Source organism: Coptis chinensis, chromosome 6, assembly GCF_015680905.1.
Source record: "Coptis chinensis isolate HL-2020 chromosome 6, ASM1568090v1, whole genome shotgun sequence".
In the NCBI taxonomy this organism is placed as follows: domain Eukaryota; kingdom Viridiplantae; phylum Streptophyta; class Magnoliopsida; order Ranunculales; family Ranunculaceae; genus Coptis; species Coptis chinensis.
In genome coordinates this window covers 88923024-88995112 of record NC_141461.1, presented here as the reverse complement: position 1 = coordinate 88995112, position 72089 = coordinate 88923024, and the positions used below count along the sequence as shown (strand labels likewise).

At 39.1% G+C, this 72089-nt stretch overlaps 2 protein-coding genes and 2 long non-coding RNA genes across 6 annotated transcripts in view; 3 read left to right on the top strand and 1 right to left on the bottom strand.

Annotated features, from left to right (window-relative positions):
- The first annotated feature begins 9856 nt into the window (after positions 1 to 9856).
- LOC147495234 (aspartyl protease family protein At5g10770-like) lies at positions 9857 to 12663 on the top strand. The gene is made up of 2 exons (XM_086563855.1): positions 9857 to 10152; positions 11187 to 12663. The coding sequence occupies exons 1-2, from the start codon at positions 9957 to 9959 to the stop codon at positions 12431 to 12433; spliced, it is 1443 nt and encodes a 480-aa protein (XP_086419981.1). The 5' UTR covers positions 9857 to 9956; the 3' UTR covers positions 12434 to 12663.
- An 11680-nt stretch (positions 12664 to 24343) lies between these two features.
- On the top strand, positions 24344 to 26390 carry LOC147495233 (uncharacterized). Its single transcript, XR_015197363.1, has 2 exons — positions 24344 to 25591; positions 25759 to 26390. It is a non-coding gene; the product is annotated as an uncharacterized LOC147495233 (long non-coding RNA).
- On the bottom strand, positions 26367 to 28973 carry LOC147495232 (high affinity nitrate transporter 2.5-like). Of its 3 annotated transcripts, XM_086563853.1 has the most exons (4): positions 28763 to 28973; positions 28549 to 28695; positions 27302 to 28471; positions 26367 to 26988 (listed from the first exon to the last, which is right to left on the bottom strand). In XM_086563853.1, exons 2-4 carry the CDS (start codon positions 28617 to 28619, stop codon positions 26613 to 26615), a joined length of 1617 nt encoding a protein of 538 aa, XP_086419979.1. In that variant the 5' UTR covers positions 28620 to 28695; positions 28763 to 28973; the 3' UTR covers positions 26367 to 26612. The 3 variants fall into 3 exon arrangements, with proteins under 3 accessions (XP_086419979.1, XP_086419978.1, XP_086419980.1); XM_086563852.1 differs by having other exon boundaries at positions 28549 to 28973; XM_086563854.1 differs by having other exon boundaries at positions 27302 to 28973.
- A 39758-nt stretch (positions 28974 to 68731) lies between these two features.
- The window catches only part of LOC147495231 (uncharacterized), a 5289-nt gene continuing 1931 nt past the window's right edge, over positions 68732 to 72089 (top strand). The window contains exons 1-9 of the long non-coding RNA XR_015197362.1: positions 68732 to 68824; positions 68879 to 68995; positions 69122 to 69209; positions 69582 to 69744; positions 70143 to 70234; positions 70317 to 70359; positions 70477 to 70533; positions 70718 to 70841; positions 71098 to 71276. This is a non-coding gene — a long non-coding RNA (uncharacterized LOC147495231). The remainder of the gene's footprint in view (positions 68825 to 68878; positions 68996 to 69121; positions 69210 to 69581; positions 69745 to 70142; positions 70235 to 70316; positions 70360 to 70476; positions 70534 to 70717; positions 70842 to 71097; positions 71277 to 72089) is intronic.

Below are 72089 nucleotides of genomic sequence, written 5' to 3'. Positions count from 1 at the left end.
AGGCCATGCTCAACAATAATCATTGTTTATTTAGTAGTACACCATCTTATTTTTTTTATTGGACTATATATATATATATATATATGGGGCTGGCTAACTTGACAGCTTAAAATGACAGCCCATCTTAACAGCTCATCACGTCCATTCGATTATACCCGATCCAACGTCCAGATCTTGCACTAATTTCACAAAGCAAATATAAGAGGGTACAATAGTCATTTTATTTTTCTTTCACAAATTAGATTAGAAAATTGGATAAAAAAAACGACGCCTCTTTTTCTTCTTCCTCATCCTCTTTTCTCTCCTCACTACAAGGGGACACTCCACCACCAAGTTTTCAGAGAAACCCACTACCACGTTTTTTCATGAAAACTCTTCCTGGAAACTCAATGGAACCGGTTAACCCACAATCAAATCTTAAGAATCAAAAGGAAAATATAATTAAAGGTGAATCCTTGAAACCCAACTCAATCAAGTTTGAAGAACTCATTTGAAAATTGATTACCTCCTGCTCAACAATAGAATCAAAGAGATACAAAAACTCACCAAGATTCTCAACTCAACCATCCATATTTTTAATTCCTTCCAATGGTTTACATAAAAAAAAGTGTCATAACTATATAAGGTATTTCTTTATCAATGATTCAATGGAAGTCAAAGAATTCACTTCAACTGATAACCGATCACCCACTTCATATTTATGAGGATAACTCCAAGGTAAATTAAACACATCTCCAAATTGAAGAATTATACACAAATCAATACCCAACTATGAAATTTTATGCAGAGATGGCTTTTGTTAGGAGGAAGAAGAATAGGGTCGTGGATTTTTTGTGGACCTATTTTTTTTTTTTTGTGAATAGAAAGTCAAATGACGATTGTACCCTCTCTTATTTGGGGTATGAACAATCACTGTTCATACCCCAATATGAGCTATGAACACTCATTATTCATATGAACATTCATTGTTTCATACATATTTGGGGTATGAACAATCAATGTTCATACCTCACTATATAAAATCGGGAGGTACAACAACACTATATAATATAGAGAAAGTTTATATAACGACAATGCATAAGTGCATTGCAAATGTGGAAGACTACCAAAATGGTTAGATCTAATCTCCGCCCGATCTAAAATAAATTAGATGATCTAATCTCAACCGTTTACCAAAACAAAAATAAAGATGATATTATTATCGGGAAAAATCACTCCTCTCATCGCAAAACAAGGGGTATCTCAAATTAACCATTCTTTGTTCATACCACAGTCATGAGCTATGAACATTTTTGTTCATATCACAATTGAACTATGAGCGGTGAGTGTTCATAGTCCATATGCGTATTATAAACAATCAATGTTCATAGTCATGAGCTATGAATATTCTTTGTGCATACTTCTAATTGGACTATGAACAATGATTGTTCATAAGACGTATAATATGGACTATGAACATTCATTATTCATAGCTCATAGCTATGGACAATGAGTGTTCATAGCTTACCTAACTATGAACAATCATCGTTCATAGTCCAATTGTGATATGAACAAAGAATGTTCATAGCCCATAATATGATTAACTCTTAATATCACTGTTCATAGTCCAATTGTGGTAACTCTTAATATGATTAACTCAAAACCAAAACTGAAAACTTTAATACAAACTACTAGCCTTTATATAGGCTAAAAATACCTAATTTCCACAAAACTCAAAATTTTCCAAAAATGGAAAGTTTTGGGATAACCATATATTAAGAAACTACTAATCAAAATAGAATTAACCCAATTGACCAAATCGAAAACGGAATCTCCTATCAAAAGATATAGCAAAAACAAAACTTTCCTAAAACGGCAAAAACATGATTTTGAAGGCCTAAATGATGGATTTAGGGACCGAGGGTGGTGCCCACAACAAAGCTGTGGGTTATGCTTATTTTGACATTTTCAATCAAATATGGGCACGTCCATGTCTTTTCCGACTTTGTTACCCGCTTTTCGGTTCATTGGCGTATGTCAACTTCATTGACATACACATCATATGCCAACTTCATTGACATCATTGGCAAACTGTATTGCATCAACTATGAACACTGAATGTTCATAGTCTAACAAGAGTATGAACACTGAATGTTCATAGTCCAACAAGAGTATGAACATTAAGTGTTCATTGTTGATTTTGCGATTTCTTCATTGGGTTCATAAACAATGGGAATTTGTGGCACTTTGTTACATTTTTTTTTTCGGGTTTGGGTGCTTAATCCTCCTCGTGTTCGTGGAGGCATGTTTAAAATGATGGTCCTTCCACACTGTAAGCTCCCAAAAAACTGGATAGTCAATTTAAAATTCAAACAATTCAAAAAAATAAAAATAAACACCAAAAAAAAAAAAAACAAGAGTGTAAGAACCCAACGGTCCTTCCACACTCGACAAGCATGTCATTCCAGACTCTTATTTTTCCTTTTGTTCTTATATTATGTCTCTGAAGGTTCCGTTAGGAGAAGGGTACTATGACGAACGAACATCCAAGCAAACTGTTGATATATTACAAAGAAGAGGAAAGGCTTTGGACTCTCAAGTCGATTTCCTTAAGGCTATAATGTTGGACCTTAAAACTGAGGCTTTTTTTTTTTGCGCCATTTCAGGTTTGAAGGTGAAATACACACGCCGGCCCTTCTTCATAACTGCTAAAAATGTTGTTCGAGAGATGGCATCTCCGTTAAGCTCAGAGGCCGGGCCGGACATCAACTTCACACGATTCCTTGGAGGTCAACTTCGCCATTTACTAACCAAGTCGCTACAACTTGCATAAAATGCCGGTACCATCAACTAGAATCAAAGACAAAACAATAAAACTTGTTCGCGGCTACTTAGTTAAACTTTTAGATGTTGGTATGTGTGGACACATCAATTAATAGTATACCTTCAACTTTTCTTGATGAAATCTTTGGAGTGATGATCCTTCTATGCTTGACCCATTTTACACCTTCATAGCTTACAACTCCTTCGCTAACGGTTTACCCAATGGATTTGATTTCATCTTTCCAAAGTGACCAAACTTGTTAGAGAGAATATCCCTTATCATCTCTGGATCCATGATGTTCAACCTTGGATTTGGTCCATGCCAACTTAAGTTTAGTTTACCCGCAATTAGAAGCAGATTATCGAAAGTTCCTGTGTTGTTCACATTCTCACTACATGATCACTTTGGCGTGCCTATCTTCCCCCAATGCATCACGTTCTTGATGATGATAAAAGTTTTCTTCTCATTGATAGTTCCATGGCTTCACAAAAGAGTATGAAAACCAAAACTTGTGTTTCTTCTAATTCATTCCTTGCAAAAGGACATCCGTCGTCCGAAATATATTTCTAGACCCTACTTTATGCAACAATCAGATACCATGATTATGTAAAACTGTCCAAGAAAAAAATTAGTGAAGACAAGCATGAATACCATAGTTTTCAACCGTGTGATAAAAGAAAGGAAGAAGGCGTGGAATAATAACGATGGGAAAGTTCCATAGGCCTTGATCTTGCTTCAATCACCATGCCCACCATTTCTTTGAGATTCCCATAAAATATCTTGTAAGGAGGACCATTGATGCCTTGCTCCCCCAAGTACTTCTCCATTCTCTTGGGCTTCACCCATACCCGGTAAAATGTTCTCAAAGCCCATGAAATTGCAAAAAAGAAGAAATCATGAAAGCCGAGCAAGCAAAACAGCTCCCATATCTCACTTTGCTCTATCTTATAAATAATGCGGGCTATAGCGCATCGCCCCTAAACCCAAATAGGCGCCGCCTCTTATAGTGCACGGGATATAGGCATATCGACAATATTGCACCAACTCATTTTTTGAATGATATGAACAAAGAATGTTTATAGCTCATGACTATGAACAATCATTGTTCATAGTCCAATGTGATATGAACAAAGAATGTTCATTGCTCATGATTATGAACATAAATTGTTCATTGCTCATGACTATGAACATTGATTGTTCATAATATAATATGGACTATGAACAATCACCGCTCATAGTCCAATTGTGATAAAACAAAGAATGTTCATAGCTCATGACTATGAACATTGATTGTTCATAGTACGGTATGGACTATGAACACTCATTGTTCATAGTCCAATTGTTCATAGCTCATACAATTGGGACAACAATTTTACTAATATCTTGAAAGGAAATAACTAAAACCAGAGAAAGAACTCTTACAATTGGGGCATCTTTCCGGTTTCTTCTCTGAAAAAAGAGTATGGACAAACATGTTCAATGAACGATTATTACGCACCAATTTAATTTGCGAGATATTTTAACTTTTGAACTCACTACATAACATGGAAAACTCGAAAGCACAAACCGAAAAAATAATTATAGTCTACAAACCATATCAATTATCATGGGCAAGATCAACATTTGAATTCAGTTCCACACCAAATGATTTGGATCGTTCCTTGACAAGGAATTAAGTAAAAGGTTCTTAATTTTTCCTTGTGAAATATTTTCCGAATTGCTAGGTTTTAGACTCCCACCAAATCTTGACATACCACATCCGCCTGTCCAAATTCAGCTACGTAAGCAACAATGTACATCCTTAAAAACCAAAATTTCTCAAAATTGTGTCTACCCGTTCCAGATCAGATGTTTCAAAATTGGTAAGTCCCATTTCTTCCACAGCTACAAGGAAATTCCTCACATTCTCAAAATACTGATATGCAGACAAAGCTGCTCCATCAGGAACAACAATCGAATCACATGGACTTTCTACAACCTAGGATCAGCTGCCTCATACCATTTTTCTAGTATCAATTATCCGACATAAAAAAAAAAACCGAAATCATTGGTGTAAGCTCCCAAAAAATTGGATAGTTTTATAATTCTTACAATTAGAAAAAAAACACCCAAAAAAACAAGACAGTAAGAACATAACCAACGGTCCTTCCACACTCAACATGCATGTCATTCCACACTCTTGTTTTTTAATTTTTCTGGACAATTTCTGGAGTCGTGCTTAGCAATCTTATTACAAGATTTACACATTCTTCCTGGATTCTCTAAGGCTTCCTCCCTGGGGCCTTTCATTCTCTCCGTTTTCTTCTTCCTCCCCTTCGTTTGAGAAATATTGGGATTTAAAACCAAGAGCTGAAAAGAAGATTTAAGAGTTAAAATCAAATAGGATTTTTATCATTGCAAAGATAAAAAAAAAAAAAAAAAAACAAACTAAATAAATTACCTGTGAGGTATCAACTATAGGCTCTTCAACTGGAGGTGCTTCATTATTCATTGCATCCGTTTTGTTGATAGTTTCCTTGAGCTCAAACTCCAATAGACATTTCACTCATCTTTGAATAAAATATGCATATGTCTCAACACTAGTTGATGCATCATAAGCCAATTGAGTAGCAACCTTGATATACAATGGGCAACTCTTAATGGCTCATGGTTTTCATGACCGCCACTAGTCCACCATCAAACACCGCTCGTATGTGTTTGCCTTTTAAGGCCCACCGTTTCAAAATAAAATGATCTGGAATTTCTTCGATGTCATAACGCTGAAAAAGCTTTAAAATGTGAGCACAAAGTAATCCTTCGAACTGAAAATTCTTACATTCACAGTCACCCTCCAAAGTTCCTCTATTAAAAGTCACTTTCCAAATTGAAGTTTGCTTAATGTCTCTTGTCTTCACCGTATAAATTCCTATTCCATGTATGTCTATCTCTTCTCCAACAATTCTATACTTCATCTTAGCCTTTTCTAAATGTTTCTTGAATTTATTGAAAGCACTAATGGTATAAACTTTACCTGCATGCTTGAGGAGGAAAGCATCCTTAGCCACAATGCGAGAAGTATGTTCGGTACGGTAATCAGATTCCCTTTCATTCCTGGCTATCGATTCCAAAGACCTCTCATTACCATGGAAAAATTCCATAAGTGTAGTCGTCGAACTAACGAATTGATCATAATGAGAATTCATTGATTCACCAGCCCGATCATGATGCATACCAGCCAAAAAAAAATGTCATTGTGATAAGCGGAACCCAAGACGTCACGGTTTTATATATATTTGTCAACCAAGTATTTTCAATCAAGTTATACTTCAACAAGTGAGTCACCACCCGCTTTCAAAATCAACAATCCTATATGACTTCCAAATAATATATGTAAGCTCACGAACACAAAGCATCGAGCCTATGGTAGACAAATGACAACTTCTCTGAAAATTTCTGCATAATGTGCCAAAGACAAAATCGATGTCGAATAGTAGGGAAAACTCTTCTAACCGGGCTGCGGTCATCATCGCTAAATCTTGGTCGAGTAAGTATTGAAGTTGGTGGATCGACCACCCATAGCTGCAAGCCATGTCTGAAACAACCACACAAATGTCTCTTCTATCTCATCAAGTAGCGGGGCACAACCAAACCGAATGGATGCATGTGGTAGTTGACTCAATAAAAAGGGGCAAACGGCATACCGTAAACATTAGTTCTATATGTTGTATCAAAAGATACGACATCCCCAAAGTACTCATATTGGACACGGGACCTTCCATCAACCAAAAAAGAAATTTACTACTACACCTTTTGTATCTAATTGAACGGCATAGTAGAACCGAGGATTTTCAGCTTTCTTACGCCTAAAATAGTGAAGTACGGCTGTTGCATCATTATCTTTAGGCATTTTTCTCGTCAAACCATAATGGTGGTTCCAACAATGCTTTCTCCAAACCCAATCTCATCCCCATGGAAAACGTCTCGCCACTTTCCCTACGGGTATACCGTTGTCATGAAAAAAACCTCTCAAACTCTTTGCAACTTCGGGCATATTTTTGTTACCTTTCATATATTGTCTCTTTGATGGAGTGACGAAACCATGGCTATGGCAATTTTCAGCCAAACTCACATCATATATATCTTCAAGTTTTCTTTTTGTAACTTCGTGATTCTAGCTTGGCAATCACATCTAATAGTCGAAGTACTTCTCGAATCTACACCTTCAATTTCTTCTTTTCTTGTTATGGACCCCTCACGGAGCAAACCAATAGACAACTAGAAGGCAATTCCACACCCGTTTGTTTTTTATCCGTAGTCCGAACACGAATCTCAAATCCCTCCATTTTACCAAACTCTCTCAGTAGTAAGTCTTTGCTTCATCAACACTATTAAATTTCATACCTAAGTGTGGAGCAAGTAATTTATTAACGTCATTACTTTGAGAATCAGTACAACAAGAAGAAGTGCCAACAAAAGTTCTAACATTTTCTTCCATTTCTAGCAAAAAAAGAAACAGAGAAAATATCAAATGACGCAAAATAGATATTAATGACTCCCATATATTAAATTGACAATTTTAACGTCTATTCTAATTAGCAAAAAACGATTATGGTATAAAAGAGGGCTATAGAGCAATTCTTCGAGAACAAACAACTAAGAATTCTAATTCGAAAAGAAAGTACTTAAGTTCAAAAGGACAATATCAAAGCAAAGAATATTAACTTCTTATAAATCGGAAAAACTAAAAGAACGATAAAATAAGATTTAACTTACCTTGGTTTACAGAGATGGCTAATTCTAAAAAAATAGTATAGTGATTTTTTGTGAAAAAGAAAGATAATAGGCTCCAATTGAATAGTCGGGTGATCTTTTGTGAAGAAAAAACCGGCGTGGGTTTCTCTGTAGAGAGTGAGTGAGGAAGAGAGAGGAAGAAGAAGTCTAAGGGTGTTTTGTTGGGTTTTTTTTTTTTTTTTTATGAATAGAAAATCAAAATGACCATTATACCCACCCTGAATTCTTTGTTTGATAAGGAATAGTTCTTGGACGTTGGATGGGTTGTGATCAAACGGACGTGACGAGCTGTCAAGATAAGCTGTCAATTGGAGCTGTCAAGGTAGCCAGCCCCATATATATATATATATATATATATATATATTACCAATGGTGTGAAAAAATGGATTCTCCATATTTTGGTTAGGAGCCAATATCATATCAAAAGCTTATTTAAGCCAATGAGAATGACAAACATTGACATATTCTTCATTATATGAGACTACTGATAACCTCAAAGGGAAAAAAAATCATCCTAACAGAGTATCTTTTTTAAATCATTGGTGGTGGAGGAAGGTTCTTTGTTTGGACAAATCTGCATGTCAATAACACCCACTCAACATCCATTTCTTGACTCTATTAGTGGGAGGGTTGTTGCTTTCAGACATTTGCCTAATTAACGCGTATGAAACAGTTCATTTTCGTTTTTCCAATTATATGTGTTCTTCATTTTTCTTTTGAAAATGTTCTTAATGAGCACCAATCGTGGCCATTTCATGTTCTCAAGTATTGATCGTGTTACTTGATGTTCCCTCCATTCCGCTGGTCCCGCTATTAAAAAAGAAAATATATTCTTCATGAGAACCTAAATGCTTATAAGTTATAGCCAAACAAACCTTTAAATCTATCTTAAAATGAAATCAAGAAACAAAATTGTTTTGATTTGTTCGTGAACAACGTACAGCAAGTCGTACTGTCCAGTTGAAACCCCATCAATTGTTAAAATTGGTTACAATTTACAAGTTATTATTAGGGTTCTACTTTTGGCATATTAAATTACTTGTTGGTTGATCTTAAATTTAATCTGAGAATCAAAGAATCAGAAAATAAAAAGTATTATCGCCTAAATCTCTGCCATTTGTTTCAAGTGCTAAAACTGTTAGTGCATATTAAATTACTAAAGCTGTTTGGTTAAAATGCCGAGACGTCGAGTTATTTGCTGAATGGGGTATGCCAAGCGTATTTGTGCTTAATAGTTTTGAATGAATAAATACATTTATCATACCGCATTCAGCACAAAACTCAGCATTTATTTTGAGGTTTTTAACCAAACACTTTTCAGGTATATGGTCATGGCCGTTATAAGGATGTAATTCATTTTGATTTTTCGCATTGGCATTATCTGCGAAACAAAAGAAAACTAGCAAAAGACTATTGGGATGGTTATATGAACTCCATCTTATTGTGACTCTAAAATGACTTCATCACTAAATACAATGAATTAAAAGCTGATTTTTTAATGGAGATGTTCTCCACACAATAAAGATTATCCTCACAAAAAATCACTTTATTTGAAGATGTGCAATCTCGTCAAAAAATTGTTTAGAGTGTTATGAAATTATCTAACGGCTCAGATTTTTTTAATTTCATAATAACTTTTGACAAAATTAAACATATTCAATTGAGTTAATTTTTTATGAGAGTGTTTTCCATTATGTGATGTATATCTCTACAAAAACTTAGCCCACAATTAATTTATAAGTCTACTTTTAGGAATAGAATAACTTTAGAGTCACTATAAGGTGGAGTTAATATAACTTTCCCCCAAGACTATCAGTAACAATAATAATCTGAGTAACAATAATAATCTGTTGGGTCTTTCTGTACGTCTTCATTTCAATTTGTTTGTTGGGTATTTGAGATTTTTTAGTATATCTAGTGTGAATAAATAGTTGAAAATTGCGGCATACATTTTGTTTCAACTTCAGTATTGTGCTGTCCCAATGAAAACCTTTTCATACTTCCATAGTACCCTCTTAGTTCTTAAAAGTTAATCATGTCGCCAGCAGACATCAGCAAAGAGTTGGGTGGGTTGCACTATAATCCAAATCACTCTGACCCCATGATCATGATCAAATAATTCATATAATGGCTTTGTGGGGGTAGCCTATTTTTAATTTTATTAAAGTTTAATGTAGGAGCCGTCACTAATAGTAACTTCACTTTTTAATCAGTTATTTTACGAAGATAAGCACCAAGCATACATACTTGTACTCTTTACCTTGCTTACTCCCCCTTCACACTTATTTTCCATCTATATATACTTTGTGCCAAACTTAAAACCACTTGAGAGTTGAGACTTAAAGAGGGGCGTACTCGCATTCAAATAAGAGTACATTTTTCCATGGCTGTGTGCCAGAATTCCATCTTTCACATTTTCTTTCTCTTCTCTAGCTTATTATTTTTCTCCTACTTGAACAAAGCTTATGGAACAGAAGGGACATTCGCAAGCAATATTCCTCATACATATCATCATGCTATTGAAATTCAGTCACTGTTACCAACAACCACTTGTTCCGAATTCTCTTCTAGACATAGAGGTAATATACATACATACTTTCCACAGTTTCATATGGTGTACAATTTATTCGAAGTAGACTTGACTTGCTGAGTTAGTTGTAGGGACTTGTGCCTCTACTTCCTTGGTATAAGCACTGTCTTGATTATTTGTGTGCTTACAAACCAAAGGGAAAGAGTACTAGAGTTCGTTTCCTTGAGCTTACAAACCCAACCTGCAGACGTCGTCGTCCAAAATACACCTCCTTATTCGTAGATAGATAGATACCTTCAAGCAATTGGGTTGTTATTGTATACATGCACGCAACCATGTTAAAATTAATTCATCGGTGATTACCTGCAAGCAATCATGTTATCTGCTCTTTCATTGTCATTATATATGGACCTTATTTACGGCAAGGTGTATTATCAATATTATTAGAGTGATTAATCACACAGTATTAAAGTGGTTGGGGAGGTTCAGTCATATGTTTAACCTCTTCATTATTAAATGTGTAGAAATGGTTAAGTTTGATTTTAGCTTTTGAAAAGATAAACGTCACTGTTCAATTTCTGTAACAAGGAAAAACTCATTCCTCATAGTGCACCACTGACCACTCTACTGTAGATGGTCCAACTGTTTAGGATGCGCTGTGGCGCTGTGCTAACAGATTCTCCAATATTCTTGTCAAGGCGTCAAGCTATGTCGTGAGAAATCCACACAAAACTTTCCACATAAAGTATCACAACAGGCCCACGGCATGTCTGAATTTGACAAAACAGCGAAGTTAGGAGGAAGTCATAGTGAGAACTCATTTTGCACTACACTCATGTTTGGACTTTTGCCCGCTTTCTAGCAAATCTTCACCTAAGGGAAAAAAGATTGATCATAAGAAGAAGCTAACAATATCCTAAGAACCTATTAACTATATTTGGTAGTAATCTGCGTTATATTTATGCAAAATGTTCTGTTGGATTAAGCTATACTGTTTCAATTGCATCATTTGTTATGAAGCTTGGAACAGAGGTGCCCTATGCACCTATGTTTGTAGATTTTAACTGATTTCAATTCTTTCAGGTAAAAAAGGAGCAGTGCTACCAATGTTTAACAAGAATGGGCCTTGCTCTCCATTAAGCAATAAAGACAACATACAAAAAACTATCAACCATACTCAAATCCTTATCCAAGACCAATCAAGAGTTCATTCAATTCACTCTAGAATATCCAAAAAAGGAGTCTCAATAACGCCAGAGGAAGTTAGACTCCCAGCCAATTCAGGAAGCTCCCTTGGAACTGGCAACTTCTTTGTTACAGTTGGATTTGGTACACCGAAAAAAGATCTCCCAGTCATTTTTGACACAGGCAGTGACCTTACTTGGATCCAATGCCAACCATGTGTAGGTGGTTGCTATCCGCAACGTGATCCAATATTTGATCCTATAAAGTCATCTAGTTATTCCAACATCTCTTGTAGCTCGATTGACTGCTCCCAGCTCCGTTCAGGCACTGGCGGCTCTCCTAGTTGTAGCTCCTCTACTTGTGTATATTCCATTCAATACGGAGATCAGTCATATTCCATTGGATTTTTCGGACAAGAAACACTAACATTATCACCCACGGATGCCTTCCCCAAGTTTAAATTCGGTTGTGGTCAGAACAATGATGGCCTATTTGGGAAAGTGGCTGGTTTACTTGGCCTTGGCCGTGATAAAATCTCCATTGTGTCTCAAACTGCGCTGAAGTATAAAAAACTATTCTCCTATTGCATTCCAGCACATTCCTCCGGATTCCTAGCCTTGGGTGCTCCCCCTTCAACTGCTGCAAAATTTACACCACTTCTTGCCGATTCTCGTGGTCCTTCATTTTATTTCCTCAACCTACAAGGAATTAGTGTCGGCGGAAAGAATCTGGCAATATCACCGTCGGCATTTTCAGTTGGTGGAACCATCATAGACTCTGGGACAGTCGTTACACGATTACCACCATCAGCCTATTCAGCTGTTAGAACAGCATTCCGACAAGCAATGACAACTTACCCCTCTGCACCTGCCTTGTCTATATTGGACACATGCTATGACCTTAGCGGATTCAAAACTGTATCAATACCAAAGATATTATTGCATTTTGCGGGTGGAACCGATTTGGATATACCCCCAACTGGTCTTCTTTTCGCACAAAGTACATCACAAGCGTGCTTGCCTTTTGCTGGAAATAGCGATGCTGGAGATGTGGCTATCATTGGGAATAAACAACAACAGACAGTTGAGATTATTTTTGATGTGGCTGGTGGAAAACTTGGATTTGGCCCTGGGGGCTGCAGCTAACCAAGTCACCAAACCTTTTCTCTCGATTGGGAAGATGACGTACTAAACAAGAAGCCAAGATAAACAGATTATAAGATGATAGCCACTCAGTATAGGATGATGATCTGAAACTTATTATAAGATGTACACAGTTATTTATACTTTCTTCGCAAGTGTTCCTCAACTACTGTATTGAATGTTAAATATATAATTTTAAGAAGAATTAAACAACTACAGTTAGTAGTTCGTCATTATCTTCTCTCAATATGCCATAAATTGATAAATCTGATGCCTGGTCTTCATAATCAACTCCCCACACAGAACTCTATTATTGTCTTACATCACTCAATTCAACAACAATAAGCCAGAAATAAAGCTTGTCTTACAGTTATACGCATAGTACAAAATATCGCGATAAATATCGAGATTTCAGATATGGGTATATAAAAATCACGATATTAGTTTGGATAAATACCAGTGTAAGTATCGACGATATTTGTAGATATATCATGATATATCGATGATATAATTTTTTTTTTTGTTTTAATCACGATATTTTCAGATATAATTGGTGGTGGTGAGGGAAAGAAACTTGGGAGGAGTATGTCCATCGAGCACCTGGAGTTGCTGACCATACGGAATATTGGACATTTGAACAAATATCAAACCTTAAGATTGAGGTACCTTTTTTGCCTATTTCCACTGCTATTCTCTGTGGTCTAAGTGTCGCCTTCATGCGTTTTTGCAGTCTAACCTTTTCTTCGGGTGTCCTCAAGCAATTGCAGACACACCGTCTTTTATATTCCTATGGGTTGGTGATGGTGTGGGTCTTGAGCAGGGCCGGCAGTGCCTAAGAAAGGTAAGTATTGTTTAGGTATATAAACATATATCATCACACGCGTAAAACACATTTTCGTAACTGAATTTTTGAGTTTGATATTCTCGTATTCATTTCACTAGTTGTTAAATCAAACATTCAAACCAAGAACTCTTAATTAGCAATTTTCAACATGTCCTCCGTCCTCTTTAATCGTCAGTGACTCAGTGTCAACATTTTTTTCTCTTGGACTATTTAGACATATAGAGAAATATTTCTTTTTATGTTTTGTGAGCGTTTTTGTCTCGAAATCTCCGGCCCTCTCATTGTATTATTTCGGTAAAGACCATCAGGTTTCACGGTATTCTTGTTGGAGTTTAAGTAACCTGGTTTTAGCTTTTAAGTTTGATATATTTTCTCATACTCGTTTTACAAAGTCCTTATATCAAATAAGGAGCTCTTAGTCTATGAAGCACCAACACTCCTCTAGGGGCAACCGACAACGTATCCGACACCGGCACTCCCCGACACGCCGCCAACACGTGTCTCCAACACGTGTCCAATACTCGATTTGGAGTGTCGGATTTAATAATTAATTTTTAGAATTTCAGACACTCTGTGGACATGCTGGGGACACTTCTACAGTTTATTCTTATTTTTTTAAAAGTGATTAAAATACTTAAAAGAATACATGATTTGGTAAGGGTTTTTGAAATTAAAAAAATGATGCACAATGCACGACTGCACTTGATGAATGCCAATTCCTTTTTATATATATTTGTTATGAATCTTCAATAATTGTTATTTCTTTCGTTGGCATTAGCTTGTATTTTTGGACATGTCCAAAACTAGAGTTCATATTTTGATTTAAATTTGTCCATGACGTATCCGTGTCCTATCTTTTTGAATGATGTCATGTCGTGTGTCAGTGTCCGTGCTTCATAGCTGTTAGTTAGCCCATTTTTAACATCACAATATGGGTTCTCTTTAGAATTTTAATCGTTCATGTCAATGATTCTTCTCTTGGAATATTTTTTGTTTTCTTTTGTACCTCTTGTAAGAATGTCTTATCACAATTGTCCTCCGTCGCTCTTCTCCTTTTGCATTATATAGCAAAGTGCCAATAGTTTCACAACAAAGATTCTTTGTTGGAGTTTCTGATGGAAACAATGAACTCTCTTTAATTCTTATTATAATTCTAACTGAAAATGATTCAGATTTGATGGAGTCACCCATCATCATTCTTGGATTGGAATGATTTGTGACCAAATTGGATATTATTTATTGGATACTTGGATAGTATACATACTTTGTAATTACAGATATAAATTGTAATGTTGTTTATATATGCAATGGGGATTCCGGAGGTGTGAGGATATATGTTGGGTGAAGGCGAACAAATCTAATGCAGCCCTCGGTTCAGCGGCATGATTCTCACACTTTGTTTCAAAGATTCAAAGGTTGGTTATATCTTCTCTTATGGTTTTGACATTTGTCATTAGTGGCTTCCACACATAGAAGTGCTGTTATCACTCTTCAAGATGACTCATGTAAAGGTGTTGTGTGATGTTCCCTTACACACAGTCTCTGGGGGACTGATATGGATGGATGGGTGAGACCGAGTTCGGCTTTTGGATTTAATCGCCTAACGATCTTTACTCGCTTCGGGGTCGAGTAGAATCAGGTCCGGGCGAAGTTCATAGGAGTGGTATTTATAGAGATTCGGAGTGTATCCTCACCCTCCACGTGTAGAGGATGTCACCAACGTGGGGTGTGGATTATGGGAGCACGCGGAGAAATATCTACATAGGTCTTCTTTGTGATGATGAGGAGTGGTGATACCGAGCAAGTAGCTTTGCGTCGATCGATCGTTGATCGGTCGGGATTAGTGCAAGTACTCCTTCAGTCATGATTGCTTATGGATAGGGAGTTTGTGTCACTGATTGGTGTAGTTCGCGTGATGTTGCGATCTGTCTTGTGGCGCGAGGTTGGCTCGTGGATGCGACCTGATATCATAGGTCGGTGCATTAGTTCCACCATGCTAAGCGCGTGCTGGATAGAGAATATCACTCCCCTACACAGCCCCCTCTCAGTAGGTTGTGGTAACGACCTGCTGAGAGAGAACGGTGGCACGCGCGTACTATGTGATATTTGGGAAGCGGCCACGATCAGTGTAGAACAGTTGGTGTTACCCGCGTGCGCTAGTTAGTATGATGATCGTGACGCTGCGGCAAAGACGCGATGATCCGAAAGCGATTCGCGCAGAGAAGAAAACGTGGCGCCCCATTTTTTCGGGATGCGAAAAGACAAGACAGTTACTTGGAAGTCGTGGATGGCTAGGGCTAGGGTGTAATCATAATGCCTTGAAACCGGAGGGCGGTTGTTCAAAAATCCTACTTTATGCGTGACCGAGACTTCATTTCTTCGCTTCGTTTGGTAGAGAGAACTTCATTAGCGCATCAATCTTCAAAGGTTAGTGCTCGCCATTTTGAACCCGTTTCCCTTGTTTGGTGCTAAGCTTCGCGGCTAGAATTGTTAGGGTACTCGTTAGATACTAGTAGCTAGATTTGATAAGTTTAGAGGAGAAAGATGTCGGATTCGATGACACTCGCTCGAACGAGATCCGGAAGTTTCCCTTTGGTTGGGAGGATGAGGAGGAGACGGATGAATCGGTTGGTATCGCGGGGTGGGGGTGATGGGGATGAGGCTGTGAGTGAGGAAGGCGATGCTCGACCGCTTCGGGGTTGCCGACGTTGGCACTTCCGTGACGCGTGAGAGGTCGCCTTCGAGCGAAGCCGCCAACTAGGGGTCGTGGATAAACACGCTTTGAGGGCGTTTCCATATCCGAGGAAAAGATATGGTATAACCGTAGACGGTCCGGAGATCCACGAGCCCGATCGAGGCGCATCGGGTGTTTAGCGATAGGTACGCCCCACCGCCGCCACGTGGGGTGATCGTCATGAGGGGCAGCCGAGAGGGCGATATGACGATACCATTTTCGGTTGGTTTGTCAATTTTGAACCATCGGCGGCAAAGCGCTGCAGATTCGTTGGTAACACGCGTGGCGGTTGTTGAAGGTGTTCGACCCGTTGAACGCCAGCGTGAATATCGGATCGGGAAGTCGCCGATATTATTGAGCACTTCACCTTAAAGCGATCTAGGGCATTTAACTTTAGCTTGCAAACCCGAAGCTACTCACACCCGCTCGATGGAGTGAGTAACGAAGTCTTGGGATAAAAGACCGTTCTCATTAGTGGGTAACCACCGCGGCGAGTGGGTTCGGTGTTGACAAGAAAACGTGTGATTTCACCGGTGGGTACCAAAGACGTTTTCTTAGGTTTTATGCTCGATAACGATTGATCCCCGTATTGATCTAATATTTGTTATGTCGCCTTTTGTACAGATAACCGTCCCCGCACGTGAGACGAACCGAAAGCAAGAATCGAGAGCTTCGCTAGGTTGACTTCGGGGCGAAAATTGCGCGGTTGCGAGGTCGCCGAATTCTTTAAGGGCGTGGAGGGCCCGGCCGCTCGGAAGAGAAGGGAAGCTCGTAAAAGTAGGGCTCGCGGGTAAGGGAGCGTCAAAAGTACGTGTTATGGAGAAGCGCGGGCGTTGATCCGTGACCAGAGGATAGAAACGGGGCCGCATGGGGTGAAGCGACCCCGAAGGGGGTGGGGCCTCCGGTCCGGATGGGATGGGTCGGGAGGATGCCCGCTCGACGTGGAGGACGCTCCCTCCGACGTTCCGAAAGTACCGACCGCTAAGATCGCGCGAGGGTGGTGGCCGTACGCATGGGGGTGAGGTGCGAATGGGTGGGGAGGGGCGTATTTCGCAACCCGAGGTCGAGGCCGATGCCCCGACTTCAGCGCTCGGTTGAGGACGGCCCGGAGGTTGTCCCGAGGTCATTCGACCCGTGGTTGGGGATGCCTCGTGCAAGATGAAGGGGAAGGTTGGCTCGAGAGATACCGGTAAGGGGGCCGCCCAAGATCGAAAGGACGAGCCGGAGCAAACCTCGATGTATGTGGAAGAAGTAATGGGAAGAAGCGCTTATGTGAAGAGGTCGGACTGCAGCTACAAGTCTGCACCCATAGCCGCTTGCTTGTTGGAAGGGATGACGCTTGATGGTGATAGGAAGGACCTTGACTCCAAGGAACTAGAGTCGAATCTGAGAGGGGTGGATAAGGCGATTTGTCCGGTAAGTGGTAGTGTTATTACCGATTTTACTATCCCTTATTGTAATCGTTGCTTATCGTTTGTTTGTGGTACTATAATGCGAAGCCGCGGATGGTTGCGGGTATCGTAAATTGAAGACAACCGCCTTTGTTTGCCGAGATGGAGAAGTCGGAGGTTGAGTCCTTGAGGCTCGAGATCTCCGATCTCCGAGCCGATATCTCAATCGGAGAAGGTGGAGCCGATACTCAAGGCAAACCGGTTCTGCTGCTCTCGGGACGCCGGCTGTGAACGAAGGCGGCCGGATCGGACATGAGGTCGACGAAAGAAGAAGGTCGTTTCGCTAATACGCCGCCGCGACGCTGTAAAGCTACCGCAATGGAGGCGGAAGGCGCCTATCTTGCCATCCGCGGGGAAATAGAAGAACTGGAGGCGAGGTATGGCGACCCGCCAGGAGCCAAACTCAAGGACTATCATAGATCGACAAGTCGACTCACCGAGGTCGGTCGCCGGGTTCTCAAGGTCGTTCTTGCTCCCGTTGGTGAGGTGGTCGGATCAACCTCCCGCTGTGGGCGGTCGGGTGGGGACGTTAATCGGCAAAGCGAAGATGGCGTCTCCCGGTGATCCGAAGCCGCCCAAGTCGCCGGACGCCCCTCCGTTGAAGGCTTTGATGATGTAGTTTGAAAGTTGAATGTCCGTTTTTGTTTGTAAGCGGCCTCGCCTAAAACGATAGATTTGTTTTCCGGGGTTACCCGGGCGTTCGTCTTTTCTTTGTCCGCCTTTATGATATCGATGTTTTAGTTGGGCTGGATTTCTGGGTAGACCAAAGCTTCGGCTTATCCGGGCGACACACCAGGTCGGATCGCGGGTCTTCGCTTGTTGCTAACCGCTTTATATTAACGCTTATGTTGTTATCCGTTGTTTTTCTTCCTTGCGCATCGTATATGTCCGTTTGATTTGTATGCCCTTGGGTTGGTCGACTTTGTGTCGGCCTTTGAACTGCTTTTTTGCGTGTAGACGGTGTTAGCGTCCTCTAGTTACTCAGTATTGGTACGACTAGAGCGTCCTGTGAGCAATGGTCACTTCCATTACAGTGCGTGCTTGGCACGTGTCCGGATATGAACGGTTTGCGAAATATGAAATGATGGTTGCGGGTTGGTTTGGCGTTTGGCGCCTCGATGCCTTTAATGAGTGCCTCGGGAAGAGACGTTTCTTTTGCATAAATAGAACCCGCTCGGGAGAGCGATGGCATTTGGACTTCCCCGTTTGTCGCCGCTTCCTTAAACATTTTGCGTGCTTGCTTTTGTTGGTCATCTTCTCGTATGGTTGTTCTTTCATTCTTCGATCATGATTGTAGAGGTGTTATCTCTCCCTTATTGCCTTTGTTTTGTTCTTTTTTGCTTTAGCTTTTTTCTTATGGCTCGTTGCTACGCTTTTAGTGTGGGAGAAGGTAGTCACGAGAGCTCTCCTCTACCGATGGAGGAAATGGAGTTCCATCCGCATGTGCACGATGACCGTGGCAAGAGGAAGGTGGTGGCATCGGGTCCAAAAGCTAAACGCCCGGGAGGTCGTGGCTCCTAATGGAGGTGAGGTGATCGTGTCGCCCCATCGAGGACGGCGTCCCTCGCCCCCCGAACGAATGGACGATTCGGGGGGGGGCAACTTCGCTAGTGGGAGTTCGCCTACCGCTGGGGGACGGGGAGCGAAGTTCTTCTACGCCGGGAGGTCGGGAAGAAGCGTCTTTAAAACGCGATCGACCGGCAGCTTCCACTCTGCGCCTATAGCGACCAGTCTTCTGAGGGGTATCGTGCTGGACTGGGACAAAGCTGAGGTTGAGGACGAAGATATGGATACGCCCCTGGGGACCATGGACATGGCGAAGTTGTTTGGTGAGTACCTGTTGTTTGTTAATTTTCTCTCGTTTTCTCGATTGATTTTATTGTTCTTTCGTGCACGCAGTTTCTTGCTGGTTATGATAAGTTGAAGAACGCGCCAGGTAACGCTCGCCATCGATGTTGATGCCCGAGTCGAGCTGGGATGTCTGCGAGCTGCTCGGGTAGCTGACAAGAAAAGGCTGGAAGCTATGTCGGCCAAATGTCGTGCTGTTGCTGATGAAAATGAAAAACTTGCTGCGTCTGTTGTTGATCTGCAAATGGAGATCACGGAGGTGACCGAGCACGCCGGGCAATGCCGAAGGTTGCTTTCGTAAAGGCTCGTAACGCGATACCACCGCCTGTAGTGAGTACGCCAAGCTGGACGAGAAATATTGTCAGCTGAAGAAGGCGGATGGTGCTCAAGAGGCCGGTATGCGTGTTGTTCTGCGAGCTGCCAGACATGTTCCCTCAACCAGCACTGTTCCTGAGGATAAACATGTGGTCGCTCCGTGATGCTGATTCTGTCTACTGGTGAGGATATGTTTTTTGTTTTGTTTGATCTGACCGCGCGTTTTCTTTGCCCCTATGAGGGTTAAACATTAGAGCTGCGTTTTCGGGCTTGCCCGACCAGTTCGCTTCTATTGATTTGGAGAACTGGTTTCCACGAAAGTGGCAGTTCGTTCCATTTGGTATTTTGTAACTTGGTAACCGACCTGGATTTTCTGGGTAGACCCAGCAGGTCGGTGCTCTGGAGATGATTTCACTGGGTCCGATATGTGTGCTTCTTTTGGTGAACACTTGATTAATGCTGTATATGTTTTGGTCTGACTTGTTCATGGCTTTGATTCTGTGTACGCATTTTGCTTCTGAAATGTATTCTTGCTACATGTTATGCTGCTATGATAATGTATGGGAATACGCTTATGTAAGCGCTTTTGATCTTTTAGGATTTAGCGGGGGCTTTGCCCCCGAAGTTCGTGGGCTATGGTGCTCGGGAGGGCGTTCGCCGATTAACCTTAGGAGTATCGGTCCTTGTCCTTGTTGAGGTCGAATTCGGAGAAGGTGATATCTCCCCGCTTCTTCGCCTGAACTGGCACTACGGCTGCGGCTTGAAGAGAAATTGTATACTTCATGGAGGCTTTACGCCGTCTTTTTTCCCGTGAACTCGGAGGACGGAATCATCTTGGAGAGTGATCATGTGTATGGTTTCGCTGTGTTTCGCGACCTCTTTGACTACCGACGGCGATCTTGATGGATACGTTCTCTCGAGCGCCCTGCCGTGAGATTTACTTTGAGACCTCGAGGCCCGTCTGCTGGTGGGGACTCGCCAGATCCCGCGAGCCATGAGTTTGTGGCGCAGGTCGCCGTCACGTATATTAGTGTACTGCTTGATGTGCCCCGCTTCGATCAGGTCTTGCAAGTAATGCTTAAGCCCCCACCAGACGTCGGTCTCGTGGCAATTGGCGCGGTGAAAAGCGCAGTAGGGCTGGTCTGGGCGATCTGTTGGTTCGCCTTTATCTCTCGGGTCGGTAGAATGCAAAGACGCTTGATCTTTTTCTAGTATGTAACTAGGAGATCTAGTGAGCACGGCGAATTCCCGATCATTTCTTGGTTTGGGTCTGGATGGTTGCCCTTGTTGTCGGGGTCGCTTCCTAGAGGATGATGCTACGCCGTGAAACCGTCGCCTCCGCCGCCTTCTTCTTCTTCGTTTCGCTTTAGCAAAGCTTCTTTGCGCCTTGATGTATTTATCCACTCGAAGCGCATTTCGCCAACGTTCGGGTTGGTCTTTCAAGAGCGACACGGTTAGGTCGGTGTTACGGCGCGGCAGCGGTTGTGAAAGCCATCGCGGCAAATGATTACTTGAGGCCACTTTCCATGTCCAAGAGTTCGTTTTGAACCGGGCTTAAGAAGGAGTCTGTAGGTTTCCTCCCCGCCCCAGTTTTGGAAGAGTGAATTGAGATCACCCTTCTTGCGTGCATTTAGGTATCTTGATCTTGGCTCGCGAACAGTCGGTAAGTTGTTGAAACTTCTTATGGAGTCCGGTTCGAGGGAGAAAACCACCGAGTGGGCGCCCTTCAAGCTTGCCGGAAAGAGCCCTCGCGATAGATGATGGTCGAACTCGGGGCAATCAGATATAGTGCAAGGCTTTGAGCATATCGTGCTATATGTTGGCTGGGCATGTCGCGACCGTCATATAGTGGGAACCGTGGTTGGACAAAGTCCGAGGGAGACTGTGAAGTACTTCGGCAGCAAATGGAGATGCACGATAGGTTTTCAACATTTTCTCGCACTATCCGGGTAGAATCTTTCTTGACCGCGTTCTTGTCGAGCCTTTGGTTTAGCTCGGTGTGATCCGCGTTGATGACGCTGATGACGCTGCCGTGCCCGCCTAGTGGGCTTTGTGTATCTACTTGTGCACGTAATGTGACGCTTTTCCGAAACGAGGCGACCGCTTCGTTCATTGTTCCTAGTCGGGCCGCCAAAGTGTTGAATTGAGCCGAGGCTTACCATGCTTCGTGGGCTTGAGAATCTTTTGATTTGGTTTTGTTCCGATTAGTGTGAAAGTGGTTTGGTTTCTCAAGTAATCGGAGACCACGGCGCCAATGTAAAGGTGTGATGTGATATTCCTTTACGGTCTGGGACCGATATGGATGGATGGGTGAGACCGAAGTTCGGCTTTTGGAGCTTAACCGCGCACACGATCTTACTCGGTTCCGGGGTCGAGTAGAATCAGTCCGGCGTAGTTCATAGGAGTGGTATTTATAGAGATTCGAGTGTATCCTCACCCTCCGTGTAGAGGATGTCACCAACGTGGGGTGTGGATCATGGGAGCACGTGAGAAATATCTACATAGGTCTGGTTTGTGATGATGAGGAGTGATACCGAGCAAGTAGCTTGCGTCGCGGATCGATCGGTCGGGATTAGTGCAAGTACTCCTTCATCATGATTGCTTATGGATAGAAGGGAGTCCTTTCACCGGTGCGATTCGGCGTGATGTTGCGACCGTCTTGTGGCACGATGTTGGCTCGTGGATGCGACGATATCATAGGTCGGTGCATTAGTTCCACCATGCTAAGCGCGTCTTTGGATAGAGAATATCACTCCCCTACAACGCTTATCCCACAATGCAATGCATCCTTCGCGATCCCACAAGACAGCTCCAAATTCCGATTCCCAGCTGTCGCCAGGACGATCAAAACAAATATAAGAGCCACTAACAATTACTAGCCTCTTTGTACGTGTCTCCGCCACATTAACAATCTCCGATTTTATTTTATTTTTCATTAATTTATGGACGTGAAACTACCATTTTACTCCTGTAAAAAGACAAAATAAAAAAAATAAAACAAAAAATGGCATGAGCTGTAATATTCGTGTTTGGCAAGAGGTAAAATCGGAAAAAAAATTAATGGCGTGATGAATTTACTGTTGAAGCCCTCGTTTTCTTTATAGGAGTTAGACATTAATTTATGGACGTGAAACTACCATTTTACTCCTGTAAAAAGACAAAATAAAAAAAATAAAACAAAAAATGGCATGAGCTGTAATATTCGTGTTTGGCAAGAGATAAAATCGGAAAAAAAAATTAATGGCGCGATGAATTTACTGTTGAAGCCCTCATTTTCTTTATAGGAATTAGATGTTACTATTACTAGTACTAGTACTAGCACTATATACAGTGGCGGAGCCAGGGGGCTCAGGATACGCCCTGACTCACCCTGAAATTTGGCAAAAAAAACTTTGAGTAGGTAGTCAGCAAAACTGATAACATTATTTGCTCCTATTATACTTTGAATTTTCTTTTTGTGCCATTGAATTGAATAAGAGCTTTAATTAGTTGTAAAAAAGTAAACTATGAGGGGTCATTTGGTAAAGGTAATATTTCTTTTGTTAGGCTGATGGATTCATCGGACTCAGCAGAGTACTCACATTAGAAATACTGTACCTGAAAAGATGGTTAATGATATAGAAGCCTATCTGATTCCACGGTTCTTTAAGTTTAATTGCTAGTAGTCATGTATAATTTACAACAAGTGACAAGTCATGATTGATGGAAAACAAAAGACATATGACTTATTAATAAATATAAATACTAAAAATCTTATTTAGTCCAATTTACTAAGGCTAAACTAGATTAACTAGTTGTTATTAGTTGTGGGTTGTAACCCAATTCAACACTACTTATGAATTAGGAAATCTCTATTACCTAAAGGGGAGAGATAGACCCACTCCCATTAGAACCACTCTCGAGCCACTCTATCGGCTTACAAATTGAATTAAGACCCTATTTTTTTGTGGATATGATATTCTCACAATGGATAGCATGCCCACAAAATTTCATCCTATTTGGATATGTCTAACCTTTAAAACTAGTGTTCAATTTTAAACGTTTATCTAATGATCTAGAATTTTCCGATTTCATAATAATATTTGATAAGTTAGATATATTTGAATGAGCCAAAATTTAGTGGGCATGTTATTCATGGTGGGAAGATCATATCTACAAAATATGAGCTCTTAATTTAACTGGTAGGATGGGATATGGCTTTGTACATTTTGGGAGTGGCTCGGGAGCTGGTGGCTCTAATGGGAGTGAATCTATCCCTCCCCTTACCTAAATATATTAACATAATTTTTTTATTTTCAAATATTGACAAAATAAATTAAAAAGTGTTTGTTTACGTAAAATATTTATATATATTGATGAATAATGTTTAACTAAAATAAAACAAACTAAGCTCCTCTAGTTGTGTACACACAAGTTGACTTGAGTTGAAAACGTTTAGTGCTCACTGGCTCATCTTGGAACAAATTTCTGGCTCCGCCACTGACTATATACATTACTATTATCATTATGCCTAATAGTACTTCCCAAACTATGATTATATATTGGCATTCTAAGAGTTCTACTAGCTGCTATAAAGGTAGAAAAGGAGTTAGAAACTCCCTGATCCTGGTCATGTCCAGTACTCCCTTGCTTAAAGGCTTCCAAGCTTCTTTTCCAGAGAGAGTAAGTAGTGCTTAGAAGTCTCTCTCTATTAAGTTGTGCTCTTTTCAAACTTGATGCAATTCCTTAGCATCCAGATGTTATAAAGTAGTATACAAGCATACATCCCTAAGTCTGCCACCCCTTCTTCTCCATTCATGCTCCATTGCATAATCTCATGAACTCAATCAAGAGTATTCCATTGGCTATAGCAGTCAGTCCTCAAAGCCAATTGTGATGTGAACTAGATCCCTCGAGTCCATTCACATAAGAAAAAGATGTGAATTGTTGACTCCTCAAAATTGCCACAGAAAGGGCATGAGAAGTCTTTCTTCAGTCCCTTTGTTTTGAGAGCATCCCCAGACCTTGGTACAACTTCCACATGAACAATTGACAATTTGCAGCCAGCTTAGCTTTCCACAACCTTTTTATGGTCAGGTAGTTGTAGCTGGAACAATGACCAAACTCATTGTCTTGCGTTCGTTAGTGTTCTGAAAGCCCCTTTGACAGAGAAAACTCTTTTGTTTGAGTTAAACCAGGTAAGTTTGTCCTCTCTATCTCCTGGCCTAATATTGATAGCTAATATAGCTTGCACCACTGGACCACGAAAGTCAAGGTTTAACTTATCAATGTCCCACTCAAAGCCATTGGGTCTTCTGAACTCACATACTTTGAGATTGAAACTGTTTGGTCTGGTATAAGTATAATCACTTAGTAAGCAAGGCTTACCATTCATGGTTATCCAAGGGGGTCATGGAAGACACAGACAGTCTTTCCATTTCCTATACTCCACATAGCATCTTTATCTATTAATTCTAAGGATTTTGACAAACCCATCCAAAAGTAGGAAGCATCAAGGGGTGGGTGCCATTGGTGGGCCACAGCCCACCAGTTATAGTAGATGCTTTTAAAAGTTTTTGTCCACAGAGAGTGAGGGCCATGATAAGTTCTCCAACTATGTTTGGCTATCAGTGCCTTGTTTATGTCAGCAGCCATTCTGAATCCCAAGCCTCCAGTTTTATCTTGATTTGCCAAATATTCAAGAAGCCTAATTTCCTCCCTCCTGGTTTTGGTCTGCCATTCTAAAGCACCAATTTTTTTTTATCACAACAGATTCTTCCTTCTTCATATCCCAACATTCTACAACCTTGGACGAAGCACCTGGAAAACGAGAGGGGTTTGAAGAAATTATGATTAAACCGGTCAGGGGGTAAAAAAAAAGGAAAATAAAAAGAAAGAAAAGGATGAGAACTTGCCTTACCAAGCTGTCTGATAATGGTCATTGTGCTTCCTTATTTAAGTGCTAACCATGGTTTTCATATGATATTCAAGTATGTCGGAAATTGTCCTAAAATAAAAGCTCTAAATCTTGGACGTGTGTTATAATTTTGTAGTACCAACCAACCAATAATTCGGATGTTTATAATTTAGTCTTGACCTTTGCTGCTAGTTTGTTTGCAAGAGTTCATATTCTGAGTTTGTTTGTTGTGTTATTCAGGTGTCACTTCGCAGAACTTGACAGTTTCCCCTGGACTACTAGCTCGCTTCCATGCTTTATCCGGATTTTTTGCTGTCTACAATGTGCTAAATTTAAGTCCAAGAGCCAATTCGACAACGCTTTTGGAAAAAGGCTGGGAATTATGTTCTCAATTGTGGTCCGACCTCGTTGAGGATGTTCTATGTATGCGTAACACAGAACTAATATTTGGACCTGGAGATGTTTCTTGGACTTTAGGTGCTGCATTGGTTGAGGGGAAGTCTATACGGCTAATTAAGTAAGTCAGAAGTTCAAGATGGCAGCTTTACTCTGAAAAGAATGGAAGTCCTCTTTTCTCCAGCTTTTTCTATCATTCTATTTCTGTCTCTCTTTTATTGTCTATGGAAGTCAATTTAAGCAGACTGCAATTACATCTATGCCAATCAAGAAGGCTGCTTCTTCTGTGGTATTGTCATCTTTTATTTCTTCAAGGAGGCAATCAAACTAATCACCAATTGCAGTTGTGGAAAACAATGTAAGGCTTGCTTACACTTTCAATGTTTGTAATTATTTTTTAAGATCCTCTTGAGATTGTGTTTTAACATTGGATGTTCAATAGAGCAAAGATGAAATGTGAATATTACTTTTACTAATATTTGAATTGCTTTTGACATTCTTCTGAACGTTTGGGATACAATAATACAGACACGAGCTAAGACCTTGTGCTAATTCAAAGTTGAAACTAACAGAAAAGAACACTAATAATATGCACACGATAGTTGATTACAAGTTTAACGTAGGCGCATGCATGTTTTATATAGGTTTATGAAATTTCAGTAGACTATCGATCATGTACCAAAGGTAAATCCCTTACTTCAAAGATGTGTTAGTGGGGTTCCATCAGAGGGAGTCAATGAGTGTCCCCCTCTTCTACCTCTTTCGCTTTTGCTATTATGTGCAAATTTCAAGCTTGTTTGATGAAGGCCTTTCTCCTTCTCCTTGGAGTTCCATTCTGACAAGTAATAGTTTTCTTCTGTGGCATTTTGTTTGCTTGATGGACCACAAACCATCCCACCCCATTGTGGGAAATAGATAAACCATATTGGGAAGGTGCAACATATAATCATAACTCCCATCAGAGTTATACCTGTTTCTTTGGAGTATCTAGAGCCTTTGAAGAAAAGCAACTGAGTCAAAACAGCACCGACATTTCCACCAGCTCCGGTCATTCCTGATATTAGGCCCAATGACCTGGAAATGAAAGTTGTCATAAAAAGGTGAGTGTGTGGCCTAGTGTATTAAATAACTTAGTAGAACATTAGAAGTTTAACAGAGTTGGAAGCAATTGCATGCACGCGTGTGTTGGGTGCTGTGCGTGTGGCAGGATATGGCTATGTTTCGGACAGAAGTGATGTTTTTCTGTGGAAGGTTAGAAGGTCCTTGGGAGTTAGAAATTCAGTGTCATAAATAACAAATTATTGTGTTCGTTATAGCTCTAATAATGTCACAAGACTTGGCAATTTTCTGATACTACTAAAAATATATGATGAATAATAACAAATACCTTCTGGAGACGAAGGGAACTACTCCAAATGTCAGTCCACAGGCAGCTTGAACAAACAAAGAGAAAGCAATCATCACAGTTACTGAAGCCTCCAGTGTGGTCACTCTACCAAGCAACACACACAGTAGACCTCCAATTGTTTGCACCACCCAGAGGCTCCAGAGCCTACCTCTCATCCCATACCTCTTAGCCATCATGTCAGAGAATAATCCTCCACCAGGTCGAGAAATTAAATTCGCTAGACCAAAACTTGCTGCAATGATTCCGGCAGTTTCGAGCTTTAGATTGAACCTGTCATAAAAGTATTGTGCAATTATGTTGTCCACCGTCAATTCCACTCCAAAACAATACCCATAAGTCAAGGCCAAAATCCACCCTCTGTAATTGGTGACCCCATGGTAGAACACCTGCGGCAATTTATCTTTTGGTCCCTCTCCTGACTTCTGGAATGGCTTGAAGTTACCTTCTGGTAGGTCTTGGCCAAAGATCAAGATGGCAAATGCTGTCAAAGTTTGGAACAGGGCAGGAATGAAGAATGTTATGTGCCAGGCGGTGAAAGCGGTTGCTCCAAGGTGATGGATGAGCGAGTAAACCAGTGGCATGAGGAGCTGGGTGGCGCCACCACCAAGGTTTCCCCAGCCACCCGCAACACCGTTGGCAAGCCCTACAACAGGAGCAGAGAACATGCTGCTCATCCAGAACTGAGTGGAGACAAAGGTCGAGAGTGAGAATCCTGTGAAGAAGCGAACAAGGAGGAAAGAGATTGGAGAGTTGGCAGTGGCGGTGAAGTACACTGCAGGTGAAGTAAGGAGGATGACTGAGGCAGAGGCAAGGCGGGGGCCAAAAAGGTCACAGGCTGTCCCCATGGCAATTCGCGCAAAGACTGCACCAGTAACTGATGCAATCCCTGCATTACCAATGTCGGTGGCAGTGAGATTGAGGTCGTCACGAATAATGGGAAGAAGAGGTGGAGCTGCAAAAGTGGAGACGAAGCAGGCCAAAAAGGATATCCATGACAAGTGAAAAGCTCGCATATGGGGCGGAGCAGCTGAGAACAGTCGGAATTCAGTTGCCTTATTCTCAGAATCCACTGGAATGGCAAATTTGGGACGTTCAGATTCTGCTTTAGGACCTGATGTTTCCATGTTCGGCTTCTTGGATTCTGCAGAACTAAGGAAACGTAGACCAACTAGCTTATAAAGTAATGAGTTGTGTAAATATGATGAAAGCACTTAAATGTGCCTTACTTTCTCCAAATGATGTGCGTGTCTTCTTTTTTTGCAGAAAATGAGATGAAATCCAACAGATGTCTTTGCATGGAATGAATAGTATTTGGCTGCGTGTCGACTGTGATTCCGGCCAAATGCTCGATTCTATATTAAGTACTAATATGGCTGAGAAAGAAAATGAGGAGATTAATAAAGTACCATATTTCTATGTAACGGAAAAAAGCTAGCTTACATATAGACAGTGATTTTCTTTGTCATTTGATAGGTAGAAAGGCAGAAACTCAGCAAAAATTTCTCTGTTCTGCCATCTCAGAGTGGAGTCTTCTGTTAGAAATTGTGAGTTGTTTTTGGTCTTATGAAAGGATACTTTAAGATTTCGGAATACTCGCTTGCGTAGAGTCCCATTGTTTTCTTCCACCTTTTTGGAGGAAGAGAAAGATCGGGCTGAAGTTATAGACTATTAAACTCTCTAAAAGAAAAAACAAGGGGATTTGAATACCAAGTTGGTGGAAGTATTGACTTTGGGTATCACGTCGAAATCCACGGAAATTGAATGTTGGACTTGATTTATAAAACTTCTTGTTTGACTACCATTTAAAATTTATTAAGTTTTTTAAGTGTCCAAAATATCCTTGCCTAAGACATTTCTTCTCATACCACAGTAGTTTCTTTTACACAACCACTAATTGGATTTAGAAATTGCAATTGCATGCCATGAAAAGTTTGGAGGCTTCTTGAGTTGATGGTTTCTTAGTTCGTTAATCCCATATGTGTTCCATCATTGCTATGAGTGGAAGGCGTTACGTAGAAAAAGAGGAATATTTGCATTTTTCAGATGACACCAGATCTCCTCTCTTAATAGACACCGTTCCCTGAGCCAAACATGATCATTTAAGTGTTATATAGTGTTTTAATTTGCGCCTATGTGAAGTGTTCAACTCCAGATGCATTGAATTATACCGCTGGGGGCATTAAGTTTAAACCACGCGTGTCGCGTCCATGTTTAGGCAATCTGTACTCTTCCCAGATTAGTAAGTATCCAACGAGGCAACGAGTGAGTTGGTAAAATGAGTGGGTTATCATCCATCACAAATTTCATTAGGAAGAAAACCTTGGGCTGATTGCCTGTAGCTCCAGGAAATAGTTATGAGATACACAGTGTTGTTTTAGTCAATTGGGATACATGCGCTAGTTGGGAAGTAATGTTGTTTTAGTCAATTGGCAGACACTCGCCTAACAAAAGGATCCAAGACCTTTGAATATTCAAATCTGATAGGAAGAATCTTATTGATCCCTAGTAGCTGTCCCTATAAATGGGCGTCAGACCGTCACGGTTGTCTTGTTACTGAATGTTGTGTACATATCTTTATATTATTTTTCAGATTTAGAAATTTTAAGCCGTCTGAACAAAGGAAAAGTACTTTTGGAGTGTGAGGCGGCCAGTGGAATTGGTCTCACACTCTATAGGGATAGGGAATGCAGAATAATAAATAATGCCCTGATCTGATTTGTACTTGCAGTCTTAAATAACGGAAACTGGATTGGTTGGTCTCAAAATACTCTAAGAGCCTAGCAGCATCCACAAAGTGATAGAGGCCCTCATGCACAAGAGTTTGAGTGTGGACCTTGCATAGGCTTCCTGTTTTACTGGAAAGTGGACAAGGACTTTGTGTCACTACTCACTAGTCATAAAGTTCTGTTTGGTAGCTCCAAGACTTTGTATGTTTGCGACTGTCTTATTGGCGCTACCAAAGTTGTTGCAATCTACAACGGATTCTTATATAGACAGGGAAGAGCTATCGAGTTTGTGATTGTTCTAGTTTCCTACACGAGTATCTCAGAAGTAGGACAGTGAGCGGGGTCTAGGGCAGTTAACGGGTTTGGCTCAAATCATATTTGATATTTTGAGTCCAAACCCAAATTAAGTCTTATTGGGCAAGTTCGGATTCGGGCCAGGCCTAGGTCCGTTAGCAATACATGGGAACTATTATTTTTGTCTAAAATTTAATCAAATTTGTAAGTAGCAAGAATTTAACCCACAATTATTGTGTGGAAGACACAATACTAACCAATATGGTTTCTAATTTTCTATGTTAACTTTCAATAAATATAATAGATATAATGATATATTAATAATATTAAATATAAAACACATAAACTATTATAGATTTCGAGTTGGGCCATTATCAGATCGGACATAGGTATGCCCAGACCTGATCCAATAATCTTATCGGGCTAAATTTAAAGTCTAAGTCCTTATTTTATCGGTTCGGATTCAATCAGGTTTCGAGCTTGTCCCGGCCTATTGATCGACCATAAAGCGGGTCGATATGGTCAGATCGAATCCATTATAAGAATTTTTTTCATGTATCCAAATTCGAATTCGAATAGAAATCCGATTGGATAAAACTAAAATTTTGTATTTAATTGAAAATAATATGACATTTTATTATTTACTCGAATCCAAACCTAATCGGATATATCCATATTCGTATCTGAATTAAAAAACGGATATATGTTTTTTACTTTACCTAAATCCGACCCAAATTAGATTCGGATAGTGTCGGATTTAAGTCAACCCAACCCAATTCCCTTCCCTACTCAGAAGTCTAGAATCGTCACATTGCAACCCTGACAGTCTACACTTGTTAATCCCTATCTGTAATCAAACATGTGATGGCCAATTTTTCGTTGTCAAAGTGGCTAAACATGTAGACAATCTCATCTCGATATAGTCTCTATTAGGACTGTTAATGGGTTGGTTTGGGTCGCATTTCCGAAAATTCATTGCCGAACCAATAAAATATTACGGTATATGAAACCAACCCGAATTGATAATATTATAGTGCAATCGAAACCGAACCGACCCGAATCGAAATCTATGAAACTAATCAAATCTTAAATTATATCAATTAATTCAGCCACACAATTTATAAAACCTATACAAAATTAATTATAAATACTACTAAAATGACATCTTATCTGTTTGGATTCATACTGGTTTGGTGGATGGCAAACTCGAAACCAAACTAATATCTTATCAGAACTCAAAATTGAACTACCGAATTACCCAAACCCAATGGGTTAGTAGGTTTGGTTTGTTTTGGTTAGGTTCGGTTCGGTTATTGGGTTATCCAACCCATTGACATCCCAGAAGCCCAATCCATATTATTAAGTTGTTCCCAAGTTCTAGTTACACATATCCCACTTCATACTCACGGACTAGATCCACAGCCTACTTGTTTGGTTACAAGTATGCAAACATTGCTACGTATCGTTTTTAAGTCTTGAAACTCGTCCCTCGAGATCGATAGTTAGCATGGTTTTTTTGGATTCTAATTGTAAATGATAATTGTAATTATATAGGAGAGACTTATTTATTTATTTTTTTAAAACAAAATGGAAGATAATTATGTTATTTAAATGACATTAGGGAGGCTCTTTTAAATTATCAATAATAAAATAGAGCTTGTTTTAATTTCAATGTGGGAAATGGGGGTAATTATTTAATTTAAGTGACATTTGAGAGGTGTTTCTAAATTATTAATAAAAAAGGGACGTTGTTCAAATTATATTAATAAAAGTGGGGTTTATTCTAAATTTTGTGAGAGAGGTGTTTTTAGATTAAGTAAATAAGGAGATCTTAAATTGCCTACTCGATATTGGAAAGGGTTAGGGGTGACTTTGGATCGGATCGGATCGGATCGGATTAACCTCCTTCGGAATTTTTCGGAATTTTTTTCGGAACCTAATATGCAAGCCAAATCCGATCCAATTTTTTTTCGGATTCAAAATATATTTCCAATTTGAAACTTTCGAGAAATTTCAGAATACTTGGTAAATTTTCAAAGATCTCTTTACTTTCAATTATTTTTGGAATATCATACGTCAATGTTCATTGTAGGGAGAGAAAACCATGTCTACAACACCAATATACCAACAGCAATACGCACTTGTTTACTGAGAAACCCCATTTTCATTCAAACAAGTGATCCAAGAAAAAATGAGAAAAAGAACCTGCAGCCACCAACAACAAGCATTGCATTTTGTTGAGGTCTAGGTATTTGTAATGTTTCAATCTTTTTTCGTGTGTGGAAATTGAAGCGTGAAGTGTCTGCATGAATAATGGATTCCGGTCTTGGACTCTAAGTAGCTTTACATAATATTCTATCTATTGGAATTTGGCTTTTGGATTGGTCTGGAAGTCATTGTATGACTCAATGACATTTTTTTTCATATCATTGTTGTTATGGCAGACGGTGTAATGACAGTGGAGTGGTCCAATTCAAGTGGGAAAGTAGCGGCTAGGTTATGTTTTTGTTTTGTTTTTGGAAGTAAAAAACTAGAAAATGAATGAACGGTCGAGATCTGATCAAGATCTAATCAAGTGGATAGTGAGAGAACATATTTTTGGAATAAATTGACAATAATATCAGAAATTTCAGATCAGTTATATATCGGAACTTCCGGATCGGATATCGGATCGGATCGGATCGGATCGGTTTTTAGAGTTATATCCGAATCCGATCCAATTTTTTTTTTTCAGAATTTTCGAAAATTGGAAAATCGGCCCATGAAAACTATACCCAAAACCAGACCAATTTCGGGTTGGATTTCAGAAAAATCGGAAATTCGGCAAAAGTAGACACCCCTAAGAAAGGTATTCCGGAAGATCCGACTATCATATAGTGTAGATATGTAGCCATCCTTGGAAATAAGCAAATAATGTGAACTTTAGATATTGAAATATTGTGTCTGAGCAGTTCTATACAGTGAGACTGCTTCAATTTTCCCAGCGACCCAGCCTCCGAGGTTGATGTACATTTTACATATTAAAAAAGCAAGAAAATGAGCTTAAGACCCTAATTATAGTTTTTATTATGGTCTAGATCATCCAGATTTTCAAATCAGAACAATTTATTAGATTATAATCATAAAAAAAAACCTGTTTCATATTTTTAATCATTAATAAGGACGTGTCCAGTGTTGACTTGACTTTTCCTTAATTTTTTTCCAACTTCACCCATCTTTATATTTTAGAAAGATAGAGAGCGAGAGAGTAGAGCACATCCAACTAGGGGTGTCAAAATGGCCTTTAAGCCCTTAGCCCGCCCGCCCCGACCCGGCCTATGGGCCGAAAAAGTCCTCAAAATGAGGCCCTCACACATTCGTGGGCTGGGCCGACCCGGCCCTCAAGCCTTTGAGGGGAGGGTATGGGCCTAGACTTCGAAACTTAAGCCCTCCCTTAAGCCCGGTCCTCATTAGGCTCTTAACATTTATTACATATGTTTTAATAAAATTTTTTACAATATATTTCATTTTAACATTAATATGCTAAAAATCACTTAAAAAAACGTTTATCTATTAAGTTTGTCAACTTTATAATTTCATTATAATATTTTATGAAATGAATTTAACTGATCTTAATTGACTAATACAACTTTAACAAGTTTTTTTAGTAGTTTGAAGGTTTAATTGTGAAGTGCATTCGATTTTATCATTTTTAACTAATGTTTCTAAATTTATTTTGTAAATCAAATGTATAACATAGTATCCGGCCATCACGTTTGGCCCTCAAGCCCGGCCCTTCAAGCCCTCTCGAGAGGGTTGAGGGGCGGGTAAAGGCTTCGAGATTTAAGCATTGGCCCGACCCGGCCCGGCCCTCAAAACATGAGGGCTTCATTGTTTGAGAGGGGCCACTGCCCAAAACCCATTTGACACCACTACATCCAACACTTAACGAAAAAAGATAAAGGAAATAGATTGAGCAAACACCAATCGAACTATTGTCTAATTTCTCTGTTAGATTGAAGATTGAAGTTGTTCAAGCGATTCTTCTAAATTTCAGTCATCAATTATCCAATTTCATTTTTTTTTATCTTTCATTCTCTTGGTTTTGATTTTTTTTTTATTCATTCTTTTTTTGTTTGTTGAGATTCAAAGGTTTATTTACTTTTTTTGTGTATTATATATCTTCTTACTTTAGCTTATATATTTCGCTAGTTTCTTTAGAAATTTAAGTGTTTAGAGTTGCTCGAATAGTTGGATTATGAAGGTATGAACTAACAATTGTGCATACCTTTTTGATGAAATATGAATATGATTAGATGTTGTTTTAATATTGTGTATTGTGTAATCTAATCAATCATACTTATTAGCTCAATTACAATCATTTTGATCTTCCTTTTTAAAAAAACAAAATTGCATTATAGGGGCACTTTTGGTGGACTCATTTTTTTTTATTGGTTTTAGTGTTTTAGTGTTTTTATGTATATATGTCATATTTAGTTTAATTTAAGTTGTTTACCATTGTTATGCACTTTAGGATGAAGACGATGAATATGACATGCGAACTGAGAAAGGAATGTAATGGTTCGAGTCATGTGCTAAATACATCGTCCAAACGAAGGCATAATACAATGGTTGGAGTCATAGTACAAAATATCAGGATATAGGTATTTATCGATATTCAATTTCTGGATATGTATCGTGGATATATCTCTCTCTTTGGGGATATTTGACATTGTTCCACATGCAAATATCGTAGATATATTCAAAATATTGACAAATATCATGGATATTGTGGATATTTCTTGATATATCATACATTATTTATATTTATTTGAAATATAATGGTAAATATTAAATAAAATTGTTATATACATAAAATATCACCAAATATCACAAAATATCCTCAAATATCACAAATATCACAAATATCATCGAAATATCACCGATATTTGCAGTCGTATATATCTCTGTACATATCGTAATATTTATATATATTTCTCTAAAATCTGGATAGATATCCCCAAATATCGCGATATATCGGGATATTTTGTACTATGGTTGGAATTACGTACGTTCGCCTGTGAAATGGAAGAAAAATGGATGGAAAGATTATATTGAGAGCGATGATAAGGTCTGAAGATTAATTATAAGTATCCAAGTGAATTTGGAGCATGATGACTTTTTTCGTCAACTTGAGGTTTATGCTTTGCATGTGAAATGATTGGATGGTACATGGATTCCATTAGCGTACATGCATCCATCTTTTGTAATAGAGGATCGAGTAGTGCAATAGAGGATTGAGTAGTGAGGCAGTTTTAATGTTCAGAATTATGTTTTTCTTAATTCCAATGTTAGAAAACACACTATTTGTCCTTACTCTTCATTTGATATTATTTCAGAATTGAATGAAATTTTCTTTTAGTTTGTAGATTTTATTTCTTTTGATGTTTCTCAAGTCAGTGCACATTCTAATTTATATGGGAAATGGTATGCACAGTTATTTGTGCATATCTACATACTTGAAAGGGTATGCATAATTGTCTCACAACTGTTAGGGTATGCACAGTTGTCCTTGCATACCCTTTTCACATGCCTGAGGTTGTTTGTGCATACTCTGTGTATAACCTTTAGTGTCACTCTTGTGATGTAGCGTCTGGTATGCACTAACATTATGTGCATACGTCGTTCTACTTAGGGCAGGGAATCGGGTCGGGTTTGACCCAAATTCGACCCGACCCGAACTCGGATAGTTTGGGTTCAAGTTAATTTTTATATCTGTTTATTTATTCGGGTTGGGTTCGGGTTCGGGTCTGTCGGATTCGGGTTTTGGGTTTTGGGTTTTTTTTTTTTTTTTTTTTTTTAGTGTTATCCGATCGAGTTAGTCGGATTCGATCGGGTTCATGTCAAGTTCGAATATTAAATTTTGGATATAATCGGGTTCGGGTTCGGATATTATGAAATTATTCGGATTCGGATATAGCCATATCCGACCCGAACTCGACCTGATCCCTGCCCTAGTTCTACTGCATATATTTGAGTGCATACTATTTTTCTCATGACCATTTTTTTGTTCAAACTATTTTATCATTGCTTTACTAATAATATAAAACTATAATAGCAAAATAATAATAATAAATAAATTATTAAAAAAAAATTAATTAATATTAATTTTCGGATCAGATATTATCCAATATCCAATTCAGATATTCGAAATTTGATTTGGATAGAATTTTTAATATTCATTGGATTCGGATACAGGCATATCTAAATCTGAACCTATACTTTTGCACCTCTAACTTGAAAGTAGAGTTGAAAATATCAGCCTATTTATCGATATATTTGTAATATATAGGAAATCATGGTACCGATATGGATATCTTCAATATTTCAAAGCCGAATATGAAACCTTTTTAAGCCGATATGTATCGCATTTTTTGATATATATATCTTTATATCAGCGATATATATGATATATTCGATATATATTATTTGATTTTTTGACTATTTGACCCATATTTCCGATATACATCATTATATATCAGTGATTTTTCAGATATATACCGACATATAATGCTAAAAAAAATATTTTGACTGGTTCACCAAAAGATAAATATCTCCCATATGGAAATTTTGGGCCTTGCTTTAACATCAAAGTGACATGTTTGCACACATCAGACTTTAGAGAGTATTCAGACTTGGAATTTGGATATATCATTACTATTAAATTTGAAATTGACATATGACCAATCCAAGTTATGAGTTTTGAACCCTGGGTCAAATATTCCAAATTGTAGTACACCCGAGTTACGGGTGTTAAAAGGGTGGGACTGGACTAGCCCGACCCTCAAACCATAAAAACCTTCGTGATTGAGGGGCGGGCTAGCTAATTTGTGTTGAGGGCCAGGTCGAGTAGGGTCATGACATAAATACGCAAGCCCTTATCTGCCCTTCAGCGGGCCGAATTATACACTACTAATTTACTTAATTTTTTTGGTAGTTTTAATTTTTTTTCTTATTATAATTTTTATTATGTATATCAATTTCAACTAATTAAGGATATAAAACTTATTCTTATACCTTTAGAAATGAGATATAGAGATGGTAGAAGAGACGAGAGTCTTACACTTTCAATATTTAACCATGCTACTATGTTAGAGTTGCATATTAACTTTGACTTTATATGACCTATATATCTCTTTCATTTAATTACAAAAAATGTATATGTTATGTTCTAATCTACTCTTTATTGAAAAAAATATATATATATATATACTCCTTGTTAAATACTAATTGTAGTGAAAAAAGTGGGTTAATTAGACTAAACCCCCCATTTTATATACATGTTTAGACTAAACCCCCATTTTATGATTCCTTGAGATAAAACCCCATTACATTTACTATGAGTAATACTACACCGACCGCGAGAATATCGACGGATCCAACCAACACACTTGAGGTGGTTGGTGGCGTGTTATGTCCACATAATCAAAAGTCAAACATACCTTTTACTTTTCTATTCTCGATAAAAACCCTTTACCTTCTCGCTACCTTTCTTCATGTTCGTGAACCACAACGTTTTTCAAAGGATGGGTATGAAGAACATATGCAAGTAAACCATCTGGCACCAACATTACTCTCAATATTACTTTTACCGTCTCTTATTAGAGGCTCCCCAAGCCGCGTTGTTAATGTGAACTCTATGGTAAGTTACTTATATACCATTCTTCATTATTGATAAAATTGTATTATAAAGCTATTTACTTCATAACTTTATCCGAAGAATTAATCTCCTATTGCAATCGACGTATCCAATCAATTGTTTTTTTTCTTATTTTTTCCCAAATGCATCTTTGTTGGCTTTGTCAATAATGAAGACATGAATGTTAATTCGGCAAAAGGAAATTTTCTAGTTTGGAGTAGCAAACTTGCCGGAGTGTAATTTTTTCTAGTTTGGTTCGTGTGTGTTTTTCTCTATTGGCTTTCACTTCCACTAGCCAAATTGTTCTATAAACAGTCTAGTCATAAAATGTGGCACAGAGGTTTGCCCCACCGTTTAATGGATGAGACCTCAAATCTGTCTCAGAAAGATAACTAATTTTGGTCAAGAATAATCCTTGTGTCTGTAACTTTTAGTTCATTGGAGAAAAAAGTTTTGCATACATAATTCAAAAAGACAGAAACTAAAAGCAGTAAGGCTCATGACCTGTTTGAAAAAATGTCTGAAAAAGTTTGGACATTTCAAACTATTGTCAAATAAATGTGAAACTTGATTGTGAGCTAAGGTGTTATGCACCAGCAGAAATATGCTCTTTTTGCTTGAGATGGTTCAAGTTTAACTTTATGTTTGACAATTTCTTTTCCTGTTAGATTGTTGTTTAGTCAATTGGTTTTCTACTATTGGACTTTTTATGATTGAAGGTTCTTTCTAATGATTCTACTCGAATAGAAACCCCAGCTTGGAGATACATTGATTTGGGTCATTGGGAAACTTTTTCTAGTTTGTCTACTGAATCAAGACAAGACTATGGCATATTCATGGTTTGTTTGTGTTTTTTTTTTCAAGTTTTTTATACTACACGTTTATGCTGCGTGAATGCAAATATTTTTTCGGTAATTGATCCTTGGGTATGTGTAGATGTTCTTTTTGTATACCTAAGTGGATTTTTAGCTTAAACGGTAAAGCACTTGAGAGTCTGAGTGCATCTCTACAACATCTCAAGAGACGGTGGTTCGAATCAACCAAAATCCAATAGACATTCTTGAATATAATGAAATGTTGTTCTACAAGCTTCTTATTTATAATGTTGAGGAATTGCTCCCACTTGTATACACACCAACTATTGGCGAGGCTTGCCGAAATATGGGAGCACCTTTAGGCATCTGTTTCGGCAATAAACTGCTTCAACACAACGAGAGCAATGGTAAAGAACGCACTAAGAAATAGAGGAATTTGATGTTGGGGGAGATGAAACTAAACCAAATAATGGCTGCCTACGTACCCAAGATCTATTCTCTAGGGATCAAGTTTCCACGTAGTTCCTTATGAAAAATAGTTTGGTATTTATAGAGGTAGAGTAGAGAGTCCTTGTAGCTCAAGTAATCTTGTATCTTGAGTAATTGTGATATAATATAACTGTCAACTGATAGCTATCTCTTTGACAAGAAATGAATCTGGACATAAATCAACGTACATTAATGGCAAGCCATGTGGCTAAGGTTCAGCCTTAGACACATGAGTTAATGGGCCTGTACATTAATCCATGGTATTGCGAATTGGGCTTTAGCCCTGTTGATTAAATGAATAAAAATAGAGACCCCTACTAATGGACGTTTGCCACGTAGGTGGGGGTCGAAACACCGCCCCCTCTTTGTCATGCGAACAAAGGTCGCATGGCAAAGAAGAGAAGAAAAGTCAAGGAAAACTTGAAATAATAAAAGAGTAAGCGGATTATATAAGAAAGTGTCGTGTGAACGTAAACGATAAGAAAATGGACAATCGGAAAAAATTCGTGAATTATCAGAAACGAAATAATGTCAAATTAATGTAGACGGGATGCAATGACGTAGTTAAATAAAAGATGGCCGAAAATGTACAGAAAAATTAAAAGATGTACATAAATAAAATTGCAAAAGAAATTGATTGGCGAAAACTGTACCGAACGCGTCACGTGATAACGCGAAATTTGAATTCGACGATGCGTGCCAACGGAATAGCGATACTTGGATTATACCGGTGAAAATTAAACGAGGGGCAGTTTAGTAAGAATACGAAGAAAAAGAAGTAAAAAGACGAGTTGGAGTCGAAAGTGAATACTTGGGCGACTAAAACTGTATTTCACCCCGAACTAGATAAGAATCCAGGTTAGATAAGAACCCACCCTGTAAAACTTATCGATGAAATAGTATAAAACCGTATCCGTAGACCAAACTAGATCTAGGAGTAAAACAATTACTGAGGGCCGAAACAAAGGTTCTTTGTTTTCACAGGAGTAAACCAGCAGAAAAACAAGGTGTGGGTTACGAAGTTTTGAGAGGGCTTCAAGCTCGCTAGTAAAAAAAATCAGGTGCGTTATCTTTCCGGAGTTGTAGTGGCGGTCCTATCTGAACTCAAAAGATGGGATTCCTCAACGACTCAAGTTCCCGAGTTGGTAGTGTACCCATGTCCCTATAATGGATATCCGAATTTTGAACTGGTGGTAGCATGTCTGAGTTTTGGAAATCCGGATTTTGAATTGGTAGTTGAACGTCCACACTCATTGGTTGCGGTGTGACCTTAGTCTCTTCCTCAATGAAAACTGGGACACATCTTTGTGAGGCGACAAAAAAAATAGTAAAGTTGGTTTTTCTGGAGTGAACCCCCTCAAGATCTGCTGGAGAAGACGGTGAGATGGCGATACTAACCCGTTCGGCCGTGTTGTACGTTCGGCCGTGTTGGAACACAATAAACTACACAAGTAGCTATCGCTCTCTGTCGTTCGTTCGTGTTGAAAACGAACGAAATTGGTAGTCAGATGCATGCGAGCTTGGTGACGACAGAGGCTGATTACTCTTAGAAGGAAGCAGTTGTAAATGAAAGATTCACAAGACGGAAATTTACTGAGCTAATCTGTGCAGTACATGAAATCTTAAGAAACTTGTAGGTTTGCCAAATCAAAACCAACATGATAGTTTTGCTATTGAAAGCTGCCCAATATGGGAAGTCCGTCGGTAGCAAGAATAGCTAGGCAATATATATCTTCTGCCTCTTTTACCCATGTATTCCACCGAGGCAACTGCAAATGTACACCTGGGAAGTGCAAACCGATAACTGGTGCTGCCATGATGTTATCCATATTACTCTTGTAGCATAGTGGGAAAGTATTAGAGGGATCCAGTATTCTATTCTTATAATGCCAATCAACGTCATCTTATCGGAACAGAAAGTATCTTGAAGAAGAAGCTCGTCATCTGCAAAAACACGACTCTGGTTGCAAAAGAAGAAGGCGCCAGTATTTCAAAACTGGTTTTAAGTTTTAAACCAAAACATGATACGGTGCAGCTCCTACAAAAGAATGGCACCGTACCTGTGCCACATTAACAGAGTGCGATACTAGTTTTAAGTGTTGAACCAAAACATGATACGGTGCAGCTCCTACAAAGGAAGGGCACCGTACCTGTGCCACATTAAAATGGCCCAGTGAACCCGATTTTTGAGCTAGCTGACCCGGTTTTTGACCCATCTGACCCGTTTTTCTTGTTTTTTCAGGTAGTAACTACCGTACTATACGGGCGAAAAATACTCGAGAAGAAAATTCGATGACGATCGCAGTCTTGGTGAGGTGGAAAGAAGGTGATGATCAAATGACTACACGGAACCGCGTCGATGGTCGCTTAAGGAAATAAAAAAAAAATACTAGGACTCGAGAAATTTGAAATGGAGGAAGTGTACGAATTTGAAACGAAAGTCGAAGAAGATGAAGTAGTAACGGCTTACTCACAATTAAGTTGCGGGAGTGCAATTTAATCAAAGAAATTGAGCAATTATTGAGTTATTTTGAAATTTGCCGAAGAAGGCGGAGAAAAGTTCGGAGAATATGACAAAGCGGTGGCAAAAAATTCGACAAAGATGAAACAGGTATGTCGATTATTTTATTTTTTCCGGTTAGCTTCAAATTTTGGTTAAGTCCGAAAGACTTACTTACAAAAAATTTGTATTTGCGCCTTGAGGTTGAAACGGCGGAATTACGAGCAAAAGATATTGACAAAAAGTTTGAGCGGAAAGATCACAATGCCGTAGAAAAATAATAATAAAGAAAATTTGAATAAAGTTTTTCGCTTTAGAAAGTTAACGTAATGCGAATTTTTGCCGCACGGAGAAATAACAGTTGTACGAGCCTCAGAAAGTTTCACTCAGAAAGTTCGGCTTAATGCCTTAGAAAAAATAATGAAGCTGTCAAAAAATTTCAGTCGGTAAATTTCAGAGAAAGATCGGCAGAATGCCTTAGAAAAAATAATGATAATGACGAAATTTTTCGCTCGGAAAATTTTTAGGAGAAAGATCGGCACAATGCCATTGAAAAAAAATAATGACATTGACGAAAATTTTTGCTCGGAAAATTTTTCGTAGAAAGATCGGCACAGTGCCTTAGAAAAAATAATGAAGCTGACGAAATTTTTTCGTAGAAAGATCGGCACAATGCCTTAGAAAAAATAATGAAGCTGACGAAAATTTTCGCTCGGAAAATTTTTCAGAGAAAGATCGGCACAATGCCATAGAAAAAAAATAATAATGACATTGACGAAAATTTTCGCTCGGAAATTTTTTCGTAGAAAGATCGGCACAGTGCCTTAAAAAAAATAATGAAGTTGACGAAAATTTTTCGTAGAAAGATCGGCACAATGCATTAGAAAAAATAATGAAGCTGACGAAAATTTTCGCTCGGAAAATTTTTCAGAGAAAGATCGGCACAATGCCATAGAAAAAAAAAATAATAATGACATTGATGAAAATTTTCGCTTGGAAATTTTTTCGTAGAAAAAAAGATCGGCACAGTGCCTTAGAAAAAAAAAAAAAAAAATAATGACATTGACGAAAATTTTCACTCGGAAAATTTTTCGTAGAAAGATCGGCACAATGGCATAGAAAAAATAATAATGATATTGAAAAATTTTTCGCCGGAAAATTTTAATTAGAAAAGATCGCACAATGCCTTAGAAAAAATTAATGAAGTTGACGAAAATTTTTCGCTGGAAAATTTTAAGTAGAAAGATCGACACGATGCCTTAGAAAAATTAATGAAGTTGATTGAAAATTTTATTTCGGAATTTTTTTCAGAAAAAGATCGGCACAATGCCTTAGAAAAAATAATCAATGCGGAAGATAGTTAACCGAAAGTGCTAAAGTCGGGTTTAATGCAGATTCGAAGAAGAAACGAAGATTTACTCGAAATTTAACCGTAAGATAATTGATGTGAGACAATGGATTAGGTAATTGTGTGAATGTAATACCATAGAGCTAAAACTTCTTTTGATGAAAAATAAATAAAAATAAAGTATGTGTTGGCTATTGAATGTTGTTTTTGTGACAGATAACATACCTGTGGAAAACTGACAATGTTGTTGATTTATGTAGTTGAAATGAAACAGAACGAGGCGCCCCCATGTAGAGAAAAACGCCCCTAATGCGTACTTAACTTTGCAAAATTAGGCTAAGCGAGCATAAAAGCGTTCAAACTTAGGCTGACGAAGTTAAACGTGGTAACCTCGTCAGATTTTGTCGGAACGATAGTAATGGACTAAGCGAGCGTAAAAACGTTCAAACTTAGACTGACAAAGTTAAATGCGATAACTTCGTCAGATTTTGTCATAGCGATATTAACGAACTAAGCGAGCGTAAAAACGTTCAAACTTAGACTAGCGAAGTTAAATGTAGTAACTTCGTCAGATTTTGTAGTAGCGATAGTAATGAGTAAGCGAGCGTAAAAAGTGTTCAAACTTAGATTGACAAAGCTAAATGTGGTAACTTCGTCAGATTTTGTCGTAGCGATAGTAATGGCTAAGCGAGCGTAAAAAACGTTCAAACTTAAACTAACGAAGTTAAACGTGGTAACTTCGTCAGATTTTTTCGTAATGATAGTAACGAACTAAGCGAGCGTAAAAACGTTCAAACTTAGACTGACGAAAAGATGATTGTAAAAGTGATGTGTCTTGACCCTTCGCTTCTAATCCGCGGAGAGATAAGCTAATGAATCTGCATGGCGTAAGTCATTTCGGGTCTTTGAGTGATAGAGATGCTATCAAATTGTCGAGCAAGACTACATATCAAACTAAGATAAGCCGCCATACGCTCATCTCTTGCTTCAAAAGACCCACCAAACTGATTGGCAACAAAGGCGAGAATCCGTGTATAAGCTGGAGCTTTCGCGGCCAGTTGTCAAAGCCGTTCTCAAGGCACAAATGGCGACCTCATACTAAACCCCGATATATGAAGCGGCGAAGCCAAGTCGCCGCAATTTCCCAATCTTTTCTCCTCCGGGTTTAACAAAAACACATCAATTCGGACCAGATTTACTATCGCGAGCCATCCGAGTAAACAATCCATATGTCAATGGGATTAGGAATTGCGTTTTCATGTCGGTCTTAAATTAAGCCCCTGATTAGCGGTAGAATGTCTTCCATAGATTTTTCCATCAATGTAGCTGCCGACTATATGCCACTAGGTTGACCCGTTAAAGGACTTGTTAATATAGGAGGACTAACCAAGTATTTCTTCGGTTGTTGCAATGCCATCTCACAATCAATGTTCCAAGTTGCGCCCTCTTTTAAAGTCCGGAAGAAGGGATGACAACGATCGGAATATTTAGAAATAAATCTATGAAGAACGGCAAGCCGACCAGTAAGTCGTTGAATTTCCTTCTTATTTTTGGGTGATGGCATATCAATAACGGCGTGTATCTGATCAGGATTAGCCTCAATACCTCTACGAGTCATGAGGTATCCCAGAAATTTTCTAGAAGAGAGGCCCAAAAGAAAATTTGGCGGGATTGAGTATCATGTTATACTTGTTAAGCCTATCAAAAACAAGTTAAAGATCGGAAAGATGATCACCCGTATTGTTCGATTTAACGACTATATCATCGATATAAGCCTCCATTATTTTTCCCAACTGATCGGAAAAAATTGTATTGAAGAGTAAAATCCATTTCACCCAGAAGATTTAAACAGACTGAGGCCCGGTCGAGCCTATGTGGAAGATGACACCTGCCATTACCTCTTACAAGAGTTAGAGATTTTAGGCGGTACACACTTTTGGGTTATTTGGAGATTGTCTTTTTTTTTTATGCGTGTAACCAACCTATCTAGGTCGGTAGTTTATGGGATTGTGGTCTTCCCTCTAGTTATACGTGACACCTTCCATCCTCACTGGTCGGACACATGCGGGATGGCGCTTTTTCTCAAATCTGCGAGGTCGGCCTTCCCTCGTCGGTCGGTCCAATCTAGGATGAAGGTTTTCATTATACTTTCTTCCGTGACACCTTTTTTCCCCCGTCGGATGGACTGTCTAGGATGGCGATTTTCCGCGAAATCTGCGAGGTCGGCCTTCCCTGTCAAGTCGGTCGGTCACGGGATGAAGTTTTTCCTTATACTTTCTTCCGTGGCGCCTTTTTTTTCCCCTATGCGGGACGGACTGTCTAGGATGGAGATTTTCCGCCAAATCTGCGAGGTCGGCCTTCCCTGTCGGTCGGTCAATCTGGGATGAAGTTTTTCCTTATACTTTCTTAGTGGCGGCTTTCTTTCGGAGGCATTTGTATCGCCGTTTGTAGTGGTGGTGGTGGCGTCTCTTTAGCGCCTTCCGGAACCTAGTAACAAAAGTAACGTAACTTTTCGTCACGTTATTGCTTGATGTTTAGAAGTGAGTCGACATCCTTTGGCGTCTTGCAATTGTGGCTGAAACGATTAACAAACTGATTTTCTAGTTCATTGAATTGGTGAATTGATCTTGAAGGCAACTCATTAAACCATCGTAATGCTTCTCCCTTTAGAGTTGATGGAAAGAGCTTACATATGAGCGGATCATCTCCACCCCATAACACCAACTTATTTTTGAACGATAGAACATGCAAGTCAGGATCTCCTTCCGACTCATCATAAAGTTCAAAATCTGGTTGTTTGAAGTCGGGATGGTGGTAAGCTTCTTGAATGTCGTTTTTAAAACTTATCAGGGCACGCCATCATTGGTATCAAGTTTTTCATTTTTACATCCCTTGACTCTCTATCGTTAAGTTCTTTTGCAATCAACTCTTTCAACTGTTGTTCTGTTAGAGTTAAAGTATTGGATCGAACAACTGGACGCCCCCGGTCGTGCCCATGTGGAGAAGGATACCTTCCATTATCTCTTATTGGAGTTAGAGATCTTTGGCGACGCGACGCGATCGATTTCTCCGACCGGTGATTGTCTTTGTCTATCCCTATAACCACTGTCTAGGCGGTAGTCACCCTTGGTCGGTGGTCGGAATAATTATACCACTTCTCCATGTTTTGTTGCTTTGGGATGCGGGATGCCGCCTTCCGGTCATGTCGGACATATCTCGGATGGTGTCTTCCCCGAAATTGCTTCTCGAGGTAAATCTTCCCTTTGAGATCGGACATGTCTAGGGTAGTAGTTATCCCCGCCAATCCGATTCTCCCCATAAGTACGGGTAATAGGGTCATTACTCCTAGAGCGTAATTGGTTGATTGTGTTTGAGAAATAGCACGTTCTTTGAGGATGACGAAGTGGATTGTCAAGACGGTCCCATACACCGGAATGGCTGCGTCCGCCGTGGTCGCCTTGATCTTGTTGAATTTGCAACATCGTCCACCGACCTTTGCCTCTTTGCCGACTTCCTTCTCAAGTTCCTATTTAAATTTTTGACTCGTAAGTAACTCCCTCTCAACCGTATTAGGGGTGAATTGGTCATTACTATCACCTTTTCCGCTAGTTGGCGTGAGAGTAATGTCCACGTCCATATCTATGTCAATTGAAGGATCGACATGGACAGACGTGGGCGGATTGCATGGAGGATTACCGACTTGTCAATTTTCTTGTTGCAAATTTTGTTAAGGGTGGCGGCACTTGTAATCGCCTTTTTGGGGAGGCGGTTGGCTCTGAGTTGGATGTTGAGAATTGATTCTACTACTAGGAGCAACTTGATTGTTCAACGGTTCATGCATCGGCCGATTTGAATTTCGAGGGTTCGCGATTCTTGTTAGTAGGAGGAATATGTTGACTATTTGGTGCGCTTCTTGTGCTTACCATCTTGATTGTTTCACGTGATAATGAATTCTCTAGTCCCCACAGACGGGCCAATTATGTTTCGCAATAAACCGCAACACCACAACGAGAGCAATGGTAAAGAACGCACTAAGAAATAGAGGAATTTGATGTTGGGGAGATGGCCGAACCAAATAATGGCTGCCTCACGTACTCCAAGATCTATTATCTAGGGATCAAGTTTCCACGTAGTTCCTTATGAAAAATAGTTTGGTATTTATAGAGGTAGAGTAGAGAGTCCTTGTAGCTCAAGTAATCTTGTATCTTGAGTAATTGTGATATAATATAACTGTCAACTGATAGCTATCTCTTTGACAAGAAATGAATCTGGACATAAATCAACGTACATTAATGGCAAGCCATGTGGCTAAGGTTCAGCCTTAGACACATGAGTTAATAGGCCTGTACATTGATCCTTAGGGTCTTTATATCAGTTTGAAGGAGAGGTATGTTGTATTCCAACTCAAATGTGGAATGTCTTCTTATCTCTTTACATTATTGTACACATGATAATATCTTCTACTATACTACTGTATTTGTTGTTGGAAACAAAGGAAAAACAACTGGAATAGAAAGCTAGGGTTGTGAGTTTGTTTGTGACTTTTTTTTTCTTGACTTGTGAGTTTGTTGCATGTGTATGACGTAATAGAGAAAGGGTTATTATATATAGGGGAAAAAGAGGATTTCTAATTCTTGTTGGGTTCTGATTACGCGTACGTGGTATATATTTAGGAGAGTTTCTAATTTTAGTTTTAAGCTTAATTAAAGGAGGAGAGTTTCCATTTTCATATGACTACTAATTCTTATTGGATACTGATGTTGGGCTGCTGCAAAATGGAAAGTTGAGCTTTATGTCCTAATTCTGAAAGTATATTCATATTAAGTAATGGAATTGAGTCACCCCAATTCACAGTTGTTCACACTGAATCTGATTTTGAGATTAGACTTTACAGAGATTCTGCATGGATGTTTGCTCCTGTTCAGTGACATTTCTTTTGAGAAAGCCACTAAACTTGGATTCCATAGGTTATTCAACTATATCCAAGGTGCCAATCTGAATAACTCCCAAGTGTCAATGACTATTCCTGTCTTGACAAGCATTGTCGCAGACTCTGGACCTTTCCATTCATCCGCCTATTTTGTTCGAATCAATTGTTGTTGGCATTGATAGATCCAGTGATTCCATATCCAATCAACTAAGAATCATGTGTCTTTGCAGTATGAAGGTCCCCTAAAGTACCCTAAAGAAAAGGTACTTGATCCTCAATGTAGTTTTAACTTTTAAGTTTCAAAATACCTGAAGAGGCAACAATATATAATAGCCAGTCCTGTGATCAAATGTTTATTTCTTCTTCTATGCCTTAATCAAATTACATTCTTGCATATTGCATTTCTCTCAAGAATACATATCAAACTTAAAAATAACTGCTCTGAAAAGGTAGTCCAGCAACTACGCACTAATTTCAATAAATAAATGAACAAAACTCTTAATACATTTTTTTGAACCCTTTGTATATATATGGAGGTTGTTGCTTGCAACCCAATTCAAGCAACTAGTGTTAAAGAAGAGGGTTTGGATTCAAAAGGCGGTTTCCAGTTTCGGATGACTTTAGCAGTCGTTAATTGCTTTGTTGTTTCAACGTCATCAAGTTGTTCACCTTGAGATGACGTACACTTGACTCATTTCCAACAAACTCTTCTCCATCCTTTAGGAACATATATTCAACACTTCCTCAATAGAATCTCACTTATCCTTGCTCTTCAGATGCCTTGCTCTTAAAATGCCTCCTGTAATAAGCTCTCGCTTTGATCATTTGGGGATTCTAGATCTTTATACTCAGATCAACTTTCTCGGTAAAAGTAATATTGAGAGTAATGTTGGTGCTAGATGGTTTACTTGCATATGTTCTTCATACCCATCCTTTGAAAAACGTTGTGGCTCTGAACATGAAGAAAGGTAAGAGATGGGAGAGAAAGAGCGCGAGAAGGTAAAGGGTTTTTTATCGGCTGAATAGAAAAGTAAAAAGGTATATTTGACTTTTGATTATATGGACATGACACATCACCAGCCACCTCAGTGTGTTGGTTGACTGTGTCGATATCCTGTGTCAGTGTAGTATTACTCGTTTTCTCCCCATCACACCAACGTCAATATTTTACTTAATACCCTAACTGCCCTTGTTGTGTTTAGTGTACAAACTCGTCAACCCTCCAAAATTTAACACTCAATTCAAAGTCTGCAAATATTGAAAGATGAAACATACTCTTTGCAAAAGCACGATACAATGTGCATAAGCTGGATTCCTCTATAGGCCTACTATGGTAAGGTTTTAAAAAAAAATCAATGGAAGAAATAAAACATACTCTTTGCAGCTTCTAGAAGCAAGTTGAAAACCTTCACAATATTTTAACTCCTCCTTATTGAAACCAAACTGACTGAGATTCTTGCAATGAGGTTTAAAATGGACAGGGAGGTAATTATGACAATTTTCCACAAACGCTCTACACCAACAATATAACCACAATATGATGTAAAATAAATTAGATTAGAAAGCCGGCGCACAAGCTCTAAAGATTATACCAAACTTATGTTAGGACACATCATCACTTCATTAGTAAACCAAAAATACGTGGATGTTGCTTTTGCACCTAAATATGAGCCAATAGACATTGGTAATAATGTTGCAAGAGAACAATGCAACTTTCTTTGCAAAAGCAATCTTTACAATCTCCAATCACTAAAAAAGTGGAAAAGAGCATTGGATTATATCAATCTTGGAGGGATGGGTTTAAGGAAGACAACTGCAAAATGGAATTGGATGAAGTCTGGTGGACTTTCACAATCAACAAGCAATCCATAGCTCAAATACGATATTTCCCTTGCAATTTTAATATCTACTACTCCTTTACAAAAACAAGGTTCTAAGCTACAACTCCTAGAGACACTACGTTGCTGATTAGTATACCACCAAATTGGAGTTTGTGCAATTGAAGTTTTTTTTTTCTTCTAAAAACAATTTTTGTGTCGTAGCTTACACTAAACACAATAAAGGCAGTTAGGGTATTAAGTAAAATATTAAAGTTGGTGTGATGGGGAGAAAACAGAATGAGAGTTTATGTCTAAGGAATCATAAAATAGGGGATTTAGTCTAAACATGTATATAAAATGGGGGGTTTAGTCTAATTAACCCGAAAAAAGTTGATATAACCTAGATAATTAAGTTAGAAAACATATATGTAATGTAAACTAACAAAAATAATTATGAGGGCCAAATGAGGGTTGGGCTCATGTTCCAAAACCTAGGCCCTAGCCCATCTCTGATAGGTACGAGGGTCGGGACAGTCCGCACCTCAAATCTATGAGGTACATATTTTGAGGGCTTTTGCAAGTATTTTTTAGGGCCGGGCCGAGTTGAGGGCCGAATTATCACCCCTGTAACATGATAGAATCAGAATTTGACAACTCAGAACTGGCAAATGGGTGGAGCGCGCTATTGCACCATTGGTGATACTGACTGTGAATGTACTTATGAGGGTATGAGTCAACTTACCAAATGCTACTCATTTCTTTAACTGGTTCGATGATTGTTGCTTGTCCATATTGGTTGACAATTTTTCGTTCAACTAGAGCAGACTTCCCAAATAACAGAAAGTGGTAGGCAGTGGGCGACACCAGTAGTTTTGCTGTTTTCGGACTTCAGATTTCACCCCGAATTACTAAGGGTGTGTTTAGGGTGTGTTTGTTAACTGGTGAATGGAGTGGCAAACTGTATTTTTCCACTAAAAGCACCATTTACCAGTGTTCGGGTGCATTTAAAGTTATTTCACCTGAAGAATGTAGCCACATGAATTGTCTTGTTTTGAAGACCATTTTTCACCTAAACGGAAATTTGGATACTAACAATTTCTAATATTCGTTTTCAACTTGTTACATTCTGATTTCCAAATTACATTATGCAAACGTAGTTAACCATCATTTTTGTATGACTTTTCCATATCTTACAGAAAATTAGTACGCAATCAAGCTCCACATGACTTTTTAGCTATTACTAGCTCACCATTTCGAACTAGTACGTAAGTTCGCCATACATGAAAGAAGTATCGACCTATCTTTGGCTGCATACTGTGTGATCTCGATGTGTCCATTCAAACATAGGAAAGATACTACGAATATAAATCTGTTTTTTGTACATGATTTATTTGTCGATCAGCTCTCTATTGGCCCATAGCCATTTTCATTGATAATGTGGTTAGCAAAAAAATGAAACTCAGTTATAGCATCTAAGAGTAGCTATCATTCTCAAGGAATTTCATTTGGGAATCCAATCTCCAGATCTTATAATGTTTTTGAAGAGTGATATTAATGTCTTTCAAACTCAAATTTGGAACAGATACAGTGTACACTAAGCAGGTGCATGCTGGAGTGGACACAACTTGACTGTTGACTTAGATCGACCTTTGCCCCACTCTGTGAGCAGTTGAGCACCATCACCAACCATATTCTCTTTATCTTAACTCACAATTCTTCCAAGTATAAAACACATAGCAATTTCTTACGATCACCAACGTGCAGCCTGAATCTATTCCAACGTTGTGAATCAAGCCTGAATCTTACCTGAACCTAACCGAACCTAGCCTGAAACTAGTCTAAACGTGTTTTTGGAATACCTCTTACAGGGAGGTAGGGAGTTATAGAGGAAAAAAAAGAAAAAAACAGAAAAATATGGTATGGAATGGAGGGAGAACGAATTCTGGATAGTACTACACAAAGAAGATAAGGAATATGGGGGGGGGGGGGGGGAGAAGATGATCTTGCAGCCAAATCTGACGAGGGAATCAAGCCTTCATTTGAAACAATCTTGTCCATTGTCTCAAGCAGGGAAGCCATTGAAACCCACAGTGTGGCACTCTTTTATATCTCTTCTGAGTCTAAATCTTGTTTTTCAGTACATTCAAAAATTCTTTATACTCTTTTTCTGCTGCTATTTGGTCGGTCTTTTCTTATTTCCAAGCAAACAACCTACTATCCGAACAACCTGTATTCTAGGTTTCGGGTCTCTTGATTTTTTGGGTTCCACACTAACTTTCTTTATGTCTTATATTTGGATACAGATTTCTACTTGAATGAAAGTTTGATGGATCTTCGAGAACCGGACCGGATCTGGCGGATATCCCCGCAGATAGACCTACACCGACTATCGGTCGACTACCTATTTACCTATGCAGATACCACAACCACCTACCGGAAGCATCGAAACTTCAAATATCAGAAGAGTACAACTACTTCTCTCCAATCAACTGACAAAGCCACCAGGCCAACCAAAAAAACACACTCTATATATCATCCAAAATCCAACCCCATATGCTCTCATAGAGAACATCATCCATGTTCTTGCACAAGCTCATCTAATAAACTCCAAGGAATCAACTCCACTGATGGAGATCCCACGAGATCTGATGCTCCAAACTAGTATAAAATGGAAAACTTCTTTGATCGGAAAACTCTTCACCGATACCCAACTAGACCCAAATGAAGTGATAAGGGCTATAAGGGCAAAATGGAACCTAAAACAGAAGTTACATATAGTTGTAACACAAGTGTTTCGACCCCACCTACGTGGCAAACGTCCATTAGTAGGAGTCTCTACTTTATTCGGTTAATCGACAGGGCTAAAGCCCAATTCACAATATCATAGATCAATGTACGCACCCATTAACTCACGTGTGTCTAAAGGTCAACCTTAGCCACATGGCTTGCCACTAATGTACATTGATTTATGTCCGTATTCATTTCTTATCAAAAGATAATTATCGGTTAGCTATTATCTATCACAATTACTCAAGCAACAAGATTACTTGAGCTACAAGGACTCTCTACTCTACCTATATAAATATCACATTATTTTTCATAAGGAACTACGTTGAAACTTGATCCCCTAGAGAATAGATCTTGGCATGCGTGGGTGACCATTATTTGGTTCGGTTTCATCTCCCTCAACATCAAATTCCTCCGTTTCTTAGTGCATTATTTACCATTGCTCTCATTGTGTTGAAGCGGTTCTTATCACAAACATAATTGGCGCCGCCTACATGGGGAATTTAGAATTCATTATCACGCGGAAACAATTAAGATGGTAAGTACAAGAAGCGCACCAAATAGTTAACATATTCCTCCCGCTAATAGGAATTGCAACCCTCGAAATTCAAATCGCCAATGCAAGAACCGTTGAACAATCAAGTTGCTCCTAGTGGTAAGATCAATTCTCAACATCCAACCGTCAGCGCCACCACCGCCACCACCCTCACCGCCACCGCTACCGCCACTCCTAAGATGGTTGGCGTGAGTTACGACAAATCAAAAATTTAAAATAGGAACTTGAGAAGGAAGTCGCAAAAGGCAAAGGCGGTGGGCGAGGGGGTCAAATTCAACAACATCATGCGACCAATGGCGGATGCGGGCCATTCCAGTTAATGGGGACCGTCTTGAAGATCCACTTCATCGCCCTCAACAACGTGTTATTTCTCAAACACAATCAACCAAAGGCACACTCAAAGAGTAATGACCTTATTACCCGTGCTTATGGGGAGAGAATCGGATTGGGGGGAGAACTACTACCCTAGACATGTCCGATCTCAAATGGAAGATTTACCTCTCGAGAAGCAATTTGAGGGAAGACCGCCATCCGAGATATGTCATGGGAAGGGAAGGCGACACATCGCAACAAAAGCAAAAAAAACATGGAGAAGTGGTATAATTATACCGACCACCCGCCATGGTGACTATCACCTAGACAGTTGGTTATTCTGTGGATAGACAAAGACAATCACCGGTCGGAGCTGATCATCGCATTACCACCAAAGATCTCTAACTCCAATAAGAGATAATGGAAGGTATCCTTTCTCCACATGGGCACTAATAATCGGCCCAATTGTTCGAGCCAATACTTTAACTCTAAATGTAACAAGCGGTTTGAAAGAGTTGATTGCAAAAGAACTTAACGATAGAGAGTCGAGGATGTAAGAATGAAAAACTTGACAAATAGTCGATGATGGCGCATTTGATAAGTTTTTTGCTCGACATTCGTGAAGCTTACCACCATCCCGACTTCAAACAACCCGATTTTGAACTTTATGATGAGTCGGGAAGGAGATCCCGACTTGCATGTTCTATCGCTCAAAAATAAGTTGGTGTTATGGGGTGGAGATGATCCGCTTATATGTAAGCTCTTTCCATCAACTCTAAAGGGAGAAGCATTATTACTGGTTTAGTGAGTTGCCTTCAAGATCAATTCACCAATACAATGAACTAGAAAATCAGTTTGTTAATCGTTTCCGCCACAATTGCAAGACGCCAAAGGATGTCGACTCACTTTTTGAACATCAAGCAACAACGTGGACGAAAAGTTACGTACTTTAGTTACTGTGTTCAAAAAAGTAGCACCAAAGAACGGCGGTACAAACGCCCGAAGAAGGCGTCGAAGAAAGTATAAGGAAAAACTTCATCCTAGATTGGACCGACCGGACAGTGGAAGGCCGACCTCGCAGATTTCGCGGAAAATCGCCATCCTAGACAGTCCGGCCCGCGGGAAAAAGGCGCCACGGAAGAAAGTATAAGGAAAAACTTCATCCCGTGACCGACCGACTTGACGGGGGAAGGCCGACCTCGCAGATTTGTGGAAAATCGTCATCCTAGACAGCCCATCCGCGCAGGGAAAAAGGCGCCACGTAAGAAAGTATAATGAAAACCTTCATCCTAGATCGGACCGACCGACAGGAAGGCCGAATTTTGCAGATTTGAGAAAAATCGCCATCCCGCATGAGTCCGACTGTGCAGGGGATGAAGGTGTCACGTATAACTAGAGGGAAGACCACAATCCCGCATAAACTACCGACCTAGATAGGTTGGTTACACGAAAGAAAAAGACAATCTCGGTCGGACCGAAAGTGTGTACCATTTAAAATCTCTAACTCTTGTAAAGAGGTAATGGCGTGTGTCATCTTCCACATAGGCTCGACCGGGCGCCCCGTCTATTTAAATCTTCGGGTGAAATGGATTTCACTCTTCAATACAATTTTTCCGATCTGATGGGAAAAATAATCGAGGCTTATATCGATGATATAGTCGCTAAATCAAGGATACCGGAGACTTTAAAGAGGCGGCAACTTGGAACATTGATTGTGAGATGGCATTACAACAATCGAAGAAATACTTGGCTAGTCCTCCTATATTGACAAGTCTTTCAACGGGTCAACCTAGTGGCATATACCGGCAGCCTACAACTCGCCGTTAGTCTTGTTCTTTACATTGATGATGGTAGACCCGCCTTTTTTATCAGAATCAAGTAGATTAAATTTAATGAAAAAGTTATCTTAATGCATATAAGCGTTGTCTTTGAAAGTCGCACTCATGAAAAAAGGACATGCTCGCTTCTTTGGTAGCAATTTTCGATTTTCTCCGATTGATGATTTTTCGCCAGAAGAATCTATGGAAGACATTCTCACGCCAATAACTAGGGGCTTAACGAAGACCAACTTGAAAACGCAATTCCTAAACCCATTGACCTATGTATTGTTTACATTTAGATGGCTCCCCATAGTAAACTGGTCGGGAATTGGATGTGTTTTTGTTAAACCCGCGGAGAAAAGATTGGGAAATTGCAAAGGCGACTTGGCTTCGCCGCTTCAAATAACAAAGCCGAAAGTATGAGGATGCCATTTGTGCCTTGAGAACAAATTTTGACATCGGGGGAAGCTCTCGATTATACACGGATTCTTGCCTTTGTTGCAAATCGGCCGTGGGTCTTTCAAGCAAAGAGATGAATGTATGGCGGCTTATCTTAGTTTGATACATAGTCTTGCTCAACAATTTGATAGCATCTCTATCACCAAAGACTCGAAATGACTTACGTTATGCAGATTCATTGGCTTATCTCTCCGCCCGTTAGAAGCGAAGGGCTTGACACATCACTTTGGCGGTCATCTTTTTCAGAAGTCTAAGTTTGAACGCTTTTACACTCGCCGCTTTAATTTATTACTATCATTACGAAAAATCCGGACGAAGTTACCACATTTAGCTTTGTCGGCCCGAGTTTGAACATTTTTACGCCGCTTACTCATTACTATCGCCACGACAAAACCGACGGTTACTACGTTTAACTTCGCTAGTCTAAGTTTGAACGTTTTTACCGCTTTTAGTTCGTTAATATCGCTATTTGACAAAACGGCGACGGTTATCGCATTTAACTTTGTCACCTAAGTTTGAACGCTTTTACACTCGCTTAATTTATTACTATCATTCGGAAAAATCTGACGGTTACCACATTTAGCTTTGTCAGTCTAAGTTTGAACATTTTTTACGCTCGCTTACTCATTACTATCGCTATGACAAAATCTGACGAAGTTACTACGTTTAACTTCGCTAGTCCAAGTTTGAACGTTTTACGCCGCTTTAGTTCGTTAATATCGCTATGACAAAATCGACGGTTATCGTGATTTAACTTTGTCGGGCCTAAGTTTGAACGTTTTTACCGCTTAGTCCATTACTATCGTTCGAGACAAAATCGACGAGGTTACCACGCTTAACTTCATTCCCTAAGTTTGAATGCTTTTATGCTCGCTTTAGCCTAATTTTGCAAAGTTAGGACGCATGCTTTTTTTCTCTACATGGGGGCCCCGTTCTATTTCATTTCAATTACATAAATCTACAACATTGTGATTATTCCCGTATGTTATCTAAACAACAACAATATTCAATAGCAAACCCATCTTTATTTTTATTTTTCATCAAAAGAAGTTTTAGCTATATGGTATTACATTCACACAATTACATAATCAATTGTCTCACAATTGTCTTTACGGTCGCTCTATTAAATATTCGTTTTTTCTTCGAATCTACATTCATTTTCGCTTAGCTTTCGGGTTAACTATCTTCCGACTTCATTATTTTTTAAACATTGTGCCATTTTTCTACGAAAATATTTCCGGCGAAAAATTTTCACAAACTTCATTATTTTTTCTAAGGCCCGTGTCGATCTTTCATTTAAAAATTTTTCCGTTTTAAAATTTTCGTAAACCTTCATTATTTTTCTATGCCTTTGTCGATCTTTTTAAAAATTTTCCGAGCTTAAAATTTTCATCAAATTAATTATTTTTTCTAAGGAAAATCGTGGCCGATCTTTTTCAAAAATTTTCCGGCGAAATAAAAATTTTCGCCGTCCATTATTTTTTCTATGGCATTGTGTCGATCTTTTTCCTAAAAAAATTTTCGGCGAAAATTTTTTCATCGGCCTTTCATTATTTTTCTAAAGGCACAGGTTGAGTCGATCTTTCTACGATAAATTTTTCCTAGCGATAATTTCCGTTAGCTTCATTATTTTTCTAAGGCATTGTGTCGATCTTTCTCCGAGAAAAAAATTTTCCGGCGAAAAATTTTCGTCAAAGATCATTATTTTTCTAAGGCATTACGCCGATCTTTCTACACAGAAATTTACCAAGTGAAATTTTTGACGCCTTCATTATTTTTTAAGGCATTAAGCCAAACTTTTTCGAGAAAACTTTCCGAGGTTCGTCTAAGTATCGTTTTCTCCGCGGCGGCAAAATTCGCATTACGTTAACTTTCTGCTTAAAAACTTTATTCAGACTTCTTTATTATTATTATTTTTTTCTATGGCATTGTGATCTTTCCGTTCAAACTTTTTCGTCAATATCTTTTGCTCGTAATTCCGCCCGTTTCAACCTGAAGAACGAAATACAAATCTTTTCGTTAGTCTTTCGGACTTAACCAAAATGTGAAGCTAACCGAAAAAATAAATATCGACATACCTCTTTCATGTTGTCGAATTTTTTGCCACAATTTTGTCATATTCTCCGAACTTTTCTCCGCCTTCTTCTTGCAGCCCAAAATAACTCAATAATTGCGCAATTTCTTTGTTTAACGGAATTGCACCCCGCGAACTTAATTGTGAGTAAGCCGTTACTTCTTCATCTTCTTCGACTTTCGTTTCAAATGCATACACTTCGGCCCATCTCAAATCTCGAAAGTACTAGTATTTTTTCAGTAGTTCTTTAATGACCATCGCATGGCCTCCTCCAGTATTCGCTTATATCCTCACACTTTTTTTCCACCTCACCAAGTCTACAATCGCCATCGATTTTTACTATTCTTGATTATCTTTCAGATAATACAATTATTTCTACCTGGAAAAAAAAAAAAAAAACAACGTCGATAACGTTCTTCCTACCAAAGTCAACAAGTCAACAATCCTATTAACTAAAAAGAAACGTTAAGTTCCCCGTTCGATATTTGTATGCCTTCCCACTTTAATTTGTCTTTTTTCTCTTTGGCTCTTAGTTAATCTATTTCCTTTTGTTTGATATGACTCTCTTCAACAAGAGTAAATATATACCCCACCACAAATTTTCGCGCCCACTCCTCCCACTTATATTTCCAAAGAAGTTATCTCATAACCCCACCGCTCAATCTTTAAGGTCGGCGTGGGGTTTTGCTTGGATAATGATCTCATTGAATACCACCCCATGATGCTTTTTCAATACTTCAACCTGAATCAACAAAACTTTGAAACTTAGATAGGAAGTGTTAATGCTATCAAGAATAATGCCCATAAGAACATCGCAGAATTTGTCGACCCTAGCGTAAACTTCGAGTACCGCATTTGAATCTCCAGTGGTTCCATTCATACACAATTTTCACGGGTCATCACGTTCGTAATCACTAAGAAGGATAAGATTTCCATTTCGATGATAAAGATTTCTTTGTTCAGGGTTGATGTGCAACCGAGATGTTCAAAGTTTTGTCTCTATCCGTAGCTTGAGTTTGATTACAATTTCCTCTTGGGATCTCGATTGTATGACATGTCTTCCCGAGAGCCGGGCAGTGCGGTAAAAAATTGGAGGAAAAGCCGGGCAAAGATTGCACCAATCCCCGATTATTCTCTCGCTACCTCTTTCTTGAATGAAGATCCATCCGGGTACACAAAGATCGACTCCAACCTTTTAGAACCCAAAACAAAAGCGGCGGGTGGCTTCTCACTTTGACGAAAAGATATCTACTCTACTATTGGTCAAACTATTCAAGATTGATGGTGTGGGTTCCGCGGTTTCGTTCATTCAAGGACGCGGCCTGAGGTGGCTTAATTTTCTCGAATCCAAGAGGATACAAAGCATTGCTGGCGGATTTTCCCTCAAATCCAGGAGGACACAAATCATCCAGAAAACCAAGCTCTTTTTGTTTTGTTCCTTCATACAATCTAATCCAACTTCATCCCTACTAAAATTAGGAAGCCGTATTTAAAGTTCTACACTATTTAACTCGTGAGATTTACTTTCAATTATTATCTAATCCAACTTCATCCCTAATCTCAATTCTTATCTTCTCCACACTCTTATCTCATCCAAGCGCTTTGTGTCCAATTCGTATTTACCTTCCTTTTATTACTATTATTACTAAACTGCCCCTACGTTTAATTTTCAACGGTATACTCCAAGTATCGCTATTCCGCTGGCACGCATCGTCAATTCAAATTTCAGATTATCACGTGGCTGCTCGTACGATTTTAAGCCAATCAATTTCTTTTTGCGTCCGCCTACATTAATTTGACATTATTTCGTTTTCGATAATTCACAAATTTTTTCCGAAAGTGTCCATTTTCTTATCATTTACGCTCACACGTAAACATTGTTATCGCTCGCTTTTACTTTTTTCTTATTCCACGTTTTCTTTGAATTTTTTCTCTTCTTTGCCATTTGTTCACATGACAAAGAGGGGTGTTTCACCCCCACCTTACGTGGCAAACGCCCATTAGTAGGAGTCTGATTTTTGAGCTAGGTACGACCCTTTGCTCCGGCCGGTTTTCTTTTCTTTTAGGTAGAAACTACCGTACTATCTGGTGAAAAAACATTGAGAAGCTTCGATAGCGATCATGAGACTTGGTGAGGTGGAAAGAATTGTGAATATAGCGATTACACGGAACAGCGTCGATGGTAAACAAGGAAATCTGAAAAATACTAGGACTCGAAAAATTTGAGATGGATGAAGTGCAATTTGAAATGAAAGTCGAAGAAGATGAAGTAGTAATGGCTTACACAATAATAATTAAATTCTTGAGAATGCAATGAAAAGTTGAGCAAAAAGTGCGCCAATTATTAGATGGTGGCAAATTGCACCAGGACAAGCGCCAATATCGTTACGGTTAATCTTTACGAGGCGCACCATTTACAAAATGAATTTAATGAGAAGGTTTGGGGCTCAAGAAATCTTGGCGTTGATACAACTGAAAAGCCATACTTGTGAAAGGGTACATAAAATTTGAAATTGAATTCAAGGATTCAAAGCGTAGTTTTAAAAGGGTTCCCAAAAGTATACACGGATGGGATAGATTTCTGTCACCGCTTTGCGAGGGAAGTGGAACTGGACAAAGTTTAGAGTGCCGAACAAATTTGAGATAAGCCAAAACATAAGTATTGAAAATTGTACTACGAAAGTAAATTGTTGACTAACACGAGTTATTTTGTGTCTAACAGAAAATGCGAAAGTACACTCCCCGAACATTGAATTGGACAAGGAAGTGGAGAAGAACCTTTCGTTTCTTCTTTCATGAATGTTCGACGAAAGATTGGTAGATTTGAGCTACTTTGATGATATTGTTGATTTCGACACTATGGGGGTATTAACAAACGGCCCGATAGGTCCATGGATACACATAGTGAAATGGCGAAGAAGAATAAAGAGTCTCGGAAATGCAATATTTGGCGATAGCGATAGTGAAAAAGAAGATGGAACGAATTAACAGCCGAGAATTAGTGATGAGCTTGCCAAATACAAATAGCGAATTGTACAAAAGAAGATGTTCCACAAGAAAACGGGCAAACGGAGACCATGAGAGACAACCAACGTCACAATGTATGATGCCTCAAGGGACGAGACTACAATGCACAAAACAGCCCAGACGAAAAATAATACATTCTCAACACAAAGAGGAAAAGGTATGTACCGTAGAAAACATAGATATGTAAAAGTGTAGAGAGATGTAATATCTCGCTCTGGTTTGGTATATACAGGAAAAGAACGAAACAGTGATACTTACAAAAGATAGTGCAGCGAAGAACACAAAGTCGGTGAAAGAAAATAAATGACAAAGCAAAATGCAGGAGCAAAGAATCCAACAACCACTGGCAAGTACTGTTAGGGGTAATACTACTCATGGAGGAAAACCACATAATATGTTAACAGTAAGTTGACCGTTGATTTTTACTATTGCGTTAAGACGGTAAAGAAATTTGTGTCCAACACTAAACCGATGAAAATAGCAGATGAAGCAGAGATGTTCAAGTTTGGAAGACGAAGTGAAGGGATCGCCCGGGATTACGCCAATGGAAGGGCTCGAAAAATATCAAAAATGTGACCCGACCAATACGGAGAACATCGGAGAATATAATGAGAGTAATGTCAATGATTTTCGATAGTATAAACCGGGTATGATAGTATTATTTTTATCAGCCATTGCAAACTTGTGTTTAAGTCCGAAAGATGATGAAATCAGATATTTTGCCGCGAGGTTAAAACGGCGCAGCAGGACCAAAGAAATTCATGAAAAAGTCGCGAAGAAAAATATCGTTCGAATGAAGTCAATGCCTTAGAAGAAATAGAGAAAGTGAAGATACTCAACCAAAAATTGGAAGAGGCAAACAAAGCGTTAAGCGGAACCATCGTGGAGAGTTAGAAGGCTTTAAAACAAAAACTTAACGGCGGATGGAAGAAGAAGAGAGATCGTCTGAAGAATTTGGGAAAGACTGTGAGATAATAGAGGAACACAAACACTTAAAAGTAGATGTGATAGAATTGAAGTCACTTTCGTGGACGAAAGATCGAGGAACTTAAACGCGGCGCAAAAAGAGGTAGAGAAAAAATAACAAGCGAATGATGATTTAAACTTGGCGGCTCGGCCAAGATCACATGCAAATGGCAATAACCGCGTGAATAGTCCGTAAGACAATTGATAGAGACTTTAATAGAAGCGGGGAGATGAACTAGAGCGTGAGAAGATGAATTACAAAAGATTTGTGCGGAGTTGGATATGCGAAAAGTTGGGGAAGGAACCATTGGATTTTTCCAAACCAATGATCATGTGATTCGCGGTATGTAATACCATAGAGCTAAAAATTCTTTTTATGAAAATAAAAATAAAGTATGTGTTGGCTATTGAATATCATGTGATGTCGGATAACATACCTATATAAAACTTAGTGTTGTTGATTTATAAATGTAAAAGAACGGAGACACCTATATAGAAAAAAAAACTCTCCGATATAGAACCATTGGAGAAAGTTATTGAAAGGCAAAGGGGACATGATCATCCTTAATGATCCTAGCTATTCAGGTGTCAAAATATTTGTGCGAGCGTTGAAGCAAGGGCGATTATTTGTTGGAGTTGTCACGGTGCAAAGTCGTTACCCGTGCAGGACCAAACTAAAACACAACGCCATTGCCTTTAGTAGTGGAATTATACGGATATTGTCTTGTAGAGTATTGCAATAATTGTTCCGAGCAAGAATAACCATCTTATTGACTCGATTTTTTCAAGTAGGCATGAATGCGACTTACTTGGACGAAAAAGGCATAATATGAATGACCTCCATAGAATGAACGTTAATGAATGACATTGTTGAAAGTAAATTTACTGAAAAAAAGGAAAGTAATGTAAAATGACAACCAAACTAAGAGAATGGAAGTTGAATGCCTTTATTGATGGATAAAATAGAACGAACTACATAGATGAATAGATTTGTTATTGATGGAGTAATGTAAAAATGCAAAAAATTTCCTAACGGTAAAACTTTAAGGTGGTGGTAAGCATTCCATGGCTTCTCTATCATCCTTCCAGAAATAGTACGGAGGAAATATGACCCCTTAGATGCTGAACGATCTATGATGTAGGGTCCTTGCCAATTTTCTCTAAACTTTCCTGATTCTATAAATTTTGGGTTTCTACAGAGAACCCGATCTTCAAAACAAAGACTTAGGGACGGATCTTCTTGTCGTAGTTCCGTTTCATGTCACTTAATACTTAATAAGTTGTTGTAGTCCCTCGAGCTTAACCTCATCAATAAGAGCTTTTGACTGAGCCAAAGTAGTGTCATTGGAACCTGTTTCAACAGCAACTAACCGAGATGTACCGAAATCGCCAGTAGGTAAGACTGCTTCGACACCATATGCAAAGTTAAAAGGTGATAATGCAATTGAATATTTTGGCATTGTCCTATAAGCCCACAAGACACCGGTAACTCCTTGACCCAATTTCCTTTGGCTTCCACAAACGCCTCTTTTAGGTTGGCCAAAATCACCTTATTGGTGGCTTCGCCTGCCTATTAACTTCATGGATGATAAGGTGCGGAGAAGTTATGCCCGATCTTCAAATTAGTACTGAATCGACGAATTTCTTCAAAGCATCAAATTGTTTACCATTATCGATACAAGTGCCGAGGGATGCCAAAAATGACAAACAATATTTCTCCATAAAACATTTTGACGCTGAAGCATGGATTTGGACCAAAGGCTTTGCTTCTACCCATTTGGTAAAGTAATCGGTTGCCACAAGAAGGAATCGTGATACTACCCCGGAGCTTTAGGTAAAGGGCCAATAATGTCTAAGCCCCATTTGGCAAATGGTCATGGGCTAAGCATGGGATGCAACTTCAAGAATGTAGTTTACTCATATTATCGTGCTTTTGGCATGGCTCACACCCCTCGATAGGTGTTTTACATCCTTTTGCATCTCGGTCACCAATATACGTGCGGTCATAGCCTTATGAGCTAAACTTTGCCCTTCGAGTGGCTTCCGATGATAAGCCAGAGTGAATCTCTTCCAAAACTTGAAGTCCTTCCTCGTTTTGAGAGGCATCGCAACATAGGGTTTAAGTCCGAGCCTTTGCAATATAAGTGCAAACTCCGTCAAGAATGATATCACCAAAACTTCCATGCATCGAGATTTGATTCTTTCAGCGAAGTTTTGGTTCGGCGGAAGTAAAGAAACTTGCAAGTAGTGGATATAAGGAAGACGCCAATCTTGTGCATCGGAGATCATCAGCGGCTCGATAGTATCATATCGGGGAACTTCGGGACTATCATCCGGCTTCATGTACCAACTCACTATCTATTTCGGGAGCTTAATTCAGGAGGAACAAATGGATCTATAGATTCTAATGGAAGATCCAAAGTATGGTCATGTTGTGAATTTTCCATCTCCCTTTTTCGCCGAAGTCATGATTGATGCGATTATATGGGGTCGTATTTCGATTGTTGCCGGCGTATAAGCAAAACAAGTAATTGCTTTCATGTACATACAAGTCATGCAATTCTTTTTCGTAAAGTCAATGCTTGGCTATTTCGAACTCCACAGTGATGTGTCTTGACTCTTCGCTTCTAACGGTGGCGGAGAGATAAGCCAATGAATCAGCATGACGTATGTCATTTCGGAGTCTTTGAGTGATAAAGATGCTATCAAATTGTCGAGCAAGGCTATGTATCAAACCAAGATAAGCCGCCATACGATCATCTCTTGCTTCAAAAGACCCGCCAAACTGATTGGCCACAAAGCGAGAATCCGTGTATAACTGGAGCTTTCGCACCCCCAGTTTCAAAGCTATTCTCAAGGCACAAACGGCAGCCTCATACTCGGCTTCGTTATTTGAAGCGGCGAAGCCAAGTCGCACAGATTTCTCAATCTTATCTCCACCGGGTTTAACAAAAACGCATCCAATTCCAGACCCAGATTTATTATGGGAGCCATCTGAGTAAACAATCCATAGGTCAATGGGATTAGGAATTGCGTTTGCCAGTTGGTCTTTGTCGCCCCCAGTTATGGGTGGCAAAATGTCTTCCATAGATTCTTCTTGGCGCAAGAAATTGTCAATAGGAGAATCATCAATCGGAAAATCAGCTATCAAAGAAGCTAGAGCATGTCCTTTTTCAGCAGTACGACTTTCAAAGACAATGCTATATGCACTAAGATAACTTTCCCATTCGGGCTAATCCGCTTTGATTCTTGTGCATTCAAAAAAGACCTTGCGTAAGGGATACTCAAGATAAACTCGACCAACCTCCCCTGGAAGTATGGTTTTAACCGACGAGCAGCATGAACCAATGCAAGTGCAATTTTTTCCATCTTTGAATAACGAGACTCAGCTCCGGTTAACGTCTTACTAATAAAAAAGACGGGTCTACCATCATCGACGAAAAGAACAGCACTAACAGCTTGAGTTGTAGCTGCTAGGTATATGCCAATAGGTTGACCCGTTGAAGGACTTGTCAATATAGGAGGAATGACTAAGTATTTCTTCAATTGTTGCAATACCATCTCACAATCAACGTTCCAAATTGCCGCCCCCTTTAAAGTCTGGAAGAAGGGATGACAACGATCGGAATATTTAGAAATAAATCTATGAAGAGCGGCAAGACGACCAGTAAGCCGTTGAATTTCCTCCTTATTTTTTGGTGATGGCATATCAATAACGGCACGTATCTAATCAGGATTAGCCTCAATACCTCTACAAGTCATGAGGTATCCCAGAAATTTTCCAGAAGAGAGGCCAAAAGAACATTTGGCGGATTGAGTCTCATGTTATACTTGTTAAGCCTATCAAAACAAGTTGAAGATCGAAAGATGATCACCGTAAGCTTCGATTTAACGACTATATCATCAATATAAGCCTCCATTATTATCCCCCAGATCGGAAAAATTGTATTAACAAGCTTTTGGTAGGTTGCACCGGCATTTTTAGACCAAAAGGCATAATAAAGTAGAAAATGCCTTGGTCGGTAATGAAGGCGGTGAACTCTTGGTCATCCACATTCAAAGAGATCCGGTAGTACTCGAAGAAGCATCCATGAAAGATAGGCGTTGAAATCAAGTGGCATCCACTAGTTCGAAATTTGTGGCAATGGATATGGATGAATCGGACAAGCTTTGTTAAGGTTTGTAAAAGTCAATACAAATTCTGATTTGTCCGTTCTTTTTGGCACGCTGCGACGACATTAGCAAGCCATTTTGGGTGCGTGAACTCTCGTCGGATAAAGTTAACCACAAGTAGCTTATCAATCTCCTCTTTAACTTTGAGTTTCGATCGGTGCCATTCTTCTTGGTTTTGGCTTAACCGCCTGAAACTTGGATCAATGTCAAGTTTATGACATGCATAAATGTATGGGTCTATTCCCGACATTTCCTCAATTTTCCAAAATAAGATACGCTTTATTTACCGTAAAGGGAAACCAACTCTTTTTGTTCTATTTCGAAAGTTCAGCCGGAAATAAAAGTGGTTTCTTCATTTGAATCTCCTACTTGCACTTCCAAAAGTCGATCCACTGTAGGCGCCTTGCACATGAGCCTCAATATTATAGATGGAGGGCACGCTTTGGTAACCGTAACTCAAAGGCGGGGCACTTGCAAGGATCAGATACCCGAACTTCGATTTTTATAGTCATCCATTGCTTTGTCATGCGGGCATGGGTAGATACCGGTCACTACTTAACCTTACAAATATGCCCGAGAGAATGGGAACTTGATTACTAATCGATGAAATGTGGAGACTACGACCCTATGGAATGTATCCAATCTCGCGCCAAAATTAAGCGTTATAGTGGGATCGACAAATCCATCAATAAGAAATCGAGCTCAACTTCTTTGTTCATTAATTTGATTGGTAAGGTAATTCTTCCAACCGGCCGAAGATGTTGTCCCATCAAAACCGATGATAGATTGTCTTCGGGCGATGATCATACCCTCGCGAGAAGTTGCATCTAAGAATAACATCCACCGAAAATGACGCCGAGGTGGCCCCCGTGGTCGATCATTACCCGTTGAACACGAGGAAGCACCTATAGACACAGAAATTATAAGCTGCGTCATAGTGAGGGTGATATACACCAAGGAGATCATCATCGCTGAATCGGAAGGGCTCTTCTTCGAAGTCTCTCGGGTGCGGATTCCTTTGACAAAATCGACTTTGTTGATAACGGTTAAACTCACCATCATAACTAACTTTCAAACGCTTTTGATTCTTACTCTGACTTTTGGAAAGAGACTCAATATGAGAATGGGAAACATTAATGATATGCTCATAAGTTGCAGAAACTGCCTGTTGAGAGTCTTTAATAAGATATTCATTTAAAAGTCCTTTCTCCACTAATTTCGAATCCGACCGAGAGAGAAGCGACAAAGTTACGTCTCATGGCCATAGTCATTATGGAATTTACACCGCAAGGCTTTGTCCCTTGTCCCTTTAGTATCTTCTGAATGTGGATAAGGCGGGGAAAGAAGATTCCCACTTTTCAACTTCTCATATATAATGTGAGTACTTGGCATTGGCGAGGGTCGGTTTTAGCTTCGGGTAGAGTCTTTCCATCACGATTGAAACTAACTTGCTTCGATTGTCATTCTTTCCATCGTTATGATGTTGATCCGACCGCCATTGCTTGCCGGGCTTAGAATTCTTGTCGCCGAAAAATCTTTACTTCAATATCTTTGTCTCTTGTCTGGGCCGATAGATTCTCCCTCGATCACGGATGTGTTGTTAAATTCTAACATACGATCGTCACCGAAGTTTTAGGGACATCTTTAATTAGAGAGTGGTAAAGATCCCTTACAATGAAGTTCGAACTTCGTCTCTTTCATAATATAATGCTTCTTTAAAGCTTAAAAAGAAGCATCCCATCGAAACTTTCGAACATCTGCTGCGCCTTCGGAACCTAGTAACAAAAGTACGTAATTTTTCGTCACCTTGTTGCTTGATGTTCAAAAGTGAGTCGACATCCTTTGGCGTCTTGTAATTGTGGCGGAAACGATTAACAAACTGATTTTCTAGTTCATTGAATTGGTGAATTGATCTTGAAGGCAACTCACTAAACCAGCGTAATGTTTCTCCCTTTAGAGTTGATGGAAAGAGCTTACATATGAGCGGATCATCTCCACCCCATAACACCAACTTATTTTTTAACGATAGAACATGCAAGCTAGGATCTCCTTCTGACTCATCATAAAGTTCAAAATCGGGTTGTTTGAAGTCGGGATGGTGGTAAGCTTCTTGAATGTCGATCGAAAACTTATCAAGTACGCCATCATTGACTATCAAGTTTTTCATTCTTACATCCATTGACTCTTTATCGTTAAGTTCTTTTGCAATCAACTCTTTCAGCTGTTGTTTTGTTAGAGTTAAAGTATTGGCTCGAACAACTAGACGCCCCCCGGTCGTGCCCATGTGGAGAAAGATACCTTCCATTATCTCTTATTGGAGTTAGAGATCTTTGGCGGTACGCACGATCAGCTCCGACCGGTGATTCACTACTACAAAAATACACATTAGCCACGGTAAGTTATTTGGTATATACCACTGTTTCCATAATAACAGTGCTTTATACTCATTCACCACGGTACAAAACACTTTCTTAGTTTTGGAACAAACAAATACCACTGATTTTGTGAAACAATGGTATATAGTACTCCATATACCACGGTATTATCAAATATAACCTAATATTTTTTTTGTATTCGTATACCCCACCGTTCCGTGGAAATGGTGGTTTATATTTTGGGAAAAATTATAGCTACCGTGGATAAAGTGAGTTCTGAAAAAAAAAAAAAAAAAAAGACTCGCTAGAACTCCCTATCCCACTTCTATCTCTTCGTAATTTCTGCCACCAGGGTTCACGATTTTAGAGAAATCAGCCTTCTATCTCTTCGTAATTTCTGCCACCAGGGTTCACGATTTTAGAGAAATCAGCCGACCAACTGCAAGGATCTGTCTTTGCGTGTAAATATTTCAGCAGATGTAAAGAACCCATTACCTAATTTCTCTCTAAAACAAGAATCAAAGGTAAAAACTTAATCTTTTTCAGAAATTAAACAATGGGCATGTCTCATTTCTTGGAATTCTTTTACTTTTAATGGTTTCTTGCCAGAAATCTTGATTTTCTTACAAAATTTTGTTCATCTTGTTCAGAGATTCGCAAGTTACAATATGTGGCCTGGAGCCACTGAATTTTGTCACTGTTGCTACTCCTCACCTCGGTTCGAGGGGTAACAATCAGGTATATTTATTTCTATTGCTACTCATCAACATGTTATTGTAATTTGATCTGCGTTTTATGATATAATTATCTTGCGCCATGACACTTTACTTTTTAAAGTATGCCAGGGTGAAAAAGTTTGCATCAAACTTCATTTCATGTATCTTGCTTGGAAATACATGGTAGGAGGATTAATGCCTGGACTGTGTTACCGTATTTAGTTATATAACTGACTTCTTAACATGGTTTTCAGCTACGTAGATTTATTAGTTGATACACCTGGACCTATTATAAATACATTCTTTTTTGTTTTAATGCTATGGTTTTTGTTCTTTATATTATTTTTCTTAATTCAATAAGTGTAGGACTTGTTTCACTATTTGTGGTTTTCAGGTTCCCTTCTTTTTTGGGGTAACTGTATTTGAAAAAGCTGCAACGAGTGTTATTCATTGGATATTAGAAGAACTGGACGACATCTTTTTCTAACAGATGCAGAGAAAAGGGAGCCTCCACTGCTTAGACGTATGGTAGATGATCATGGTGACCTACACTTCATGTATGTGAGAGTTGATTGTTTTTCTAGTTTTTTTTTTGGTGGTTATGGGATTTTTCTAAGATTAAACTGTGTTAATTTATTCTATGAGTAGACTTTCATCTTGTTTAATTTATTTATAATTATTATGATTCAAGGTTTTAAGAAATGGGGCATCATTGTTACATGATTCTTTAAACTTAGTGCCTATTTTAATGACACGAAATGTTAAGTTATGTTAATCAAACAAATGAGGAGTTTGTATGAGGAGATTTAGCATGGGTACGGATACACAATCGCTCATGGTGTCCTGCTCAGGTCTGTGTACTATTTTTCGGGATATCTTGGATGATGATGTGCATCATTACTGTAGGAAACAACTTTTTATTTTAACTTCCATATTTGATATTTTCATTATGTAGGTGGTGGATGAGAAATGTGTGAGTAAGGACAGTAAACCCAAGAAAAAAATCAGCGAAAGAAATTCTTGTTCGAGTCTACGGGAGCATAGATAGTGAGCAGTCTCTGCGGTGTTTTACAGTTTTTAGTTGGATTTTGTGTTTGTACTGCTTGTAATAACTCTTGCTGTCTTTTAGCATGTATGTGGACCCTTTGAAATACCGAATTGAGTTAGAGAATGTGAGTATTGATGTTCTCTCGTATACCTTTTCATTTTATACTTTAGTTAAGTCATCTACTCTATTTTGTTGGTCTGAAACAAATTTGACTCTTTCCTAGTGGGAATTTATTTTTCAGACTCTTAAGCGATACAGTGGAAGTTATAAGGAATTGTTTCAAAACTATTTGGAGAAGGTATATTTCTTTTGCACACTATAGACGGGTATTGATTTTTGTAAGTCTCAAGAATTGATAACACAAGAAAAGAACTATAGATTTGTCTTATTACTTGGGGTTGGCACAATGCGATGTTTTCGTGATCCCGGCAAGAGAAGAGTTTCTGAAACCTGAGGTTAGCTAATACTTTTTTCTCAATTAGGGTGTCTATGCAGGTTTACTTGTAGAAACATCGTACTACAGTAGTCTCTAGACTGGAATGTAAGAGGGACATTCCATTTTTTAGCTAGAAGAGAGCATATCAGTCTTTGTGAGAAACTTTACAGGTGAACATCTTTCCACAAAGTATTCACACGGTATTGTCATGTTGAAAATTGCTATTTATGAAGAACTTTTGCATCTCGATCATTCCCAATTTATGTTTCACCCTCACCAACACATTCACATAAGCGGGACACACGAGAGGTGACAAGTTTTGGGATGGAAACCCGTTTTGGAACCTCACATTACAGAAGCATGGCTTACCAAGATTTTCCTTGACAAAGTTAATTGACGATGGATGTTACTTTTCTCATTTCAAAGGAATCTACAGTTGAAGCTTCCAACAAGGAAACACCAAGGACGATGCGGCGAAAAGAAACGAAAGTCGGATGATCCGGGGACTTGTAAGTATGTTGGAATCTGGTTGAAGCTTCCAAGAAGGAAACACTCGAGGACGATGCAGCTTAAAAAGAAACAAAAGTCAGGCAAAGTCAAGACTTGTAAGTATGCTTGATATGGTATACTTTACGTGCAAATTTGATATTCTATTGGGCCATTTTTTTTACGAACTCTAACATGCTATTAGGCAGTGAACGTTTCAAAAAATAGATTAAAAGTGCATGTTTGTAGTTGAGTAATGCAAACTCTTTAACTCCAGTTATTGATGTCCCTCGTGGTTCCATTCAACAAATGTATCTAGAACTAGGGTTGTGAATGGATCGGTTTGGGTTGGGTTCTGTAAAATCCGAACCCGAACCGATAAGAAAATTGGGAACCTGAAACCAAACTGAACCGATAATATTATATTTCATCCAAAACCGAATCGAACCAATAAAATATATTGCAATCCGAAACTGAACCGACCCGAACCGAAAACTATAGAATCAATTAAATCAAATAATTTCATACACACAATTGATAAACATATACAAAATTAATCATAAATATTACTAAAATGTCATCTTATCGGTTCGGGTTCATATCGGTTCGGTGGAAGGCAAACCTGAAATCAAACCATTATCTTATCGGTTCGGTTCGGTTTCGGGTCGGCAGAAGGCAAACAAAATTATTAAAACCCAAACCATTTTTTATCGGTTTGGTTCCGATCGGCTATTGGGTTATCGAAACCCATTGACAACCCTATCTAGAACTAATAAATAACCATGTTTTTTTGGCCTAGTCACGTACAGTTGAGTCCTTGCTTGTTGCATTTGCCCACATTTTAATCAAGAGGACCCGTATTAAAACTGATATGAGAGTTGCTTTAAGTTTGAGCTTAATATTAAAACCTGCGGGAATCCTTGCATGTGGAG

Coding starts and splice junctions, on each gene's coding strand:
- LOC147495234 (XM_086563855.1), top strand. CDS start 9,957: ATGGCTGTGTGCCAGAATTCCATCTTTCACATTTTCTTTCTCTTCTCT. Junction 10,153..11,186: donor ATTCTCTTCTAGACATAGAG/GTAATATACATA, acceptor CAATTCTTTCAG/GTAAAAAAGGAGCAGTGCTA.
- LOC147495232 (XM_086563852.1), bottom strand. CDS start 28,619: ATGCAAAGACATCTGTTGGATTTCATCTCATTTTCTGCAAAAAAAGAA. Junction 28,472..28,548: donor ACGCACATCATTTGGAGAAA/GTAAGGCACATT, acceptor ACGTTTCCTTAG/TTCTGCAGAATCCAAGAAGC. Junction 26,989..27,301: donor GTTCCCTTCGTCTCCAGAAG/GTATTTGTTATT, acceptor TTTCATTTCCAG/GTCATTGGGCCTAATATCAG.